The 71,513-nt window shown below is 38.1% G+C and overlaps 4 protein-coding genes across 15 annotated transcripts; 2 read left to right on the plus strand and 2 right to left on the minus strand.

Annotated features, from left to right (window-relative positions):
• The first annotated feature begins 12,193 nt into the window (after positions 1-12,193).
• On the plus strand, positions 12,194-24,675 carry LOC120414973 (G1/S-specific cyclin-D2-like). Its single transcript, XM_039576307.2, has 4 exons — positions 12,194-12,894; positions 12,972-13,187; positions 15,883-16,039; positions 24,063-24,675. The coding sequence occupies exons 1-4, from the start codon at positions 12,676-12,678 to the stop codon at positions 24,419-24,421; spliced, it is 951 nt and encodes a 316-aa protein (XP_039432241.1). The 5' UTR covers positions 12,194-12,675; the 3' UTR covers positions 24,422-24,675.
• Positions 24,676-42,573: 17,898 nt separating this feature from the next.
• Positions 42,574-44,087, minus strand: LOC120414957 (uncharacterized). Of its 3 annotated transcripts, none has more exons than XM_039576289.2 (3): positions 43,819-44,087; positions 43,457-43,741; positions 42,574-43,390 (listed from the first exon to the last, which is right to left on the minus strand). In XM_039576289.2, the coding sequence occupies exons 1-3, from the start codon at positions 43,996-43,998 to the stop codon at positions 43,355-43,357; spliced, it is 501 nt and encodes a 166-aa protein (XP_039432223.1). In that variant the 5' UTR covers positions 43,999-44,087; the 3' UTR covers positions 42,574-43,354. The 3 variants fall into 3 exon arrangements, 2 of the variants coding, with proteins under 2 accessions (XP_039432223.1, XP_039432224.1); XR_005605155.2 differs by having other exon boundaries at positions 42,576-43,390; positions 43,457-43,760; XM_039576290.2 differs by having other exon boundaries at positions 42,576-43,390; positions 43,457-44,087.
• Positions 44,088-53,073: 8,986 nt separating this feature from the next.
• LOC120414934 (uncharacterized) lies at positions 53,074-64,399 on the plus strand. Of its 10 annotated transcripts, XR_005605153.2 has the most exons (4): positions 57,507-57,871; positions 57,930-58,223; positions 60,602-60,621; positions 60,689-60,703. XR_005605153.2 is itself a non-coding variant. In XM_052707987.1 (3 exons), the coding sequence occupies exons 1-3, from the start codon at positions 53,201-53,203 to the stop codon at positions 63,670-63,672; spliced, it is 1,470 nt and encodes a 489-aa protein (XP_052563947.1). In that variant the 5' UTR covers positions 53,074-53,200; the 3' UTR covers positions 63,673-64,399. The 10 variants fall into 10 exon arrangements, 3 of the variants coding, with proteins under 3 accessions (XP_052563947.1, XP_039432199.1, XP_052563946.1); XM_052707987.1 differs by lacking the exons at positions 57,507-57,871; positions 57,930-58,223; positions 60,602-60,621; positions 60,689-60,703 and adding exons at positions 53,074-53,645; positions 53,699-54,718; positions 63,668-64,399; XM_039576265.2 differs by lacking the exons at positions 57,507-57,871; positions 57,930-58,223; positions 60,602-60,621 and adding exons at positions 53,074-53,645; positions 53,699-54,718 and having other exon boundaries at positions 60,689-61,037.
• On the minus strand, positions 62,211-70,558 carry LOC120414935 (uncharacterized). The gene is made up of 5 exons (XM_039576266.2): positions 70,000-70,558; positions 65,720-65,875; positions 64,456-64,566; positions 62,417-62,446; positions 62,211-62,356 (listed from the first exon to the last, which is right to left on the minus strand). Exons 1-5 carry the CDS (start codon positions 70,481-70,483, stop codon positions 62,277-62,279), a joined length of 861 nt encoding a protein of 286 aa, XP_039432200.1. The 5' UTR covers positions 70,484-70,558; the 3' UTR covers positions 62,211-62,276.
• Between the last annotated feature and the right edge of the window lie 955 nt (positions 70,559-71,513).

The raw sequence follows: 71,513 nt of genomic DNA on the forward strand, positions 1-71,513 counted from the left end.
CGTTGACTTTAAAAATGTTGAGCTGTGTATTTTACAAAAAGAAACATCAGGTTTAAGGATCTAATTCGGAAAAAAAATCTGTTTAGATTTTTGAACGTCCAGCATGCTCTAAATTTCAACAGTCAGTCTTTTCAACATCTCAAATTTCAATCCACAAGACCCCATGCAGCGTACAAAACTTGACGACAAATTCGATCCCACTTCACAATTAGACCACCTCAGCATACCTCAAGTAGGTTCAAATTGGAACAATCTCCAAGCATCCGAACAAGAACCCTTTTGTTCTTTGAACCTCTACACAAGTCTATAAACCAACATTTATTAATTTCCCCACAGTCAAATTAGATTTTGGCCTCAAGTAGCCCCGAATCCTGCCTGATGGACAATAAAACAACAGCAGCAGCGTGTTGTGCTGTGGAAGCCGTCATTCCTTCCAGCTATAATTTGTCATGAGTCAGTGACTTGTAGACGACCTGTATGTTCCAAAAGTGCGTCATGTGTTCACTTCCTCCTGCTGTACCCAAAAGGAGTTGCACTCGATTTTACGATCCAAAACACAATGTTTTTCGTGCTTCTGGTCGAACCTCAAGAAGAAGAACGAAGCTAAAAAAAACCGGAGGTCCCGCGGGTTCTCGATCTTACAAATGGTCTCGAGGAAAAGCGTTCATAATACTATAATAATGGAAAACGTCGTCGACGGCCAAGACTTGGTCTCTGCGGTAACCCTGCGCAAAGAAAAAAAAACGGAAGGGAACGTGCCATCCGGTGGATCCTCGTACGAACCACGTGGGGAGAAGACGGTGGTGGTGGTGGCGGAGGAGAACACGCGAGGTACTGCTAGGTGACCCACGGCGGCGGCTGCGACAGAACCAGCAGAGACGAGCGAGTTCAACGCAACCCTCTTGGACGACAACACATCAAGAAGGTGGATAAAGGTGAGCTGGAAGACGAAGGGTGTGCGGTGTAATGAGACGTCTTTGTGCTATTACTTATGATCGGCGCTGCCTGGAAAACACCTGGACTCTGAGCCGAACTCGTCGCACGACAAACGACGCAACGCGACGCTGAACACAAAGAGGTTTTTTTTTTCAACGGAGAGAAGAGAACGAGTGAGTCCTTTAGGAGACCCTGCAGCAGCGCGGACGCCGCCAGAGGTTCTGCAAGGAGTTCGATTCCTTGTGTTCTCTGTTTGGTTCGTTGGTGTAAGGACTTCAAGCGGTGAAGGAGAGAATTGTGGACGAAAAGGAATATCCAAAGTCTCGGGGATCTGAGCAAATTTGGGCGAAGACGGATTTAGGACGGAGTTGAAGAGTTTTAATAAAAAAAAAAACATAACATAACATAACGTTTAAACATTTTTATAAATAGTAAAAAGTGCATTGGTTTTATTTATTCAAGGAATTACAAAAAAAATCTTCTTTCGAGCAATTCTTAATGATCTCTATATATTCGGGTTGACAGCAATTCGATCTGATTACCGCCATTATTACCAAATTGAATATATATTAAAACATATAAATAACATATGTTTTAAATAAAAAAACTGAAAGATTTATCCCAAATAATTTTGAAAAACAGCATTCAAGAAGTTCTGTAGCTTTTCTAAAAGTAAAAGTCTTATTTTTCTAAATTCATGCATGTAATTACCTAAATTTGTGAACTTGTACACATCTAGATTTGGGAACAAAAGACATAGAAGTTCATTAAAAATAATTCAGAGCGAGTTTTTCACCAATGTGTAACCCGTCGTATCGAGGTGCATCTAAGAGAGTTGGAAATGATGAAGTTTTACTAAAATGCGAGCAATTTCAAGATTTTTTTATGTTTTTTGGACCTCAAACATCAATGCCCTTTTTACCCCACTTCCCTTTGCCGTAGAGGGCTCATATTTGGCATGAGTTCATCTCATGTATAGACAAACAAACGCTGAAAGTTTCATCCAAATCGAAGCACCTCGATACAACCTCTAGAACAAACCGGGCAATATTTACAAATACTGCCTCTTAAATCTGTATAGGGGAAAGTGGGGCAAGTGTAACAAGCTAAGGAAATACTCGTTATAACCCATCAAAAACGTTAAAAATCTGTCGGATTTTTCATAATCATCTTATTCCAGGTCTTGACTAAGACTTTGATTGAAAAAGTTAAAAAAATCCTGTTTTTTAATGTAAAAAATTGATTTAAAAATTTTTGATTTTCCGTACGTTCTTCTCAACTAGTGGGGCAAGACGAACAACTCGTTGGGGCAAGAGGAACAATTTATGTAACAACATGTAAATTTGCTAACAAGTGAACTGTTATCACTTAGATACATCAGATTAGAATGTATTTGAAACGTTTCTTTCATTTTTAGATTAAATAATAATACTTTACTAAAAAATTGATCGTTTTTACGAAAAAAAAAATACTCAGATGAAAAAAAGGAAATTTTAAAAATATCACTATATTTTGCATGGACAATTTTTTTAACAATTGTTTATCAGTTTTTAAGTATTTTTATGTATTTTTTTCCCAATAAAATATGTTGTTGCAGCAATTCGTAATTTTTTCCATACTAAAAATCCATAGGGTTCACTTGCACCACCTGAACAAGATTTTTTTTAAAACTCTCAACAAAAATAACTAAAAGTTAAATCATACTTTATAAAAGGTGCAAGTCATTGGTAGGGACACTACTGATCTAGGAAAAATAGCATTTTGATAAAATTAGCCTTAAAACGAACCCTAAGCCGCAGAGCCGTACCTAGGGTCCACGGCGCCCTTGGCGAAGCATCAATTTGGCGCCCCTCCAAATTTTTCATCATTTTGATATGTTTACTTAAATTTTCAGCGATTGCTTCAAAGAGTTTTAATAATATAATGGTAATTGATTGAATAAATATAACAGCTAAAAAATCCAACCACAATTTCATTCTTTGAAGAATATTCAAATTAATGTTTTATTATTTTTAAACCATTTCAATCGATTCATATCTTTCCAACACAGATAGGTTGTAACGAAAAGGTGCTTTAGGATTGATGTTGACTGAAAATAGCAGAGTGTTGTTTTATCGTTTTGAACAGAATTTGATCTGACCTAGCTTAAATTTCATTGTATTAGCATTTTCCTGCATTCCTGAAAAAATAGTTTAACTGATTAGAAAATGGACTCCTTTTCAAACTTGTTTTTGGATGGATTCCTTTTGAAACTATTTTTTTTCAATTTATTTTTGAAAACAATATTTCTCTTCTCTGTGACTGTGTTTTTTGATTGATATAAAATTCCTAAAATTTGTTTTTTTGAAAATTCATAGCTTCAAACAAAGGCAATTAGTTTTTACCTTTTTAACACATTGAAATTTTTTGTGTTTATTTTTCGACATCTAAAGTTTCTTAAAATTTTGTATAAAAACCATTACACTCAAATAGAGGGTGACGAGCGGGAATTCCCGGGAAATCGACCATTTTTGGACCTCTCGATTCCCGGGAAATTTGGTCGAAGCAAAATTATATAAACAAATAAAAAAAATGAAAATTCGAAATTGTTCAGAACATTGGGTGTTCAATGTAAGATGTTCAAGTTCGAATGAACCAATGCTTCTCTTATCTTCTAATTCAGAAAGTGTAAATTTTAACTTATTTAAAATTCCAATAACTATAATTGGGAAAACTTAAAATAATGGGGTCCACAATTAACCTTAAAGCATACTTAGCAGTTAGCCACAAGAAGAAAGTCAAATTTTTTTATATTTTTGTTTATTATTTCTAAGAGTATAATTTTCATATCCTCTTTCAAGCATAGCAATTCTTATAATCCATTTTTTTTATTCTTATTATTTTAATTTCGCTGTATCAAGGTAATTTCCTTTTTTGATGTCATGGAGTAATTTTGTGTTTCGCTTAAACCTCAATATTAAATTATATCTTAGAAACTCTGGAAATCTTTGTAAAGTCCGCCAAATGTGAACATTCGGGTTTTCCGGATCACTATTTCTTCAATGCATATTTAACGTTTTAAAAAAGAAAAAAAAATATTAAAATTTTTGTTTTGGGTCGCTATTTATTATATTGTAAAAATCCCGATACTAGGAAATTATATATTAGCTATTTTGTTATTTCACAAAAATCGAATAACAAGTTCATACAACAAGTTGTATTGCAGATTCAGAAAAAAAATCAAGAAGTAGATCATAGTTCCCAAAAATAATGAGGCTACTAATTAACGTTTCATTAAATAAGCATGAATAATTCGTAACTGAATTCATTGAAAAGAAACACATTTATAACTTTTCTTTATACATTACTGGCACTATTGGCATAGTTATAAACACTACCAGGTCCCGGGAATTCCCGGGAAATTTCCAAATTCAACTCTCGATTCCCGGGAAATTTAAAATCTCGAGAATAGTCACCCTCTACACACAAAGCTTTTTGTGTAAATGTGAAAATTTAGGCGAAATTACACTGGATAGCCCAACACATGGAATCCATGAAATAAAAAAAATGTATGTGAAAGATAAGCAACTTTATCCATTCTATTAAAACATAACAAAACAAAAATTTTCAAAAAAAAGGTTACTAACATTCTTCAAATTATTGACCCTAGAAGCAAAATTAAGTGGAACTTTGTGTTTTCCCAAAAATTATTGCTGTTTTTGGAGTTGGAATTTTGCTTTGGTTTAAAATCTAATGGGTCCGCGATAATGGTGTTTCTGCAAATCAAAATTATACAAGAAATTGTATAATATTTTACTTTTACGACCAAAAAGTTGGTAGGCATGCCAATCTATGCAACTTTGTCGAAGACACCCAAATTTTACTTTTTCACTCTTGCTACAAGCAATTGAATACAAGCAGCAGAATATTATATATCTAGAGCAATTTATGTGCTCTTAAAAAACCAACATTTTTATGTTGAAAAAAAAAATATTTTGCTAGAAATTTAACAAAAGTCAAAGCATTTTTTGTGTTAGAAATATTCAATTTAAACACTTCAGTATTTCGAAAACGTAGGCCAATCTCAACGCAACGTTTGCATTTAAAACGATAAAAAATCTCAAATGCCATTTTCTTTAAACTTGAAACATCTTATTCTTTTTATTTCAGATTTTCAATAGAAATGTGTAAATTTCAATTAAATAGCTGATTATATAAAAAAAATACTTCAAAACATAAAAAAAGCTTGATGGTTCCTGATGCTGGAAAAAATGGTGAAATTTAAATTGAATTTTATATACTGTAGTTGAAATATAAAATCTCTAGCTATTTCAAAGAATTGTTATAAAACCCTGGAATTTTTGCCACTTGAGCGCCCCCTTTGATAAATGAATTGAGAGAATTTAATTTTAAATTTAATTCTGGTACACTTATTGAAATAGTTGATTTTGGCGCACCAAGTGTTATAAGTAATATTTGTAATATTCCGACCAAGATTATCGAGTTATTTTGTAGTCCTACTTTAAAATTTGGCGCCCCTTTTGTTCTGAATACCTTTCTAGGATTTTATAATAACATGACAAATTTGTACAATCATCGTTTTCGGCGCCCCCCAAGGGCTGGCGCCCTTGGCGGTCGCCAACTGCGCCAACCCCTAGGTACGGCGCTGCCTAAGCCTTATTTTGTACTTTCCAAATATTATAAGAAAACAAAGGTTTAGAGAAAAACTTAATTAAATCTTACGCCCCGTGGCGTGTACGTCGTTTTGGCGGATATGTAGTAGTAGAATCAGTTAATTGCATTGCTAGCAACAATTCCTCAAACTGGAAATAATCAAAATTGTAAAAATTACGGCCTTTCGAGCGATTGTTCCTCTTGCCCCATATGGTCGTCTTGCCCCACCTTCCCCTACAGGTTTTCCTTTCAATTCGAAGTCTTCGGCAAATATACAGCTTTACCGAAAAAAAAAACAAAGTTTTTAGCTTCTGATTAAAGAATTTTGTAGATCAAGATATGGATACCAAAATTCACCATGTTTAGAATCAAGTAATAAGATATATTTTTTAGATCCCATTTTTTTAGATACCTTTTTTATCCACATAACGACAGCTTATTGGTCATGTATGTTAATTCTATTTTAACCTCGTTTAAACATTTTTTTTCCTAGAAAAGCTAAAGAAAGTTGAAAAAAAAGATTAAAAATTATATATTGCGATAAACTGAAGAAATATAATCTCTCATTTCGACGTCGTCGTGCTATCTTGTCGCACCCGCCATATCGAAGTCCCGAGAAAAACGCGTTTTAATGTTTGACCTTGAATAAACAAAAACGAAAAAACCGAATGTAAACAAAAACAAACACGTTTTGTTTGGCTGACCATTATGTGCGTTGTCCCGAAGTTTGGTTGAAGTTGGTTGCTGGAGTCCCGAGTTATAATTACAAATGTGTACGGTAGTCTAACTTGTACGTGCGTCAAACGCATCCTAACCTGAAATCCCTTTGGCCTTTTGTCGCACTTACATCAATTTTCAGGGTGTAACAAGATAGCACGACAATTGAAACTACTTTTATATGAAAAGTGACAAAAAATTTCGGAGCTTTTTCGGTTTTCTGAGGATTGAAATCGATTTTTTGGGGATCTGTAAAGGTCAAAAGATGAGGCATTGTGAGCTGCACAGAATGGCGGTTTTATTGCGCATATTCCCAAGAAAAGCACGCGGCAAACCAGCCTCGAAACGACGCGCCGCACTTTCAGCAAATGCGTGCTGTCAAATCCCATACTGCGCGTTTTGTTTTTGTTTTTGTCATATTGCACCAAAAGTGCAGAAAATCGCTGGCAACAATGTCTATGGCATATTCTGAAATGCCGCACGGCGTGTACCTTTGAAAGAAACACACAATAACTCAATTTGGCCCAAAATGCACGTACGACAAGTTAGCACGACGGTGACGATTATCATTTATTTTTGGCAGGTAATTGTTTACAAGTTCTGCATGTCCCTATTTCATACATTATACTGCTCTCATTAACACTTGGCAAATTCAAACATTTCTCCCACCTTCCCTTACCTGACTGCTTTCTTCGATCAATTTCTCCATTAGCTGACCCAAGGTGTGAGCTTCACAACTCGTGCTCTCCAGCATGTGCCTGCCTACATTATAGCCGACATTACCTTCGACTTTGGGCCCACTTGAGACGTGACTCAAATTAGCGACCAAAACTGTACCTTTGATGGAGGGCATTTTTTACCCTGCTCCTTCTCCCTCTCCTCCTCTCTCAACCCATAAACCCAACGCCAAAGTCGGAGAAAAACAAAGGAAAAATGTGCAAATCAAGAGTTTTGTGTTGGTTGTGTAGTGTGTGGAAAAACTGTAAAGTCATAAATGGGCACCCTCACCCTCCGCTCAAAGTGCTGGGCGCTCAGCGGGAGCTGTTGTTTTAAGAAGCCTATTTTTCTCTCATTTTTAGTTTTTCGTCAATTTTTACGTTCTTTGGCATGCACCTTCGGACCTCAAGTAGTGGGCACTTTTGACGCGTTTGTTCTTTTGTTTTTTTTTTCATCCCCCTTCATCGAAGGCAGTTTTTACTATCCCTGACAGGGACGTTAAAATTAGAAAATACAGCTTGAAGTTGATTTTTGGAAGAAAAAATACAGTTGGAAAATCGAATTTATACAATTCTAATTAGAGAATGCTTAAATTAATGAAAGTTAGCATGCATCCGTGAAAAAAATAAAAGTTCAGAAAATATTTTATTTTCTGCAAAAAAAAAACAACTTCTGCCAAAAAGTGCTTGTTTTTCGAGCGAATTCCATCAGGCCAAATTTTCTCAAAAACCCCCGAATCCTGGATGAAAACAAAAACGGAAAAGTAGGTACTTGAGAGTTAACAATAAGGAGTCGCTCACCAGGACTTTTGTTCTTGGTTCGTTTCTTGCGTCCTCGGATGGGTTCTCCAAAATCTGAAGAGCCTTAATTTTTACAATATGGCGTCAATTTCGGTCCCAAAGAGAGCTCATTTCGATACAAATTGCTGCAACTCTTTGTGGGTCCTTCTTGCAATATAAATTACTCTGCACAAAATCTGTTTGCAACATGTTTGGTCAAAACGAATTGCATAGTGAGGGGGCACACGTGTTTCTGGAACACGAGGAGGAATTTGGAACCATTTCTGATATCATGTGGCGAATGGAAAGTTCTGCCAAAATTCCAAAATGTGCATAAAATATAGGCTAAATACTTTCTAAAACATCTGGAGTTTTCAGGAAATGGGACAACATGAAAAAAATTGACTATTTTTTGGAATCCGAATACCAAAAACTAAAAATTGGTCTTGGACCTTTAAAAAAACTCAAAATCGTTATAGCACAATTTATGAAATATGTTTTGACACAATAGCCTTCAAACTTAACTGCATTTCAATAATATTTTTTCAAAAAATCTAATCGTAGAATTATCCTTTTTTGTTCAACAAAAAACACATTTCTGTAAAATCATCGATTTACAAACAGATTCAAGCCGTTTTGCTGAATCAACATTTGTATTATTTTTTAATCTTAAAGTGTTTTTGCATTCATAAAGCTAATGCAAATATTAGAAAAGTATCTGAAAATTATGTTGGAATCTGATGTTACTTATCAGAATCTTTTGCATTTTTTAATTTATTTAATCCTCATAAAGCCTTATCATGGCGCAAAAAAAAATATTTTTTCAAAAATCTTCAACAATTCAATAGAAATTTAAGTGCAATCGGCTGAAATCAATTTAAAACGTATCCTCTGCGTTTATAATCATTTTTCACACGTTTGGGTTTGTTCAAAAATCTTTTGATATTTTGAAAATTTTCGATGTTTAGTACTGCAAAAAGTTAATTTTTTTGCATTTTTTACTATTCAGTTTGTATTATTAAGCAGATTTTCTGCTTCTTTTGTTCCATGATATTTTGTTTTTTTCCAATTGATTAAAAATAAGAGACTAATAAAATTGTGTTAAAAATAATAAACATAACAAACACATTCGATGTCCCGAAATGTCAGTGAAAATGTTCATTCGAAAAAAAATAACTAAAACTAGGAAAACCTTTAAAAAATTAAAAAAAATGATTAATCCATATTTTATTTGAAAAAAAATCATGCAAATAAATTATCATAGATTTTTTTCAATGGTTCTATTTTTGGTCTACACAAGTTTTCAAAAAAAGATCTAATGATCTGATGTTCAACTTTTCAAAAAACCTCAAATTCATTCAATTTTTAAAACTACACATGCTCTAAACGCAGTCAGATCGAATCGAAAAAAAAATACTCTACCAACTTTCAAACACAATGTGCACAACATCAACAATAACTTCAGCATTGCATTTTTTGTTTGTCCCTCTTGCTTTTTTTACGCGTTTTCTTCTTTCCCGACCTCCCCCACACTTTATCATGTTTACTCTCCGTGAATATATCAACAAAGATTTTGCTCTTCTTTTTGCCGGCATTAGTTGCGTGTGCTTGCCCAACCTAAACTTGTGTGAGCCGCTGCTGCTGGTCCCAGGAGAGAGAGAAAGAGAGCAAAAGCACACGGCACGGCACTCTCAAACGAATCCTTTCTGTCTGGTCTCCTTTCTCACAAGAGACTTTGGTTTTGTTTAGACGGGAGCAAAAAAAAAATCGGGAAATTATGTTGGACTCGTCGTCGCACATACCGGCACACACGGATTGAGGTGTGTTGTGTTTGTTTCCACTACAAATTTGATTTTTTGTACATTCTATGAGAACTTATAACGAATTGCATCAGTATGTCTTATATTTATATATACATCTTGAAATTGATTGGTATTTCTAGAATATTGTAAACAGTTAATTTAAAAAATATATATTCAAAATAACTTTTCAAATATTTGCTGGAATTTATAACGAGTCTAAAATCTCATCTTACGATAACATTACTTATTTCGTAAAGGGATGATCATATTCGCTTTACTTTGCAACCACATGGTAAAGATACACTGATAAAAAAAAAACAGAAAAAAATTAAAATACTATATTTAACTTTTTTACAATATTCTACCATGGGTTTGGAATCTTTTTTAGGTTACCTCAAAATTGTTATTAAAAATTTTGATTTCGTCAAATTTTACATTTTTGAAAACTAATAATTGCAAAACAACTGAACTAGTGTAAAATTTGCTTGAACACAATCTAACCCAAACAATATATTTCAAATCAGACTCGATTATTCGAAGTTTCGATTACCCAAAGGTAAAATGGTTAGGATAATTGAGTCTTGATTTTCTGGGATTTTTTAAATTTCTTGTTCTAAACAATAAATTTGAATTCAAGGGCACCAAATTAGTGACACGCAAGTGTTTGACTGTCTATTGAATATTCTCATTACTTCTTCCTATTTGAAATAAATAACATATTCTTAGAACATTTCAATGGAATTCAAAATGGACAACAAATAACGTTCCGTGATTCGATTATCCGCAGTTATTTCTTTTTTGCGATGGCTTGATTTCAGTCAAAAAAGCGTTTTAAAAGTTTAATCGAAATGATATAATGAGACAAGGGACTCGTGCTAATGCTATTTTTTGAAAACTTTTGTTTTTCTCGTGTTCTTGAGGTCATTTTGAACATAAACTCGTAGAGGCATAGTCTGAGATAATACAAAAAAATACAGTTTTTTTTTATTTTTACTTAAAATATAGGAAATGTTTGTAAAAAACACAGCTAAAAATGACTCCTGAAAATATATTTTTTTTAAAACATTGACAATGTCACAAGTCAAACATCCAAAGCATTTTTTTTAGAGTTCATCTTTCCAATACTTTTTAAGATTAATAATTAATAGAAAAATTGATTGCTTGCGATTTTATTCGATTTTTCTAGGATAAAAAATTAGACAAATCCTGCCATTGCGCCTTTGTTAAATTTTAATATTTATCTAAATACTAATAGGGTTCTAAAGCCCTACGTAAATTTGTATGTACAACGGAAAAAACATGATTAAAAGGGAGCGTTCTTTTAATACGTAACGCAAAAATTGGGTTTTTGGACAAATTCCCCCCCCCCCCCCCCCCTCGTAACACAATTTCCAATTAAAATGTATAAATTTTGTATGGAGCTTAACGCGGACTCTCAAGAATCAATACTCTGCAAAATAAGTAAAAGATATTATCCTGATTGTATACATTGTTGATTTGGTCAGATACACTCAACCCCTGGTGGTTGGTAACCTTTTCGTTTGACACATTTTTAGTTTGTACCCCGTTGGTTGGTCAAAGTCAAACTAAAAAGTGACGAACTGTCACTTTCTACACCACGCTCACGCACACTTTCAAAACAAACTTTTGGTAATGTGTGTGTGAACTCCGTGTAAAAGGGGTGTCAAACTAAAACGTGACCCCGTTCGTTTCAGAACAGCTGGTGTCAAACCATCGGGGTTTGAGTGTAGCTATTAGAAAGGAATACAAACATGTTAGGCCGTTACAAATATTTTTTGAAGTTTATATTCCTCGACCCTGACCAAAGTAGAGGGGCGTGGAATAAAAAAAAAAGTTTGAAAATTAAAAAAAGGGCACGGTTTCAACATGTGGTAGAAAAAAGTGTTTTAAAATGCATTATGCACATGTCCGGTTGTTTTGCATTCATAAGTTTCCTTAATTTCAAAATCTTTTAACGAAAATTTTATTATTGCGAGAAAAAAAGTTTTGGCGGTGCTCATGACATTGTAATTTCATAAAAATTAAAATATTTTTAAACGAGCCCAAACATGCTCAATATAATTATATTTTTTTTAAATTGAAATATTTGCATAAGTCTTACTGAAATAAAATAAAATCTATAGCCCAAAAGATCCACCTCAATCAATTCTTAGATTTAAATCCTCTACGTGATTTGTGGATGGTCCCTATGCAGAGTATTTTATTTAAAATATGTCAAGATTATGTCTTCAATATTTTATCAGATTCTGAAAATGATCAAACCTTTTCAACCCATATTTACATTTTATTTATCACAGTGCCGCACTTCATTCATTACTTGCGCCACTACTCTCACTCTCCTTTTCTTTTTCTCTCACTTCCATGCGCTTTTTCTGTGTGCCAAACCTACTCGTCGTCGTATCACATGGGTTAATCGTTCGTATTGGAGTTCTACTGAGGGTATCGGGGTATCCTGTGCGACACACATCAACACAACAAGCAATACACACTCACCCAAAGCTCTGCCGCGGGTACCGGCATTTCAGCCAGCAATACGTGCATGTGTAAAGGTATACACGACGGAGAAGGTAAAGAAAACAAGGGCAAAAGCGAGATCAGCCGGTTGTGTATCAAAACGTTCCCTGCCAGGACTCGAAACGGTCAGAAGCCTCTCGGACAGCGAAGAGCTCGGTCGTGTCTAGCCTTAGCTTGCTTGAAACTTGAAGAAAGTTTTTTTTCTGAAGAAGTGTGGTTATTTGGGAGTTGGAGTTTTTGGGAAAGTTGATCTTTAGTGGCGAGGAAGAAGTGAGATGCACAAGTAGAGTGATGTTTGCTTAGAAGGAGAATCAGCAAAAAGGGACGATCTCGGGGTTTTAAAGAAGGACTTCTAAGAATTGAGGTCGCAGTGATACGGAGAACAACTGGAAGGATTTAAGTGGAGTTCGATCGTGAGATAATCTAACGGTATTTTGGACAATCTGTATTGTGTCGCTGGAAAAGAAGAACAGTAGTGTGATAACGATTGATATTGTTTTGTGAGTGTGGAATAACGGAACTTTGTTAGCAACACAATGGCTCAAGCAATGGATCTTGTGTGCAAGGAGATCATCTACGATGAAGTGGACCATCAGTTTGCCGAACCGGACCCGACCATGATCGCGGATAACCGGGTCATCCAGAACCTTATCAGCCTGGAGCGGTTGACCATTCCGCCGTGCAACTACTTCGGAACGGTTCAGCAGGATATCAAACCGAACATGCGCAAGATCGTCACCACATGGATGCTGGAGGTAAGTTCTGACACCGCCGCAAGTTGGGTTTGGAAGTTCCGTTTCTAAGCCCATGGTCTCTCTTGATATCCCGGCAGGTATGCGATGAGCAAAAGTGCGAAGAGCAGACCTTCCCACTGGCGATCAACTTCTTCGATCGATTCCTGTGCGCCTGCCCGATCGATCGCTACCACCTGCAACTGCTCGGATGCTGCGCGCTGCTGCTGGCTTCCAAGATCCGCCAGTGCCATCCGCTGACCGTGGATGTCCTCAGCGCCTACACCGATCACGCCGTGTCACCCGACCAGATCAGGGTAAGTCCACGAAAGCGAACTTCTCCTTGAACGATCTTGAACTTGATGCCGTCTTCCTGTCTTGTCTTTTCACCTGGTTCACGGGAGGGTTCTACCAAACAAAAGAAAACGCACGGAAGCGTGTAACCCTTGCCAGGTTCCCTTTCACTTGCGCGATCGCGATACGTCTAATTTACTCTGTGAGTTTGTATTTGTCATTATCCCGCGGGGAATTCCTCCCTCGCCCAAAGACATCAGTCTTTGAGTGCTTCCGGGCAACCTGTCAAGAGAGGACCCCCTCTCGAACGAGGAAACCACAAATTTGTGTGTTCCATTGTGTTACGACCGCAAACACACACACTCGGAAGGAAGTAATTATCGCTAAAAGGTGGCTTCCACTTGAAGTTTTCGTGATCATCCACATTTTTGACATTCAGAACATGATCTTTGAATTTTGCAACGTTTCATTGTTTCACGAACGTTCATTCACGACCTGCGTTACAATTTCCGACATCTGTCAAAAAAGCGTAACGCTTAGCTGCAATTTCGCACAGATCCCCACGTTTCGCAACCCTGTTGTCTGCGCCACCCGCATGGCACGTCAACAGACCAGCGCTAGCTGTCAAATTTGGCCAAAAATAAACCGCACAAACCGTTCGTTCCCACAATCACTGGGCGATGACTTAATTGATGCACGCATCCCACCGCCGGTGCCCTATGGGTGTCCCGTCCCTACTAATCCATCATGCGATTTGACCCCACCGACCGGGGAAATCCGATATCAATCAAGTCCAATTAACCGCGCGCGCGCGTATTTCGCTACGGTGTGGACACTAGGTCCGGGGACAATTAACCCTCATCCAGGCCAGCAAAAAAAAAGATCCTCTGCCTGTCTGTCAGTGCAATCGCTTAATTTAAATCGGTGGCGGCACCGACCTCCGTCTAATCCGTCCCCGTGATCGAACCACTTTAGCAGCGCCCCCAAAGCTGAAACTCGATCCTGGACCGCTCCGATGGTCATCGCTCACCGGGTCCTGTGGACCACCACCAGTTTTTGTGTGCCGAAAAGCGCTATTCATTGGGACGTTCTCGAAACCTGTCCCGAAATGAATCGAAACTTTCAAGAATGAAAACAAGAAAACACTTCACGGTGCCCGAGAAATTCCATTCTCGATTTCCAGGGAATTCTGATCCTGAAAAATGAGTTTACAACTTTTTCACACGTTTCGTTGCTCAATGTTTTTCCATCCACTTTTTCGAGTTTCTCTCCAGGCTCCGGGCTCCTATTATTGTCGGGGTTTTTGCGTATACGTTTATTCCTCTTGCATCGGCAATAAAAACCTGCAGGACCTTTAATGGACTCGAGCTTTCAAAACATTTCTACCGCAGGACCTTCTCAGCTTCGCCGGCGAGATAACCTTTTACGAGTTCCAGGAAGATTTCGCCTTTTTTTCATTATTAACTATGTGATCCTTGAGACAGAAAAAGAAGCAAAAGATGCCATTCTTTAGAAATTTGAATTGACCCTGACGAAGTCCGCCGCCGCCGACGGTGAGAAACGTCGCATCATCAATCAAAGGCGGTGGCGGCGTCAAACTTCGAGCGCAGCGAAACGGTTTAGCGCCGATAGATGGGTCGCGCACTGAACTGAAATTTTGAATTGTGCGAAATCATATTTTTGGTTGGGATCGAAATCGTTCAAAAGATCGGTTTCACTTCTTTGGTTTCTGTTTTGGGTTACTGGGATATCTTTTGACAGGTAGAAAAGTTTTTATCTGTTCTGTTTAAAGGATCAGATTTTAAAACGAAGCAAATAAAGATGAGAAATGGTTCCCACAGGTTCGACCTGAAAAATGGCGCTTGTATGAAAAAGTGTTTCAACTTTCTTGAAGATCCTCGACGGAGGAAAGGATAGAAGGAAGGACTCCGGAAGGGATAGAAGGATCGCACCGTTGATTGCAATTTTATACAAATTAACATCCGGATCCAGGGCCCGAAATTAAGGGATGAAATTGTTCCTCATCATCTCCCATGAATATATAAGTAAGGCAAACCCTTCGAAAGTGTCCCACAGCAAAAGAGGGTCAAGAACATCTTCCAACCGAAAATCTTACCTTGCCAACCAACCGACAGATGCGTCATGGGACAACGGAAAAGATATTAATCACTCCGGCACAGGACCCTGGCTATGCTAAGCTATGCGGAACCGGGCTAGAGGGATGCACTTCTGCACAATAATGACGTAATTTTGCGGTTGGTCACAAATTAATCGCATCCGCAGAACGGAGAAGCGACCCGACCTGCTTTTGAGGTTAGGTAACCGTTACATGGTTTTCCTCTGAAGAAGGTTTCGCAAACATCGTTGACATTGCGCAAGCACTCAGCACCGCTGGGCAGTTTGACGACTTCCTCTCACAGCTGTCAAACGTCACGTGGTGAGTGTTTTGAAATGGGATTTTCTTAGCCTTCAAGAAATATGATCACAAATTAACAATTTAATTATCAATTCGCTTTCAACGGCCCCAGAAAAAAGCCGTTGGTCGTGTGGCTTTCACATTAAGATCGGGATCGCTTTACACGATCGGCCAGGCGCGAAATTTATGCGCATTCCAAATATCGGAACGCGTGCTCCTTGTAATATCCCTTAGCGCCCCCTAAGACACGCGCCAGCTATGAATCTCATTACTAACCCCCGCCACCCCATTTGTTCTTACAGAGTTGGGAACTCCTGATGATCAGCAAACTGGAGTGGAACATTACCGCGGTGACCGCTTTCGACTACGTTGACCAGATCCTGGAACGCGTCAAATGGGGCTCCGACGACTCGCGGCTTCGGGAACACGCACACACGCTCATCCACGTCTGCAGTACCGGTAAGTTACATCAAATTTTTACTATCTGCAAATCTACAAAACTGTCCCAACGGTCACCACCATTCTACCCCCGGCATCTGTCGTCGTAATTGCGGACAATAATTACCCGGTCATGACCCGACATCTGGCCGTTCTTGGGACGCGCCAAAAGTTTTATTAATCATTTAACAACTTCCCGTGTAACTTTACGACCGCCAGAGTCTCTAAGACGATTAGCGATCCCTTCAAATTCGGTAACCGAGTCCCCCTGTACCTTTAATTGAATCATCAATTTTATCGAAATCTTGTCGTTGTCGGTTGCCCTAGGCAATCATCCCTAATTCCAGGGGTCACCCGTTTTGACAGCTCGCTTTGTCGCGTTTTCGCGCGCGGCTTGCTTCCTTATCTGCCAAATTGTGCCCAAGCCATGTTACTTACAATTTATCATTTTATCTTTCACCACTTCGATCGCGCTTTCCGCATACACTGTTTGGTGGCAGTTGTTTGGGTTTCTCGATCCTCGCCCAGACAACGTGTCATGACTGCGAAAGCAGGCAGATTGCCTTCCAGACGATCGCAGACGACGCAAGGACAACCTTTTTTTTTGCTGCTGCTGTTTACTTCTTGCGTCCGATAGTCGGGGTTTGGGTCAGTCTCGCTGGCTTTATCGCGTCAAAATTAAATATCAGACGGCTGTTAAAACCTTTTAAGAACCCGAAAAATGGGTGGACTTGGACACTTTTTTTTATCAGTGCTAATAAAAAACTCAAATTTTGACAGTTTCTTCGGATGGTGTAATTTCTAACGACTTCCTCGATCTACCCAATGTGGCTGTGCATAGGAATTTTCCACCAGTCGAGACATTTAAACGTGAACCCCTTGGATTCGAGCAGGAAAAAAATGCCACCGCACGTTAAACGGCAAACAATCGGCTTTCGAGCGCGACACGAGGGTTCTTCAACCAAAAAAAAATCAACCCCTTTCCACGAATAGCTTATATTTAAATGGACCATTCGCGAAAACGTGGCAGTTGGCTGTGACCCTGAATTAAATTTTCACAATCGATTAGGGGAACGCGATTCACTTGAAAAATTTCATCTTGAAAATCTTCAAGTTTATTCGTGAGCAAACGAGCTCGCTGGGCAGTTTGACACCGCTGTCAAAGTAGGCAAACCTAACTCGCTGGGCAGTTTGACACTTCCAGTAGAGTCATTCGCGACGCAGAGGTAAGAGAACAACAACATTATAGAGTAATCTACGTGCGCATGTATTGCGTGTACGTACACGAAAAAGATTGAGGTTAAATTTTGTCCGGCCAGCAAAATCAAATGGTGCGCTAGTGTGTGTACGCGAAACGTCATAAAGCTCTATTCTCGGCTTTCGATAAATATGATCATAAAAAACACAAAGCAGATGGACTGCTGCACCCAGAGCATAAATTTCGTGCACTTCCCGGGAAACCGATGTCCAGATCAGTGCGTGTGAGAAGAAAAATCTGAGTTGTTCCCACAACGCTGCGCAGTTTGCTTGTTTGGTTTCGCATTTCGGCCAAACGATCTTCTTATGGGAATCCTTGTGGCCAACACGGAGTTCAAGTGGCCAGCAGCACCGCAAACATTACAACAGGTCTTTGGCCCTCCAAAAAGGACCCCGGACGAAGAGGCAAAACATCTGCTATCGTTTTGTTTTCCTGTCAGGGTGTAGGAGCAGAAAGAATGGAAACGTTTTTTCAAGTTCTTACATGATCTGCTGCTGCGTACTTTTTTGATATCAAACATCTGCCCTTCGATTCGTTTTTTGGATCGCGTTTCTCTGAACGAGGTGAAGGTGCGTTTGAATCCTGTTGGAATGTCCTAGACGCGGCTACAGGTTGTTCTGTGCACGATAATTAACAGCAGTATCCTTTTCTACCTAGCATTTGGAACCCCCTAGAGATCGTTAAGTCTATTTAGCCATGTGCGCAGGTGAACAGCTCCTGCAAGTGAGCAACTGTTGCCCACTTCCGGACCCCGGAAAAAAAAGAACACCAGCCTTATAACGAACCCAGGCAATTTGTAAACACTGACTCAACTTCCAAACGCTTTAATTGACATTTGTAGAGCGAAGGTGCTATCGCAACACCTCGATCGGAGTCAGGGTCCCGGAAAAGTTTGCCCAGCAAGAAAATTTATGTTAATTTCCGGTTTCACCCTCACGTTGAAGTCACTTGTACACACTTGTTGAACTGACCAACGAGGGGGTTGAACGCGCAGACGCGAAACCAGCACGCGACATGTGCAGCAGCACCCTCACCTTTCGTCCACCAGCTTTCTGATTGGATGAGTAGCCGTCGCCGCGTTCATTGTTCTCTTGATGTCGATAGTCAAGCTGGATGCATTTCGAGGGGTAGTCGTAAATCTACCGGACGGACGGAGCATGTGCGGTCAGAGTCCAGGTGCTTTTTTACCAACACCTTTCGTTGCCCGGCGATGAAGGTGTCAAGCTTTGTTGACATTCCGATGGTTCGCCCGGTGCGTCTTAAAGTAAACAAGCATGTTCCTCGAAGCGGTACAGAACGCGATAAGCAGTTTCAGGTTCCCCTTCTGCGATAACCTCAAATGGATAGGGGTGCCAAAGTCATGCAAAATCTTGAGCAATTTAGCAAACATCTGCCGCTTCGCTTCGTTCCGCTTGCTCCTTCGTCTCCAGACGAATCCTGGCCGTTTCGTCTCGCGCTAAGGATTTTTGTGCCTCAAGGTAGTAATTTTACCAATACCACCACGGTCGTCTCGTCTCGCCGTTTTTCTTTGTGTGGCGAAGAAACTTCACGCTAAATCGTCCTCGAATCACTGCCGACGACGTCTCCGCAGCTGTTGGCCCCTTGCCGGAGACGACGTCGTGCGGTTCAATGCTCGCTTGGCGAAACTAGTCCTTGAACATTTTTGCATGCTCATTTTCTATTGTTTGGACGAATCCAGTTTTTATTTGGAAAAAAAGGGTTGCCAAACCTGAAACGATCAATTCCACTGGGCAGTTGAAAACGATCAAAACCACTGGGCAGCCAACACTAGTTGAGCAACTGTCAAACGCGCTGTTTGTTTTGTAAAATCACGTGGTAAGTGTTTTAAACCGATTTTCTAGGCTTTCAAGAAATATGATCACAAATCAACAAAACGGCAGTTATTCACCGCCAAGATTTATCGCAAACGTCGTAAAAAAGGGATACCGCACTATCAATAAATTAATTACTCCGATACACCTTGTTTTGGGCAATAAATGCCTGAACACACAGGGATCGTTCGGTTGACAACCCCTTGCGTGCACCCTATCCCACAGCGGGACAACGAAAGGGGTTTCAATTAATAAATCTTGCCGGATTTCGCAGCCGGAGACCGGTTGATCCTTCTAAACCAGTTCTCTCCCCTTTTGTCGCACTGCAGCTCACTTTGCCAAACAAAAATTAATTAGAGACATCCACTTCATCATTTGGTCGTCGTCGTCCTTTTGCAGCAGTTGTCTGCCATAATCCCTTCGTCTTGTTCTCGCGAAGAAGTGCACACAATCCCTCGCGCAACTTTTCGCAATGATGCAATTTCTTAAGCTGCCACTCTAGACCCGAACAAAAGCGCAGTGTTGTCAATTTTGGTTAAGTTTACGACGTTCCCAGCAGGAGAGGGTCCTTGTTTTTACGATTTTCAAATTTCAAAAAAAACGACTGTTTGATCATCACTTTTTACGAGCTTTCCCCTCTGGATTAGGGCGAGCGACGGCTTGATGATAAGCGAAATCGAAACTAATAGTGTCTGAATCTCGTTTTTACGAGCGCTCGCTCCTCAATCGTAAAAGATTACGACTCTCTCGGAAAAGAAGCTGTATCATTATCCTTGGGCTCGAGCAGAAAAAAAAAAAGTTACATCAAACTATCTCCTGCTTTTTTACGACAATTTGAAACAATCGTCCCGGCGCAAGGACTCTTTCTTTCTCCGTTTCCTGTCCCAGACATCGAAGGGGACAATCTCAGACGACGACGGTTGGCAGTCGTCGAAGTTTATATTAAAAATCACACCTGGTTGCCGTCCCCTTTCCGTGTGTGTCCCGTGTTTTTCGAAATCTTGAAATCGGATCGTGATTGAACAGCCCAGACGACGAGGGTTCGCTTCCCTACAGGGCCCAGACTCGTTTGACTTGGCTTTAGCAATCTGCCCGTCCATTGTGTTTGATTTGTTCCTTCAAGGGGCCTACCCGAAAATTATAACGTTCAGGTTTCGCGCAACTTCGACGCCTCGCGAGACTCCAAATGTGACGTAAAATTCGAAGTCGCGTGCTTGCAGCTTGCAATTGCACCTTTCCGTCGATCGCCGTCGTTAATGGTCATTTTTATGATTACGACTCCCCACGTCCCACCTTGTCCGCGAAGACGGGTGAGCGCGTGCCCGCTTTTGAGTCGGACTAAATTATGAACATGATCCTCGCGCCAGTTGCACCTGACGGTCCTGATCGAGGACGAACCAGACCTCAGAAGAAGCGTAAAACAAAGTGGTGGAGAAACTCGTTTCGTTTTGTGTATGCACATAATTAATTAGGACCTCGTGCAGCGGCATTCCGGGTCCTAAATGGACTCGAAAACGAGAACGAAACGTTCGTCTAATTAGGACCCCGTCCGACGAGATCAGCTTGAATCCTCGGCGCAGCGTTTTGTTTACAAATTTCAGTTCAATTTCCTACGAACGACGCGCAATGTTTGCATAATTTTCCGTACAAGAAAAGAAAACGTACAAAGAACCGATGCCGTCCTCCGACATATGGCGTCCTTATTTTCTGGGGTCTTTGTTTTTCCATCCCCAGGCATAAACAATTTCCGAAGAAAAGACGAACTCCTGACGGTTCGCTCTTTTTATGTTTATGCTAATTGAAACTGTTAGTTTTTCGACTTGGTCGATGGGCACATGCGCTCGCAGCTTTGAAATGTCCTTGGGCTATAGTTGGCCCCCATGCCCTCTCGTCAAGCACTCGACAAGCTCAAGCAGCGAGTAATTTTAGGGTTCAAATCCGAACCGGCATCTCGAATCCGTTCAATAGCAATATTTACAAATATTATAATTTCCTAGCACTTCCATCTCGACGGAATTCGGCACGGCTAATCGAACCGTTGACATATTCAAATAAAACCGTTTTTATTAGCATAGGTTATGACTTGCAATAAATAAATAACCCCTTCTGCCTGCGGATGCAAAAATCTTGGCACTTTTCATCAACCGAAATTTTGTTCCTTCCCTCCGACATCTTCTCGGAAAGCAAGTCCTTTTCGCTAAGGGTCTTTCCAACCGACATTTTTGCCTGCTTTTGCAGCAACCTTCACGCACTGCAAGATAAGCACAAGATTTTAAATCTTTCCGACCCCTGCTTTCTTTTACGCCATGAAATCTTGCCTAATCCACCGTAAGCGTGCAGATTTCGCTACTTCATCCGTGAAGTGACGCACTCACTGGGCAGCGCACTCTCAACTGACAGTTTGTTTACTAACATCGCGACGAGTAGCTACAGTGCAGTGAATTCTTCCTGGCTTTCAAGAAATATGATCACAATTTGAACGAGATTGGTCCTGTTGGATCACGGCGGCGCCCTGCACGCTACCAGCAGGATAACAAATTTTCGATTGGAAATTCAACGGACGGCGGCGGAGCAGATGCACGTTCTCCACCTTTCCAGCTAGAACCCTCCTTAGAGAGGTGTGTCTTCCTGCTGCATTGTTTCCTTTCTTCTTCCACGCCGGTTTCTTATTGCATTGTGTGATAAGAATTCCTGTCGTCGTCAATAGGACATATCGAAGGATCCTTCCGTCGAGGGCTGGCTGCCACCCCAGCAACTTTTTCCTCCTTCTCTTCCTATACCTGGAGGAGCCAGGTGGTGCAACCGTTGCGTTTCGTCGAGGTCTTTCAATAAAATTTATCGAGCTGGAAAAACCTTCTCGGGTTCTCCTAATAAGAACGAGTCGAGTTGATCGGAACCAAACGATAACCCAGGGTCTCGGCATTTGTTGCGAGAGCCGTAATTCGACGAGGTCCTTGTCAGGAAGGAAGAGGAGGTTCCAGACGCAAAACGGAGAAGTGCAAATGACACCACCCCGCACACCACATTTGGAGAATCGCGTGTGCACTCTTGTGGATCAAAGAAATTGTTATACTTTACTTTATTCAAACTGTAATTATGCAGCTCTGCTGCGTGTGTGTCATCCAAGTTTCCTTCCGATGACACCACCATATGTCGGGACATCTACCCCCTTTCTTGGGCTGCGATCGTGCTGCATATTTTATTCTTATGATAATCGCTTGAAGAGGGTAGCTGTAATTACAATTTCATCAACGGATCTGTTCTACTTTTTTATGCAGCAACTGTCATTTTTTGTACTTCCTTCGGAGATTGAATTTAAATGCACTCAACAAAGACGAATTTAAATGGTCTGACTAGGTTCTGCTAATGCTCCAGACCTTTAATTTTACCAAAATTTTGCACTCTCTCAGCTCCATTCGCCAAAAGAACAAAAACTAAAGGTGCAACTGCTATCCGCTGAAATGTACAGCTTCCTGGCCTCGTAAAACATCGCGCTGAAGAGCCGATAGCCGCATGTTGAGCGCATTTTAGGATAATAGCAGTCCCTAACCTCAAAAAAAAGGGAACGATCGACAGGTGCAATGCGCGCGCGGTCAAAGCGATCGTCCAAAGATCCTTGAGATATCGCATTCATCCCGCATCTCTCGCTCTCCGCGAGCCATGTGCTGCGAGAGGAAATGAAAACCGAAAACAAAATTACGTCGTTAAATATACACCTTCAACGAGTTGCTGCGTCGTCGACGACGATGAGATTGTGTGCGTGTGCAAGGTGCAACGCGAGATCGACGCTTCTCGGAATTGTTTATAAACAGAGAGAGCTCGCAAACCCGCAAAACGTGGAATATCGCCATGTGCGCGAGGATTTCCTTTGTTCGCGTTTTGTTTTACGACTTTGCGCAAGATGACGCAGCTTTAGGCTGGACCTTTAAATTTTGCGCGAAATGCACCTGGCGTCTGTCCGGGATGACGTTTGCGTGTCCATTCGTGGAGGGGCGAGCCCGCTGGGCTGTTTTGGCGATGACAGCTCGCGGCGCCGACTCATTTGTCAAATCAAAGGCGTGCAACGTGCTTCGAACGCACATTTTCCAGGCTTTCAAGAAATATGATCACAAAAATCTTCCAACTTTTGGCAAAAAAGATGCTGGAATCCACTGCGCTGACCGCGGAAGTCTCTAAACTTAAAACATGATCCTGTCGGTCGTGCTCGGGTTTCTTCGCGGCATCGCGTCAAATCTGTGCAAACGCCGGCCACTGCCGGCCATAAATCTAACCTTTCAACGGAATTCGATCCGATCTTGGCTGCGTCCCCTTTCGATCGGCATCTTCGTTCAATAAACAAACTTTTTATGGTGTTTTTTTTCGGTTGTGCCTTTTCTAGGGCAAAAAAGGAGATCGATCCTTCTCATTTGCGCATTTTATTGTTTGTTATTGTGCGTCATAAATTGAAAATTTGTTACATTATCTCATTTGGGTCCAAAAAGAACCGGAAGAAGCGTAAACAAACGAGTCACTATCTTTTCGGAGTTTATTCAAATAAAAAGGAGGTCCTTTTCCTCCGCATTTTTGTCTCGTTGTTTATTATCCTAGACTTCCCATGTGCATGTGCGCACAGGCTCTCGAACAAAACGGTCACGGATGTGTGTTTCTTTTCCCGAATCTTGGGAGAAAACGGAATTGCAATTTGTCTCACCTTTCCGCTCGGGGCGGTGGAAGTTGCAATTATGCCAAAGATTTTTCCATTAATCAATTTGTTTGTTAGGGGACCCAAGGGATCGAAGGCAGGGGCCCGGGACAATAATTACAATTTCTTCCGCACTTCCGTTCCGAAAATCGTTAATTGTCACTCCGGCGAAGAATGGGCGACCCTAGGGACTTAAAAAACTAGATTACATAAAAAAGCTTGCTGCAATTGTGCAAATTTCTAACGAATTTCCTCTTTTCTTTCCTTTTGCAGAAACCATCTTCATGCAGCTCGAACCCTCCCTGCTGGCCGCGTCTTGCATTGCGTCCGCCAGCCGGGGTCTGAACGTGTCCACCAAGATGGCCGTCGGGTACGACCTGGTCCGGCTAACCATGCACGATCTCGTCAAGGTTGACTTTATCGTCAAGATCATCGAGGAGATCGTGGCGAAGGAAATCGCCGACAAGCAGGTCCAGCAGCAGCAGCACCAGGCCGCCACGAGCGCCGGAAGCTGCAAGGAACAGTACCAGCAGGCCCCGCAAAAGGTCAACTCCGGTGGCGCCCCCAACTCTCAGCAGCAGCAAACCGAACAGCCGGAAACGCCCACCGATGTGCAGTTTATATACTTTTAAAGCAAGCACACACACGTGGGAAGTGGGAACTGCTGTTGAGTATTTTTATTGCCTCTTTGTCTGATTCTAAACACTGTTGAAATTGCATTTATTCTCTATTGGTCACACTGCTTAAGCTTAAGTCTAAAACAGAGGTCGGCGAAGCGAGAACCATTTTCTATTCTCTGGTTTGGAAAAAAGAAAACCTGCCGCCAAAAAAAAATTAGAGCATGTTATCCAAAAACCAAAAAAAAATCAATTCCTCTTAAGAAAACTCAAGCAAAAACATGGGAATGCTGCAGGCGCTATTCATCATCCGGCGACGAGCTGCGGGCCCAAGCTTTGATTCTGCACACTGCTTAAGCTCGACTGGTCGAGCGTCGTTAGGGAACCCGGTGCCATCCATCAACTCGAAAGGCTTTAGCGGCACGTGCCGGATGATCGTATTTTCAAACTTTTGACAGAACGAAATTTTAGTTTGTACATATTTGAGCATTAAAAGTTTGGCTGAATCAACAAAAACGTTAGTTAATTTCTCAACACGAAAGTTTGGATCTTTTCAAAAGCAAAAAAACATGGTGCGAAATAGTTTATCTATTGTTTATACTCTCTTTACTCTACTTTCACTATAGTTTAATATCTTGAGTTTCTAGATTCTATACTGTTTTCTCTATTGATTTTCACACCCTTTTTTCCTAAAACAGTAGACTCAAAAAAAAAGACTTAGCGTAACGTTACTCAGAATTAAGATTTATCTATACACAAAACACAAGGAAGAAAAAATAAGACGCAAAGTTTGTTAAATTATTTATTTATATTTACCACCTAGTATGCCTTCACTTACGCACAAACGCCCCTCCCCTGCGAGCCAGGGTGGGGAAAAAAAGGAGAAGCAAGACCCTTAATCTTAAGCGCACACGTGCCAAGACGGTGCCCTCTATTGGATGTAAAGTTGTAAAGAGAAAACTGCCAAAGATTCGTTAGCGCAAAGGAGGAAAACCCCACCGATTCATAATTCTCACCCCCACAAAACAAGCCATAAAACACCATCAAAAACTAGCATTTAAGTTGCGACAGAATTTAAAACAACAAAAATCTAACATTTGCCAGGGGCCAGAATTCGATCTCATTAAGAATTAATCTGTACAGAAGCGAGCGAACGTTTTAGTTTAAGGGCTAAGTGTACCAACCACCCGTGTAAATATAAGGTTAGTATCCAAGCGAAAACTAGGAGAACCAGTTGCCTGCATTAGTGCTACTTAAAAGGAGACATTTTTTTTTTTTACTTTGCTAAGAAATTGCTAAGAAATGTTGAGACTTTTTCACACGCGAACAGTTTTTTTGGACTTTGTATGCTATTTTTCTCTATTAATTGTTAATCTAGTCTTATATAAGAGAAATTTATAATAATTTATACAAGGAAATCGATGTAAGCGAAGAGAAAAAGAAGAAATACATTTTTTGGTTAAATTTATATCCGTTTTTGACACAGCGATGAGAAAAGTAAACTGTTAAGACTTGACGATTGTACCTACAAAATTGTATATAGCATTGTAATGGCGATTTGTGCGCGCCAAGCTGGTGCATATTATTTTTTGAAAATAAATCAGATAAAAAAACAACTCAAAATCAATGTTATTGGAAACGCTTGAAAGAAACCTCACCTTCGAAAGACTTAACAAAAAAAAATTCGTACCAGGCTTCTCCATTAGTATTGAAAAATATTTTTTTATGAAAAACGCAATTTTCACCGATAGAATATTTTGAATCGAACATATTCTTAATCAGGAAGGTGCTTCCTCCATACCGTGTGGTACACTACAAAAATTACTGCATACTTATTTTATTTAAAATATAGGAAAAGTTAGAAAAAAAAAACACAACTAAAGTTGACCACTAATGATGTGTCCGGAAACGAATGAAACACGTGTAGTACAAAACGTAAGAGCGAATATATTTCGTACTGGTTTGCGTGGTTGTTGAAACCGAACTTAATTTTCTCCACCACCCACAGGCGCAGCCTACTGCGATGGGCGCTCGATGGTGGGGATGAAACAACTAAAAATTTACATTTTTTATTATTGACAAACTCACATCAAACAAGTCACACTTCCAAACTTAGATTTTTTTAAATTTTAAGATTTCTTCTTTGCAATGCCTTTTAAAGCTAAGTATGCAGATCGAAAGGAACGCGTTCAAGAAATGTTGCGCATTCTTTTCGTGACATCCCAAGAAAAGTTGACAGTCCGGTATGAGCGCGTTTGACGGTGTTTGCGCTTAAGGTTCTTTTTAGAATAAAAGATATTAAAAATGTTAAAATTAAATAGATTTAAAACGTTTATTCAAAAAATGAAGAAATCAATAATATAAAATTTCTTAAAATAAAAACCCTGAAAATTCAAAAATTCTAAAACTAGAAATACTAAAATTTGAAAATTATAAAAATAAGAAATTATGAAATTACGGAATTATTAAAATATGACTTTATGAAATAATCAAATTATGAAATGATGAAATTATAAAATTATGAAGTTATGAAGTTATGAAATTATGTAATTATGAAATTAGAATATTGTACAATTTTAAAATTAGGCTGGTACAAATGCATTGAAAATTTTCTTGAATTCCTAAAATTCCTAAAATGCTTAAAATTCCTAAAAATCCTAAAATTCCTAAAAATCTTAAATTCTATAATTCTTAAATTTTTTAAATTTTAAGTTTTAAATTTGTTGAATTTTTTATTTGTAAGTTTTTCAAATTTTTAATATTACATTTGTGAATTTGTAAATCCTAAATTCTAACATTTTTAAAATTCCAAAATTCTTAATTTTTCATTCTAATTTTTTTTCCTGGAAAAATAAAGGTTTAATGTTAGAATTCCAAGGTTTTCGTTAATTTGTATTTTCGAATTTCTATATTTCAGATTTTTAAAACTTTTGAAATTTAGACTTAAGATTTCTGAAATTTTCCAGGCTTAGAATTTTAAAAATTTTGAGCTATTGAATTTATAAATACTTTGAAATTAAAATTATTATTCAATTCTGCATATTTTATATTTTGAATTTCAAAAAATTCATATATTGTGAAGGCAGACAAAAATCAAAATACGAGCGCAATCTGTCAAAGCCTGTTGCGCCTTGTGAGGTCCCGGCGTAACGGACGCAGCTCATTAGCTGCCAGTCATCCTCCCGACCGCCCCTGACCTGTAGTCCGTCGCCGATTCCTCATGAAGTCCTCCCGGAACATAATTCCGGTTCTGCTGGACCCACTCGCGCCGCATCACTACTCGTCGTTCCGTGCGCATTCACCAACCATTCCTCCATAACTGTCATTCTCTTGATTCCCCTCTCTCGAGCACTGTCGCTCCTCTCACGCTAGACTTCCACTGACACCTCTCGTGTGCCAAGGGGTGGCACACTCGAAGAGGTCAGACCCTACAATCCCCCCTTGGTTTTATTTTGAAATACGTGACTGTTCATCCTGATAAATTGATAAAAGTAAAACCTTATCCACAATTACCTCCTTGCCTTGATATACAGTGTAAACTAACAGGATATCGAAATTACAATTACAATTAACTTTACATAGGAACAATCATCATTACCATAAAATGTCAACCAAACATCGAGCTTGGTTTACTGCTATGTATCGCCAACATCGTGTAATTATTTGCTATGCTATGCTGATCTAGAAAGTTGCAATAATACCAATAAACAAATGTTGACATCTGTGTTTGATTCATTGCATCACCCCACATGAATCTAATAACTTCTAACTGCTCGTGTTATTTCTGTTATGATTGTACCTGATCTCAAAATGTTGCCTTGAATTGAGACGAACTCATAGAAATACTCATCGTTCGAAAATATGTTATAAAATACCTGTCGCCCTTCCCTCTCTCTTATAAATTTATTTATTTATTTATTTCCGACTTGAATCTCCAGCCTATCTGAAGTATTTCAGAAAATCATATATGTACTTATTTGTAAACAAGTTCTTACCTGTTGTCTAATCATAATCTCGTATCAATTTGAATTGACTTTGATTTTTTTTTTGTAAATCGTTCTATTCCTAAATCTCATAATTGATCCGCACAATAATAAAGTATTCTTGGCAAAGTAGATTCAATGTTAAATTTTGATTAATAAATTGTTCATCAAATCAAAACATAACAATAGTATTCTTTATTTTAAAGAAAATATAAATAAACCTTAACAAATTTACCAAGATTTAACAAAAAACAAGAACTCTTTGATTTCTCCGTTCTACAATTCGACACCTCCCGACGGTCCGTTCATTATCGACACAGAAAGAGTCCACTGCATTCTAAATAATCACAATACCTTGAATATCATCTATTGAAACTCTTTGCGAATATTTAAGCTCTTCCAGTGCTCTGGACCTTACATAAACAGGAATAACTGGAGTTATCCATCAAGTGAGACAAGACACAGATAAATAAAACCTATCGTGTAAAATGACCATTTATGCTATGAAAACTTTTCTTATACAGACATACCTCCAGATATCTTCAATATTTTGAACTACCTATTTTACACAATTCAAGACGACATCGTACAGTAAATTGTCCAATCAGCAATTCATTAATGCTATATGTGAATCTTGTTTATAAACAAGAAATCGTCATTTAACCCTAATCGTTTGTCAATCAAATGTATACTAAATCAAATGGTCATCTAATAAACGTCATTGACTATTACCGGTCCTACGAATAAATCTACTTTGAAATTAACAACGATATAATAATGTTCCGCATTATTTATGAAACGAAATTAAATAGATCGTGTTCTTACCTCACTATCACTATAAACCTTGATTCTAGCATGTGAGTAGAAATGATAAAATATCCTAGAATCAGAAAGAGTTATTTCAAGTGAGATCTAAAATGCCAAACCCTCCAATGGCTGTTTTATTGCCCCATGAAGAAAATGCAGGTCAACCAAACACTGGCGTAACTTCTCAAACCAATTTGTTAATTAGTTCCAACGGATGCTAATTCAATAAGATTAAAAATGAAACATCGCTGACGATCGCATTCCTTCCTCACTTTACGATTTTTTTATTTTTTTTTTAACCAACCATGCCTGAACAATATATTCTTTAAACCGTTTTTTAATTCACAGTTGTGATTACTGTTGTTATCATCAGCTACAACATAACTTTAATTTATTCTTACTCATATTAAAAATGGCACACATATTGATTTATACAACGCAAAATATACAAAAGCTATATCTGGACCGCTGTAAGCCTTGTTGAGTCCTACCCGGATTACTCAACACCTCTGTATAATTTAACGAGTCTTCTCTTTACAAAACCTCTCACTGAACATCCACAACCCAGTTCTAAGGTAGTCTGTTATATAGTATTTAAACTTTTTAATACAACTGGCCTTCCACAAGATATTCACAAGCCATTTCTCCGCCAGGCTTGAGTGAACATCCTAAATCCTTTAAATTCCATCAGGCCTTACAGTGAATATTCACTGAACATCTCTCCGCTTGGTATTTTAGTGGACATTCGCAGAACCCTTCTAAACTCCGGCACATGGCCTAAATACTGATAACAACCACCATAATAAAATACATTCTGGAATTATCAACCATACATTATTATTTATGACAACTGCTAACGGCTGATCTTCGTCTACATTTTCTGAATGGCATCAATTACCCCGGAAACACTCAAATATTAAAATGACTCCATTAGAATTAACAATAAGAAAACTGAGTCTTCATCGGCCTCTCCATTCATATATTGCTCGACAGCTAAATACTTAATCCGTGATCAACGTTTTGTTTACAACCTGTAGTAATTACGGAGACAAAACTATTTTCATTCGTTAACAGCTTGGCCACTGAACACTCAACCCGTGAACAACTTTCTGTTCACCACCTATATAAATTATAAGGACAACATAACATCCATTCGTGAACAGTTTAACAGCTGAACACTCAACCCGTGAACAACTTTTTGTTCACCACCTATAAAAAATATAGGGTCAACACCACATACATTCGTGAACAGCTTAACAAATGAACACTCAACCCGTGAACAACTTTTTGTTCACCACCTTTAAAAAATATAGGGTCAACACCACATACATTCGTGAACAGCTTAACAACTGAACACTCATCCCGTGAACAACATTTTGTTCACCACCTATAATAATTATAGGGACAACACCAAAACCAATCGTGAACAGCTTGACAACTGAACACTGAACCCGTGAACAACTTTTTGTTCACCACCTATAGTATTTATAGGGACAACACCAAATTCAATCGTGAACAGCTTGACAACTGAACACTGAACCCGTGAACAACATTTTGTTCACCACCTATAATAATTATAGGGACAACTCCAGTTCCATTCGTGAACAGCTAGACAACTGAACACTGAACCCGTGAACAACATTTTGTTCACCACCTATAATAATTATAGGGACAACTCCAGTTCCATTCGTGAACAGCTAGACAACTGAACACTGAACCCGTGAACAACATTTTGTTCACCACCTATAATAATTATAGGGACAACACCAAATTCAATCGTGAACAGCTAGACAACTGAACACTGAACCCGTGAACAACATTTTGTTCACCACCTATAATAATTATAGGGACAACTCCAGTTCCATTCGTGAACAGCTAGACAACTGAACACTGAACCCGTGAACAACATTTTGTTCACCACCTATAATAATTATAGGGACAACTCCAGTTCCATTCGTGAACAGCTAGACAACTGAACACTGAACCCGTGAACAACATTTTGTTCACCACCTATAATAATTATAGGGACAACACCAAATTCAATCGTGAACAGCTAGACAACTGAACACTGAACCCGTGAACAACATTTTGTTCACCACCTATAATAATTATAGGGACAACTCCAGTTCCATTCGTGAACAGCTAGACAACTGAACACTCAACCCGTGAACAACATTTTGTTCACCACCTATAATAATTATAGGGACAACTCCAGTTCCATTCGTGAACAGCTAGACAACTGAACACTGAACCCGTGAACAACATTTTGTTCACCACCTATAATAATTATAGGGACAACTCCAGTTCCATTCGTGAACAGCTAGACAACTGAACACTGAACCCGTGAACAACATTTTGTTCACCACCTATAATAATTATAGGGACAACTCCAGTTCCATTCGTGAACAGCTAGACAACTGAACACTCAACCCGTGAACAACATTTTGTTCACCACCTATAATAATTATAGGGACAACTCCAGTTCCATTCGTGAACAGCTAGACAACTGAACACTGAACCCGTGAACAACATTTTGTTCACCACCTATAATAATTATAGGGACAACTCCAGTTCCATTCGTGAACAGCTAGACAACTGAACACTCAACCCGTGAACAACATTTTGTTCACCACCTATAATAATTATAGGGACAACACCACTTACAATCGTGGACAACTTGACAACTGAACACTTAACCCGTGAACAACCTTTTGTTCACCACCCGTAAATTATACAGGGACATTACTACCGTGAACAACTATTTGTTCACCACCCGTGAATTATACAGGGACATTTCTCCCGTGAACAACTATTTGTTCACCACCCGTAAATTATACAGGGACATTTCTCCCGTGAACAACCTATTGTTCACAACCCGTAAATTATACAGGGACATTTCTCCCGTGAACAACTATTTGTTCACCACCCGTAAATTATACAGGGACATTTCTCCCGTGAACAACCTCTTGTTCACCACCCGTAAATTATACAGGGACATTTCTCCCGTGAACAACTATTTGTTCACCACCCGTAAATTATACAGGGACATTTCTCCCGTGAACAACCTCTTGTTCACCACCTGTGAATTGTACAGGGACACTCCAACAGTGAACAACCTCATGTTCTGCACAACGACTCCTGCAGGCAGACTTCCACCGTGAAAATGTAATTCACTTTTTTTTTTACAGCAACTTTTACAGGAATCTAAATACCTATTTTAATGTTTCTATTCAAAACAATCCATAGAGCAATCTTATTTAAATTTAATTTAATTAACTTTTATTCATATCTGACACTATCACATGAAGTTTTACGTTCTAACCCAGCTGCACAATTATTAGTTTCAATTACTTAACTCCATATACTTGTGATCTTATTCCTTTTCTGTAATTTTTCTTGGACTTTTATAACTAACATTTGAATTTTATGTGAATAATAATATGTATAATCAAACATGATTCAATCAAACAAGACCATAGACTAGTCTGAGTTTAGACCGTGAACTTGTCGCTTACAAGTGAACATTGCATCAGCTAACCAAATGAGATATTTTGAAACTTTTGTTTCTACCACATCGAAACCAGTCACGCAACAAGATCAACCATATAACCAATTTTAATTCCGTTTTGGTCACCGCATAGTACAAAACACTTGAATTCATAGGTTCGAATTTTCCCAGTGTAGCATTTGAGTAATCGCATGGCTTCGCGGTAGGCCAATATAAACAAAAACAAATCGTACAAGGAAACTTTATACAATAAATAAATCACTCCAACCTACTGTTGTGGCCTCTCCTCCTCTTCAAAACTTGTTTGAAATAAAACTTCAAAACAATAGCTCGAATTAGAACTTGCTTTCATCGCACAAAAAAAAACACAATTCGTTACCTGACCTTTATCCTCGTCGCCAGATTGTGAGGTCCCGGCGTAACGGACGCAGCTCATTAGCTGCCAGTCATCCTCCCGACCGCCCCTGACCTGTAGTCCGTCGCCGATTCCTCATGAAGTCCTCCCGGAACATAATTCCGGTTCTGCTGGACCCACTCGCGCCGCATCACTACTCGTCGTTCCGTGCGCATTCACCAACCGTTCCTCCATAACTGTCATTCTCTTGATTCCCCTCTCTCGAGCACTGTCGCTCCTCTCACGCTAGACTTCCACTGACACCTCTCGTGTGCCAAGGGGTGGCACACTCGAAGAGGTCAGACCCTACACGCCTCAAGCTGATGTACACGCTTACGACAAACCACTCAATTTTTGTACGGCGCAACAAAATTATTGCGCAACAGAAGAGATGCGCACTTCGGTTTGGTGGTGCACTGATAATATTAAAAATTGCTGAAATTTCCTTTATTTTTTTTTTGTTATTTGAAATTTTTGAATTGTTTGGTTTTCCATATTTTCAGATTTTTATTTTTGAATTATTGGTATTGTTGAATTTCAAAATTTCAGATTATTATTGAATTTTAAGTAAGAAAATTAATATTTGTATGATTGTTGTCTAGTTTGTTTTCACTCTGCTTTACTTCATTTCGACCCGCCAGTGTAGATCAATCGGACAGCGCAGGGGATTCATAATCCAGAGGTTGCTGGTTGGTACTAGCAATAAAAAGTTGGCGGCATGATGGCCGACAGCTATAAAGACAACTTCTATTTTGACTCCATTTCGACCAAAAAACTAGATCTGTCCTTTTAATTTCAAAATTCTGCATTTTGAGATTCGGCGGGAATTTTCAATATTTTTACATCGAATACAAAATTATTAAAACGTTTATAATTATCACTCGCATTCAAAAAGGAAAATTCCAATTCTTTTATTTTTTCATCAAAACATATTGCAAACAAGCTCCGCGCACAGAAACGTCAAACGCCGCTTTCCGTTTCTGCACGCAGAAAAATATTTTGTAGAACCAGCCTGTACGAGGTTTGAATCAACAACATTTTTGTTGAATATAATCAACGCCGATTTTGCGTTAAAACAAACCTTGATTTTCTCAATTCAACAAAAATCTTTTGTTGTTTTGAAAAAGTTGCTTTGACGTTTAGCGTTGATTTAACAAAAATCTTTATTTTCAAATCAATAAAACGTTTTGTTGATTCAAACATGCCTTATTTTTCTGCGTGTGTTACTTTTCAGCTGCGTACCGCTTAAGAAAAATCTTTTCCTTAACCGTTTCTTGGGCGTTTTTTTATACCTAGATATTTTTTTTTGAAAAGGTCCTATCTCGGTTTTCAAAAAGCCGTAAGAGCCACCTTGACCTCCGGTACTATTTTTAGTTTTTCTCCAAAATGAACCAATATTTCATTTGTTTTAAGTTTAGGGCACTTGTAGGACGTGTAGATGAACAATCTCAGCATTTTTGAAATTAGTTTTTCGTAAGTAGGTCGAGTACCGATGCAAAAAGGGCTTAGCTTGTCAATGGCTCTTGTGTCCTTTTGAAAACTAATCTAAGCTATAAGCTATTGTGTTTCATATGTTTATAGGACCTAATCAAAAAAAAGTCTGGATATGGAGTTTTGCGTTCCTTCCGATCTGCGTATTAGCCTTTCAGCCGCATGCTTATTAACTTTTTTTAACAAATTAAATTTTTGTTGCAATTTCATTTTCAAACATCTTTTTATTTAACTGATAAAGCTATACGTCATCACTGCACGAACCCTCATTCAATTTTGTTGGAAGTAAACTTGCATACAAGATTCAAAGATGCAACGCTGAACAACCCACATAGAAAAATGGGCGGAAAACGGCCAAAAAGCGGGGACGTTTTGCCTGAAAGCGGGCCCGATTTTCAGCACGCTTTTTCCCCTCGTTGTGGCCCATTGCGTGCCAGAATGCAACATTTAGGCGGGCGTTACGCATTTTGGCCGAGCTGTTACGCCCGTCTGTGGCACGCTTCTGGGCACATTCTGGCCACGATAACGGGCAAAAAAAACGGTGGAGGAACGGGGCGCATTTTGGGGGTGCTTCTTCTTCTTAAGTATTTCCGGATTCAGTTTAGAGCGGTTAGGGTGATCAATACAAATAGGGTGACAAAAAAACAAAACAGATTAAAATGTTTATTCAAAGAGTTCTTAAAATTACAATGAAAGCCACTAAACCTATTTAAAACTAACTTATATAAATAAAGGTTGAATTAATATGTTTCAATAAATTTAAACTGGTCCTATTGGTTTAAATAACTAAATTTGATTAAATTATTTTACTAAACTAACCAAAATAGTTTCAATAACTTTAAATTAGTAGTAATTAATAAAATTTAGTTAAAGTTAGGTAAATTTTGTTAAATTAAGGTAAATATAGATTAATTGAGTTAAATGTCAAGTTTAGTTTTATGTAGTTAAATACAGTTGAATTTAGTATATTTCAGTTAAATTTAGTTAAATTAAGTTGAATTGAGTTAAATTGATGCGAATTAAGTAAAATCGAGTTAAATTTGATAAAATTTAGTTAAACTTATTTGAATTTAGTTAAATTTAGTTACATTAATAATAATTTAGTTAAATTCAGATAAATTTAGTTAAATTCATATGAATTATGTTAACTAAAGTTAAATAAAGTTAAATTAAGTTAAATAGAGCTAAATAAAGTTAACTGAAGTTAAATTCAGTTAAATAAAGTTAAATAAATTCAGATGAATTTAGTTAATTTGAGAAAAATTGAGTTAAAATAAGTTAACTCAAGTAAAATTTAAAAAAATAAATTCATTAAAATTCAGTTAAGTTTCGTTTAAAATAAGTCAAATAAAGTTAAATTTAGTTTAATTCAGTTAAATTCAATTAAATTCTGTTAAATTTAGTTCAATTCAGTTAATTTTAGCTAAAATTTGTTAATTTTGGTTAAATTTAGTTAATTTTAGATATGTTCAGTCATGGTAGCTAATTTTAGTTGAATTTAGTTAAACTAAGACAAATATAGATAAATTTGTTTTATTTATCTAAATATAGTTAGATAAGGTTAAGTTTTATTGAAATTAGTTAAATATAATTAAATATAATCAAACATAGTTAAATTTAGTAAAATTTTGTTAATTTTAATTAAATTTGGTAAAATTTAGTAAAATTTAGTAAAATTTAGTAAAATTTAGTAAAATTTAGTAAAATTTAGTAAAATTTAGTAAAATTTAGTAAAATTTAGTAAAATTTAGTAAAATTTAGTAAAATTTAGTAAAATTTAGTAAAATTTAGTAAAATTTAGTAAAATTTAGTAAAATTTAGTAAAATTTAGTAAAATTTAGTAAAATTTAGTAAAATTAAGTAAAATTTAGTAAAATTTAGTAATGTTTAGTAAAATGTAGTAAAATTTAGTAAAATTTAGTAAAATTTAGTAAAATTTAGTAAAATTTAGTAAAATTTAGTAAAGTTTAGTAAAATTTAGTAAAATGTAGAAAAACTTAGTAAAATTTAGTAAAATTTAGTAAAATTTAGTAAAATTTAGTAATATTTAGTAAAATTTAGTAAAATTTAGTAAAATTTAGTAAAATTTAGTAAAATTTAGTAAAATTTAGTAAAATTTAGTAAAATTTAGTAAAATTTAGTAAAATTTAGTAAAATTTAGTAAAATTTAGTAAAATTTAGTAAAATTTAGTAAAATTTAGTAAAATTTAGTAAAATTTAGTAAAATTTAGTAAAATTTAGTAAAATTTAGTAAAATTTAGTAATATTTAGTAAAATTTAGTAATATTTAGTAAAATTTAGTAAAATTTAGTAAAATTTAGTAAAATTTAGTAAAATTTAGTAAAATTTAGTAAAATGTAGTAAAATTTAGTAAAATTTAGTAAAATTTAGTAAAATTTAGTAAAATTTAGTAAAATTTAGTAAAATTTAGTAAAATTTAGTAAAATTTAGTAAAATTTAGTAAAATTTAGTAAAATTAAGTAAAATTTAGTAAAATTTAGTAATGTTTAGTAAAATGTAGTAAAATTTAGTAAAATTTAGTAAAATTTAGTAAAATTTAGTAAAATTTAGTAAAATTTAGTAAAGTTTAGTAAAATTTAGCAAAATGTAGTAAAACTTAGTAAAATTTAGTAAAATTTAGTAAAATTTAGTAATATTTAGTAAAATTTAGTAAAATTTAGTAAAATTTAGTAAAATTTAGTAAAATTTAGTAAAATTTAGTAAAATTTAGTAAAATTTAGTAAAATTTAGTAAAATTAAGTAAAATTTAGTAAAATTTTGTAATGTTTAGTAAAATTTAGTTAAATTTAGTTAAATTCAACAAAATTAAATTAAATTGAGTTCAATAGTTCAGTTTAGTTAAATTTTGGTAAATTAAATTAATTTTAGTCAAGATCAGTTAAAATAAGTTAAATTAATTTAAACTTTGATAAATTTAGCTATATTTAGTAAAATTTGGCAAAATTAAGTTAAATGTTTTTAAATTTTGTTCAATTAAGTTGAATTCAGTAAAATTTAGTGAAATAAAATAAAAACAAGTTAAATTCTGTTACAATAAGTTAAATTCATCTAAATTTTGTTAAATTAAGTTAAACCAATGAAATTTAAGTTAAATTAAGTTAAATTTATTAAAATGTAGTCAAACTTAGTTAATATTAAGTTAAAATTAAGCTGAATTATTTTAAAGTTAAATTTAGTTAAAACCAGTTTTATTAGGTTAACTTCAGTTAAATTAAGTTAAAAAAAACTAAATTAAGTTAAATAAAGTTATGTTAAACTAAGTTAAATAAAGTTAAATTCAGATGAGTTCAGTTAATTAAAGTAAAATTAAGTTAAAATAAGTTTAATGTAGTAATATTTAATAGAAAAATTTATTAAATTTATTAAAATTTATTCAAGTGTTTAAAATTAGTCAAATATAGTAATATTTAATATTTTTAGTTTCATTCACTTTATTTTTGTTTACTTTAGTTAAATTTGATCATTTTTTTTAATTTGATTTATATAAATTTGATTAAATTTAGTTTGATTTATTCAAATTTTGCGAAATTTAATATAAATTAGTTAACAAAATCAAGTTAAATTGATTCTAATTAATTCACATTAATCTGTAAAATTTAGTTAAATTTAATGAAAGCTAAGTTTTGTAAGTTTTGGTTAAATTTTGTTGATTTAAGATAAGTTCAGTTATAGTGTACTAATTTTCGTTAAATTCAGTTAAACTAAGGATTTTTTTGATAAATTTGTCAAATTTGTCTAAATTTAGTTAGATAAAGTTAAATTTTGTAAAATTTAGTTAAATAAAGTTAAACATAGTTAAACAGAGTTATTTTAGATTTAGTTCAATAGTTCAGTTTAGTTAATTTTTGGTTAATTCAATTAAATAGATTTTAGTTAAGAAGATCAGTTAAAATAAGTTAAATTCAGTTTAACTAAGATGAATTTAGATAAATTTAGTAAAATTTAGCTAAACTAAGTTAAATCTACTAAAATTTAGTTGAAATTAGTAAATGTCTGTTACATTTCGCTTGATTTATTTAAATTTAGTTTAGCCAAATTTTATCGGTTGTATTTAGTTTAATTTTGTTAAATTTAATTAGAATCAGTTGACTTTAAATTTATTTAAATTCAGTTAAACTTAGTTAAATTTAGATAAATTAATGTAAATTTGACTAAATTAAGTTGAATAAAGTTAAATAGGGTTTGCTAAGTATAGTTTAATATAGTTGAATTTAGTTAAATGAAGTCAATATTTGTAAAAAAAATTGTCAAATTTAGATAAATTATGTTATATTTGGCTAAATTTTGTTAAATAAAGTTAAATTAAGACTGAATAACATGAATAAATAAATAAAAGACATGAATAAATAAACAAATAATAATAATAATAAAATTAAGACGAATTTCGTTAAGGTAAATTAAATTTAATTGAACTAAATTAAGTTAAGTTTAAAAAAAGTTAAATTCAGATGAGTTCAGTTAATTTAAGTAAAATTAAGTTGAAATAAGTTAAATGTAGTAAAATTTAGTAAAAAAAATAATTAAATTTATTAAAATTTAGTTGAGTTTTGTTCAAAATTAGTCAAGTACGGTAAATTTACTGTTTTTTTTTTGTTTCATTTAGTTTCATTTGATCAAATTTCGTTAAATTTGATTAAATTTAGTTTTATTTATTAAAATTGTGTGAAATTTAATTTAATTTAGTTAACAAAATAAAGTTCAATTCATTCTAATTAATTTACATTGATCTGAGTTTAGTTCAATTTAGTTGTATTAAGTTAAATTAAGTGGGTTTAGGTAAAGTGAAGTTAAAATAAGCCAAATTAAGTTAAAATATGTAAAATTGATTTAAATGTACTAATATTCAGTTACTAAATTTAGTGAAATTTGGTCAAGTCTCTTTTAAATTTACTCAAATATAGCTAAATTTAGTTAAATTTAGTTTAATTATTTTTAATTTAGACAATTTAAGTTAATTTGACAAAAAATGAATAAAATTCAGATAAATTTAGGTAAATGCCATTAAACAGAGGTAAAATTCATTAAATATGATTAAATTTCGTTAAAATTCATTAAATTTGAGTAAATCAGATTAAATTTGTTATTTTTTTTAAATTTAAATTTAAATTGTCAAATTTAGTTATATTTAATTAAGTTAAATAAAGCTAAATTGATTCAAATTGATTTCAATTTAGTTAAATTTACTTGAAATTAATCAAATCTAAAAAAAAATAGTTTCATTTAGCCAAATTTAGTTAAATATAGTTAAGTTTAGTTCAGTTGAATTTTGGTGAATTTCATTAATTCAATTTTAGTTAAGATCAATTAAATTAGTTAAATTCAGTTAAACTAAGCTAAATTTTGTTGAATATGTCTAAATTTTGTTAAATGTACTTAAATTTAGTAAAATAACGTTGTATTAAAAAAAATAGTCAAATAAAGTTATATATAGTTTAATTTAATTACAAGAAGAAAATTTAGTTATATTTAGGAAAATTTAGTTAAATTCATTTGAATTGAATTTATTTAAGTTAAATTTAATTAAATTACGTAAAATTTAGTTAAATTCAGAGAATTTTAGCTTAATTTTGTAAATTTTCGTTGAGTTTAGTTAATTTTAGATAAGTTCAGTTTTAGTAAAATAATTTGAGTCAAATTCAGTTAAAATAAGAATTTTTTTGAAAAATTGTAAAATTTGTCTAAATTTAGTTAGCTTAAGTTAAATTTTGTAAAATTTATTTAAATATAGTTAAACATAGTTAATTTAAGTTCAATAGTTCAGTTTAGTTAAACATTGGTTAATTCAATTAAATTGATTTTAGTTAAGATCAGTTAAAATAAGTTAAATTCAGTTTAACTTAGATAAATTTAGTAAAATTTGCCTAAATTAAGTTTAATCTAGTAAAATTTAGTAAAACTTAGTTAATATCAAATACATTTAGCTTAATTTATTAAAATTTAGTTTATCTCAGTTGTTTTTAGTTTAATTCTGTTAAATTCAGTTAGAATTAGTTGACTTGAAATTTATTTAAATTTAATTAAATTCATTTAAACTAAGTTGAATTTAGATAAATTAATGTAAATTTGACTAAATTAAGTTAAAAAGGGTTTGCTAAGTATAGTTTGGTATAGTTAAATTTAGTTAAATGAAGTTAATATTAGTAAAAAATTGTTAAATTAAGATAAATTTTGTTAAATTTGGCTACACTTAATAAAATGTAGTTAATTTAAGACAAATGTTGGTAAAAAACTTAGTTGATATCAGTTAAATTTAGTTCAGTTTAGTTCAATTCAGTTTAATTAAGTTTAATTTAATAGAATTTTTTAATTAAAATTGAAGTTAAATTTAACCGTTTAGCTTAAATTTTCTAAATTTAACTTAATTGAATTGATTAAAATTCCGTTTAATTTAGGTAAATTTGATTTCATTAAAATTGATCAACTTTTGTTAAATTTGATCAAATTTCGTTAAATTTGATTAAATTTAGTTTTATTTATTTATATTTTGTCAAATTTAGTTCAATTTTATTAACTTATATAAGTTAAATTAAGCTAAATTGATTCAAAATAATTTCAATTTAGTTAAATTTATTTTAAATTAATGAAATCTAGTAAAAATAGTTTAGTTTAGTCACATTTAGATGAATATAGTTGAACCAAGTTTAGATCAGCTGAATTTTGGTAAATGAAATTAATTTAATTTTAGCTAAGATCAATTAAATTTAAGTTAAATTCTGTTAAATGTAATTTAATTTTGTTAAATGTAGTAAAATTTAGTAAAATTACGTTGTATTTAAATAAATTTAGTTAAATAAAGTAGAACTTGGTTGAATTTAATTACAATAAGTAAATTTAGTTAAATTTAGGAAAATTTAGTTTAATTCAGTTAAAATAAGTTGAACTCAGTTAACTTAAGCTAAGTTTTGTTAATCAAGGTTGAATTTAGTTAATTTTAGTTAAGTTCAGTTATATTAAACTTATCTTATTTAAATTCAGTTCAACTGAGAAAAATTTAGATAAAATTGATAAATTTGTCTAAATTTAGTATAATGTAGTTGAATTTAGTTAAATAAAGTTAAATTTTGTAAAATTTAGTCAAATATATTCAAACATAATTAAATTTAGTTCTATTAAGTTCAGTTTAGTTAATTTTTGGTAAATTAAATTTAATTGATTTTAGTTAAGATCAGTTAAAATAAGTTAAGTTCAGTTGAACTAAACTAAATATTGATAAATTTAGTAAAATTTGGCTAAATTTAGTTAAATGTATTCAATAAAATTTAGTTAAATAAAAGAAAATTAAGTTAAATTTAGATACAAAGAGTTAAATTCAGCAAAATTTTGTTAAATTAGGTAAACCTTGTAAAATTTAGTTAAATTAAGTTAAAACTAGTAAAATTTAGTTAAACTTAGTTAAAATCAGTTATATTTAGTTAAATTTTTGAATTCAGTTAAACTAAGGTTAATTTTGATAAATTAAGTTAAATTTGGCTAAATTAGGTTAATGAAGTTTAATAAAGTTAATTAGGTTTTGTTCAGTATAGTTTTATATAGTTAAATTTAGATAAATTAAGTTAATATTAGTTAAAATTTGTTAAATTTAGATATATTTTGTAAAATTTAGCTTAGTTTAGTAAAATGTAGTTAAATTTAGTTAAATAAAGACATACATCGCAAAAAAACTTAGTTGGTATCAGTTAAATTTGATTCTATTCAGTTAATTTTTTTCAGTTTAAATTCAACTACATTTAGTTAAATTTAGTTAGAACCACTTAAATTTGACTAAATTTAGTTAGATTGGTAGGAATAGTTAGAATTACTAGAATTCAACTTAATTAAGTTAAATTCAGTAAAATTTAATTTAATTCAATTAAATTTAGTTAGAGTCACTTTAATTTAACGAAATTCAGTTAGATTAGAAAAAATAGTTTTTACTTGAATAAACTTAAATTTACTTTAATTACTTAAATTTGACTCAATTAAGTTAAATTCAGTAAAACTAAGTTAAATTTAGTTAAATTTGGATAATTTTAGTTAAATTAAGTCAAATAAAGTTAAATATGGTTATATTTAGTAAAATTAGTTAAATTAAATCAGTTTAATTTTGGTAAATTACATTAAATTAATTGAAATTTGGTTAAGATCAGTAAAGACCAGCTAAATTTAGTAAAGTTCAGTTAAACTAAGCAAAATTGAGATTAATTTAGTTCAATGCAGTTTAATCGAGTTAAATAAAGACACAGTCAGTAAAATGTGGTTGAATTTAGTTAAATTAAGTAAAAAGGAGTTGAACTTAAATAATAATGCGGTGGCGGCGTTGAGAATTGTTTCGCTCCGGCGACCGTTTGGCTCAGCACCGACAGACTGCGCTGGATGTTGGGGCAAACGGACTGGACAAACTGACCACGTTAGCTGCGGCCGGTTCTACGACCTGCTCGAACAGCATCATGCGCTGGTCTTGCAGCTTTATGCAGAGCAGCCGGTTTTGCATGATGCTCTGGTGTGGAACTCTTGCTAGGTGGAAATGCGCGGCTGTTGACTTGCCGGCTGCTGTTGGTTTGTGTCGGCCACGACGTCTTCCTAAGCATAAGTTGCTGGCACAAATTTGGGTCACCATGAAGACCAGGCGCTTGAACTCCGTAATGGACGCTGGTTCTGCTGCTGGGGGAAGGACTGTTGCTGTTCCACAGGAACGCCTGGTGAAAGTTCGCCCCAGTCTACTGTTGGTTTTCAATCGCACCTCGGCGGAAACACTTGCTGAAGCGCTATCCGGATTGGGCGCAACTGTTGGCGGTGCAGTCCTGAAAATGGAGGCAATCTTTATAAAGTCTTACGTTATTTTTGTTGACCCCGTCCCGCTGACCTACCCTCTGCTTGTCATCCCCTTCCGGCGACCACCCACTCCGGATCCTCCTCGATGAACGTGTCCTGGAGGCGGTGGTGCGCGTGCCCGTCTTGAAGACGGCTGCGGAAGATGCTGCGTTGCCGCCTATGGTCTTGTTCCGACGTTGAAGTGCAGCACCTCGGACCAGATTCCATCTTTGTCTGGCCACGGTGGCCGTTTTCGTCGTCGGGGATGGAAGCGGTGTGCCGCTTGGAAGAGGTGGCGGAGGAGGAAGCTGCAAAGTCGTCCCCGATGGTTGTTCCACAGGCTGGGGAAATCAACAAAATCTGTTACCGGGAAATGAAGCTTTTATGGCTTGAATGAATAATTAATATGATCACTTACCTTAAATTTTGCAAATCGTTTGAATAAATGAAAAAAAAAAAAACACCAAACAACCAACTGTTCAAACACGTTTGACAACAGCAAACAACTGTGTTTGACAGCTTGCGCGTTATGAAAATTGGGGCAGTGTGCGTGCTGGCGAGCACGAATGATGTTGGTGTGCGTGTGCAAAACAAACATCAAAATTTTTAAGGTGTGTGTCTTGGCTTAAGAATCTTAACTGGCACTGGCGATGCCCGCTAATCGCCCGCTCCCCCCACAAAAGTTAGAGTGGGAAGTTCAGCCGCAGGGGTGAGCGCGAGCTTCAAAAATTGTTGCCAGACACATTTACTAGCATGGCAGTTTTGTAAAATCAAGCAAAACATTGTAAAACGGCCATTGTCATTTTTCAAAACATTGAGAAAAACGAGAATGAAATTTGCAACTAGTAATTCAATTCCTATTTTAAGAAAAATGAGCAATTTACTATGATTATTCACTCAAATAGCGTAAAACTAGTGTGCTTAAGCTTCGCTAAATTCAAATTCGCGGGAACAGTTGTTTTCCCCAAGTAAATCAAAAAAAAAAAATAATTAGGCCTCGTGTGAAAGTTTTACCAGTGCGGGATCGAGCTGGGCCCTTTGCGTGATAGCACCTTTGTAAACAGTGACAGTTTCGTTTTCCAGTTGGACCCTAGGCCAAACACGATGACGGTTTGTTTATGTTGTTCTTTTGTTTTGGCCTGGCAGGCCAAACCAAAACAGAGTCTGCTTTCGTGTTGGGGCCTTTTCAAGCAAACTTTTGTTTTAATTTTGAAAGGGTTTTTTTTATTTATTTTCGCGGCCAGTTCGATAGAATTTTGTGTAATCGAGGGCAAATCGCGATATTGTGATGTGAAAAATAGAATTTTACAGTGCAAGAAGTTGTTTATTCTGTGATAAGGTTGGGAAGTTGCCGTGGCTGCCGTGTTATGTTCCTTCTGCATTTGTCAAGGTCAGTAACTTTTTAAGGTTTTTAAAATGGTAATACTTAGATAAGTTTCTATTTTACAGACAAATTCACTTAGTGTTCATAATCCAGATGATCGCTTCGGCTGGTGCTTCTAGCATTCTCTGGATTTTCAACAGAGTATATCGTGGACGAACTTGTGTGAATCAAGCTGCTGAAATTGTCGCTGGAACCGCGCCACAATATCGCTAGGCCGTTCGTAAAAAGCTACTGGGTCGGTGGACGGTCATGAGCAACTCCCGAGAAAAAACGGTGATGCGGAGCACTAGCAACGGAGAGTTTCATCGGAACGAGATGGCGACAGTAAGACACGGGAATGCAAACTAATGTGAGAAATGGCTTCAGGAAAGATCGAAAATTCGATGGCCAATGTTCCACGATGGAGTTTCAATCATTATCCAATCGAAGATTGGATCCGAAGACTGTCGATCGAAGGAAAAATGAAGTAATGCTTGTTACCGAATAAATAAAATCTATTTGATTGTTATCCGAGAATTCGTTGGAGAAGGTTGTCTGATTCAACATGACTCGTCGCGTCCCGGCGCAAAACGCCGGCAATATCGCCCTACCTGCGGCTCAAGCAGGCAAAAAAGTGGGAATTTCCAAAAGGAAGGTTGAGGCCTCAACTGATGGCCAAAAACCGGGGATTTCCAAGAGGAAGGTGCTTTTGGAAGTGACATCGAACAGCAAAAAGACGAAAAAGAGCGACGGTACTGTACCGATGGACGAGGAGGAGGAGAACTCTTCGTCGCACGAGGAGCAGCTTTTGAAGAACAACAAGTTCGCTGGACTGCCTGACGAGGACCAGGTAGCGGAAGCAAAGGAGAATGAAGTGAAACAGCGAAAGGAGAAGCTGCCTCCTTTTTATGTACGGCAATCAGCAGCAACGATCGACTTTCGAGCGGGGCTGGTTGAACTCATCAAGTCTGGGAAAGTCCAAGGCAACATTCGTCTGTGTCAGGACGGATTTAAGGTGCTGGTGCAATCCAGGCAGCACTATCAACTGGTCAAGGATTACTTGACCGAAAACGAGGCGGAGTACTTTACCCATGATGTCGCCATGGATAAGCCGTACAAAATCGTCGTCAGAGGTCTGTACGACATGCCAGTGGAGGAATTAGCTGCCGAGCTAAAAGTTTTGAAACTGGATGTGTTGGCCGTGCACAAAATGAGCCGACGCAATAAAGACATCAAGTACCGTGACCAGCTCTACCTGCTGCATTTGGCTAAGGGATCGACGACGCTTCCTGAGCTGAAGGCAATCCGAGCGGTTTTCAACATTATCGTGTCGTGGGAGCGATACCGACCAGTGCACCGTGACGTCACACAATGCTTTAACTGCCTGGGTTTCGGGCACGGAGGTAAAAACTGCCACCTAAAGCGTCGTTGCGCCAAATGTGGTACCGATGCGCACATCACATCCCAGTGCATCCAAGATTCGCTGGTTAAGTGCCTCAACTGCAACGGTGAGCACTCGTCAACCGACCGAAAGTGCCCCAAGAGAGCTGAGTTCGTGAAAATTCGGCAGCAAGCATCGACGAAGAATCAGCCTCAGCGTCGTAGAACTCCTCCAGCCCTGGTGGAGCAAAACTTTCCACCTCTTCAACCGCGACGCCAGGTCCCGAACTTGGCACCGTTGCCGTTGGATCCCAGGAAGAGAGCTGAGATGAATCAACCGCGGCCGGGTTCCAGTCAGGAGCTGAGACCGTCCCCACCGGGCTTCAGCCAGGAGCCAAGACCAACCCAAGAACCAGCAGTTGAGGAAAATGGTAATGATCTTTACACCTCAACCGAACTCCTCAATATTTTCAAACAGATGTCCGCTGCACTGCGTGGATGCAAAACCAAGACCCAGCAGATTGAAGTGCTGACCTCGTTCGTCATCCAGTATGGATCGTAGGTCCCTCAAGATGCTGAATTGGAACGCTTGCTCCATTAGGAGGAAGAACTTAGAGCTGTTGGATTTTCTTCGCGAGAAGGAGATCGACGTAGCTGCCATCACGGAAACTCATCTGAAGCCCGGTGAAAAAGTTTATCTGCAAAACTACAAGATCGCGACGCAGCTCGACAGGACCACCTCTGGAGGAGGAGGTGTGCTTGTCGCTGTTCATCGTGATCTCAAGCCACGCCGGCTGCCACACTTCAAGCTGGACATCATCGAGGCCGTTGGGGTGGAAATTCCCACTTCGGTTGGCCCAGTACTCTTCATTGCTGCATACTGCCCACGTCAGGTGAATGCCAGAGATGGTTCAGCAGCAAAACTGAAGAGCGATATCCAGAAGCTGACACGGCGGAGCGCAAAGTACATCATCGCTGGTGACCTCAACGCGAAGCATGAAGTTTGGGGCAACAGCAGGAGGAATCGGAACGGAGTGATTCTGCACAACGATCTGCAAAACGGATACTACAACGTTGTGAGTCCGGATCGTCCAACGAGGGTGGCTCGGTCTGGGAATCACTCAATCATCGACTTCTTCATTACCAATATGGCTGAGAACGTGGCTCATCCTGAGGTGTTTGAAGAGTTGAGTTCTGATCACTATCCGGTGGTTGTGGAGGTTGGAGCTTCCGTTACTCCGCAGCGGCAACCAACCCGGAAAGATTACCACAACGTTGACTGGCAGCAGTTTCAGCAAGTGGTAGACAGCAACATCGACTATGATCAACACCCGGAAACTTCTGCTGATATTGATCGTTCGCTGGAGGTGATCCAGCAGGCTATCAACCAAGCAGAGGCTGCCAACGTTCGGGAGGTTCCTGTTAATTTTAAGGTAACTGATATTGACGTAGATACTAAACACTTGATTAGACTTAGGAATGTTTATAGGAGACAATATCAACGGACTGGGGACTATGACAAAAAGATTTCAGTTAACAATTTGAACAAAATCATACAAGACCGACTTGACAATATCAGAAATCAAGAATTTTCAAAACATGTAAGCCAGCTTGGGAATTATTCAAAACCATTTTGGAAACTTTCTAAAGTTCTTAAAAACAAACCAAAGCCTATTCCTCCTCTTATTGTTGAGGATTCTCCCTTGATTACATCCGAGGAAAAGGCAAATGCACTTGGGCTTCATTTTGTTAGTTCTCATAATCTTGGCGCTTCCATGACCAGCCGTAAAGAAACATCAGTTGCCAATAGTATTTCAACAATTAATAACTCTACCTTTGAATTTCCTGCAGATTCCCATGTTTCTGGTGAGGAAGTCAAAGTTGCAGTAAAACAAATGAAAAATATGAAAGCTCCTGGCTTTGATAACATTTTTAATCTAGTGTTGAAAAAACAGAGTGATCAGTTCTTTCAACATCTAGCCAATATTTTCAATAAATGTTTGCAACTTGGTTACTTCCCCACCAATTGGAAACTGGGCAAAGTCATACCAATTTTGAAGCCTCAAAAAGATCCAACATCGCCAACAAGTTATCGTCCCATTAGTCTTTTGAGTAGTTTGTCCAAACTCTTTGAGAAGGTCATCTATTCAAGGCTTTTGGATTTTACCAACGATAATAATATAATTTTGAATGAGCAGTTTGGCTTCCGTAAGGGACATAATACTGCTCATCAGCTTACGAGAGTAACTAAAATCATCAAGCAGAACAAGCTTGAGTCTAAATCAACTGCTATGGCTTTGTTGGATGTTGAGAAGGCTTTTGACAATGTTTGGCATGATGGTTTGATACATAAACTGTATTTGTACGGTTTTCCAATGTATCTTATCAAAATTATCCAGCACTATCTTTCGGAGAGATCGTTCAGGGTTTTTCTGAATGGGATTGCTTCTGGATTATTCAACATTGATGCTGGGGTTCCCCAAGGAAGTATTCTTGGCCCACTTCTGTACAATATTTTTACATCTGATTTGCCTACTCTTCCTGGTAATGGTGTGTTGTCACTTTTTGCTGATGACACTGCCGTTATTTATAAGGGTAAAATAACCAGATATTTAGTTGGCCGTCTTCAGAAGGGTCTTGACGTTCTTTCCGAATACTTTGGCGACTGGAAAATTCGCATAAATGCAGCCAAAACTCAAACCATCATTTTTCCTCTTTCCAAATCGGCCAGATTTGTCCCAAAGGATGATGTTTTGATAAAAATGAATGATGTTTCGATACCCTGGTCAAAGGAAGTTGTCTACTTAGGTCTCATACTTGACTCGAAACTTTTGTTTCGGCAGCATGTAGACAAAATATTGAACAAGTGCAGCATTCTCATCAGGTGCTTGTACCCTTTAATTAACAGAAAATCAAAGCTTTCTTTGACAAATAAGCTAGCAGTTTACAAACAAATAATTTACCCCGTTATTGAGTATGCAGTACCTGTTTGGGAGTGTTGCGCTAGAACTCATAAATTGAAGCTCCAGCGTGTCCAAAACAAGGTACTCAAAATGGTTTTGAATGTTCCTGGCTGGACAAGATCAAGTGAGGTTCATGAATTAGCAGAAGTAAAAATGTTGGATCAGAAGATTCAAGAAAAATGTTTGAAATTCAGGGAAAAATGTGCTATTTCTGAATACCCCTTGATTCAAGGATTGGTTTAGTTTATTGTAAGTTTAAGTTAGTTTTAGGTTAGGTTATGTTTTCTTAACATTTTTTTTCCTCATTGTACCTAGTGTTACAAAAATGATAAATCATATACTTTTAAAGTTATGAAAATGAACAGTGTTTAAATCACGAAAAGCAAATTAAAGCTGAAGAGCCACAGCTGACCACTTATTATGTAAACCAAATGTAATTATTATAAGAAAGATTCAATAAAGTATATTTAATTCAAAAAAAAAAAATCTATTTGCAAACATTGTTGGGTTAAGTTGATTTTAATTGTGACGAATATTACTATTATCACGTCTTATGTTGTATGAAGTGTCTCTTCCGCGAACGGCCATTACTCCAAGCCACTGCCTTTCCTGGAGCGGACACTCCCGACACAGGTACCAATAGAGATATCCACGCGCGAGAGTGTGTTAGTTTGGAGTTTAGTTACACACAGACATAGGCAAATCGAGTAGAATGATTCGTCTGTCAAAATCAGCTGTGTCCTTTGTTATACCACGAGCACGTGGTAAACAGCTGGTTTTTACAGGCGATCGATCTACTCGATTTGCCTATGTATGTGTAAAAATAGTATAAACAAAATCAGCTGCTTGGAATTCAACCAATCACAATCGATCAAAACCAAAACAATACTTTGAATACGAATACTAACACAGAGTCATGGTGTGCGTGAGAGAAACCGTGGAGATCTCTATGAGCTCGTTCCTGCAGCAGACTTCTCACCGCCGCCGGACGCTCTCCGCCACTTCATCGCTGCAAGTCGCACCACGTCGGAGCTGATTCGTACCGTGTAAATTAACGAGATTTGTAAAAATGACCGGGATTTTCTTTTATTTGAAGCAGAAATCGATAAAAAAACATAATTTGAAGCAAAGGGCCAAATTGATTTCAATTTTGTTTATAAACAACATCTTGTTTGTCCCTTGAGCTAACACGATTTCAAAACAAAACATTTCCAGTTTTCACATTGGTCCTTTATTGTAAAGGGGCTATGTGGATGTTGAAAACAAACCCAATCTAAATTACTTTGGCCTTTAGTAAAATTGGCATTTATTACTAAAAAAATCAACTTTTTGAACTTTTCTCGATATACAGCGATAGTTGAAGACTTAGTGCATCATTTGCATGAAAAATCTCGTTTGTTTTGATTTTCGACTTAGGTCCTTTTACATTGTTTTGCTTGAAATATTTCCAACAATTTGGTGTATAACTTTCCAATATTTGTTTGATTTTTTTATGAGAAAACTGTAAATTTAGAAAAAGATAGTAATCTGGACTATTTGGCAAGAAAGTCTGTCAAAAATCAATAAAAATTGTTGAATATACGTTAACACATCTGTTATCAACTATATAACTGGTTATTTCCTTGATATATACAGGGAAACTCATTTTTTCGTGTTCAAAAACATGTTTTTTAAAGAAAAAGGTCACAAATTTTTGCGCGCCCAAAAGTTGATGTTCATTATTTTAAAGCAAAAAAATTTTCTCGTCTTTTGCAACCAGTTTCATTAAGATTGATGCAGGGAATCATGAGAAATAAGCGATTTTGTTCTTCAATCTAGCTGAAAGGAATACGATTTTTGGCAAGTAACCTCATTTTGGCGCCACCTACATTTGAAACACAGTCGCGCTGCAAAACCTCAATAATAACATAATTGTTACAAATTCAATAATTTTTAAGTTTTGAGACTGTTCAGCTGACATCACAATGCAATCATCATCATCATCTTAAGATGTTTCTTGATTCAAATTGATTTTTTTTTATTTACTTTGTTTGTGGTTTAACCGTCCAACTGGCAGCACTTCGTTGCGGCGCGCAAATCAAAACAAACAACAGTTTTCATTTCTCGATTAAATTTTCAAAATGCCCTATCTGCATAGAGATCTCCACGGTTTCTCTCACGCACACAATGATCTTGTGTTAGTATTTGTATTTAAAGTATTAGGTTTTACAGCGTGACGTCACGAGCGCACACGCACACACATTTTTACTTAGACACACGTGCAAAAAATGTAAACAGTGCAGCCGAACTGTCAAATTCCTAACCTAAAAATCGAGTCGGCGTAAAACCTAATTGTTTTGGTTTTGATCGATTGTGATTGGCTGAATTTCAAGCAGCTGATTTTGTTTACACTATTTTTACGCAGACATAGCAGGCCAAGTGCGAATGATTCTGATGATATCTCTTCAGTTGACGCTCAGGCGAGGAACATCCTGGAAGGAGCGTCACTGACTACGTCCGTAGTCCTGTTAGATCTTTCTTGATCAGGACAGTATAGCTCTGGTTCCTTGCAAGTGTCCTATTTTCTTACCTCCACGTTGGCTTGGTTTTCATGATGACCTAGCTGGTGGCCTGTGGAAACGGATCGTAAACCTTTGACCAGCGAGGGTCAGAGTCGAGACGGCTAGAAGAAAGGGGCGCGTCAATGTGGGAAAGGGAAGTAATTTGTGATTTTAGACGGTATTGTTTTGATTCGCAGTATGTTGAGTCAACTGCTGTGGATGTACCTGAACGTCGCAGAACGGGGTTTCTCTTCTTTCCATTTCAGCTAACAGCTATCTTCTGTTTATTTTGTTTCACTGATTTTCTAAAACGGCTTCTGTTTACTATCCCCCATTTGATTTCGATTTTACTTATTTGATTCTCTTATTTCTCAACGCTTTTCCACTCTATTTTACTAATTGATGCTGCTGCAACAAACTGTCTGTTTTCCCTTAATTTGGCAGCGATGTCAATTTTGTTTATCTTTATTTATCTATTTGAATAATTGTTCATCTACCCTATAAATTTCCCTTATACAATCTAAGCATGTTTGTTACCTCTATTTATTAACTATTGTTAATTTCTTTATCTTCTTCATAAATTACTATCTTTCTTTTACTATTGATTCTTTACATAGTATATTTCTTTCACTGTCCATTGTTTTGAAACTTCACCTTTTTCTTAAGCAAGTGAGGTTCGAGCCCTGACTCAATTTATGAAATGATTAAAGGATTAACGCAAATATTACTATTGTACTTTTGAAAAACTTTTCTAAAATGCTTAGGACCAAAATATTGTAACAAAACACCGCGACAAAAGAAATAGCAACAGATAAACACGACTCAACAATAGGGAAGATTTCAGGAGAAAACAATACACTGTAAATAACAATTAGTTTTTGAATTCAAACTAAAAATATAACAGTTTTTGCTTTATGAAAGTTGATATGCACACTATAAATGGTTAGGCGCTTATACTTACATCAAACCCTACGTAATGTACCACCCCCGGCCGAGTTAAAATGCGTAACCGGAAAAGAAGGTGTGCATGCCTGGCACGAACACTCAAAGCGTGTTCTAGCGTGTTGCTCGTACTGACTCAGAGCAAGGGTAAGATGTAGGTGTAAGGGCAGTGCGTGTTCGTCGGGAACCTGGTGCATAAGATCGGTCAAGGCCCGTTCTTACACTGAAAATTGCGAAATTGCGAAACTATTTTTACGCAGACATAGGCAAATCGAGTAGACAAGTCGCTTGTAAAAACCAGCTGTTTACCACGTGCTCGTGGTATAACAAAGGACACTGCTGATTTTGACAGACGAATCATTCTACTCGATTTGCCTATGTCTGCGTGTAAATATTGTTACAAACTAACACACTCTCGCGCGTGGATATCTCTATAGGAAACCCATGAGGGATAGGTTGTTTTGAAAATTTAATCTAGATTTGAAGAGTACCGTTATCCAGATTGTTGTCCTTTTTTCACGTGCCTCTCTCGAACACAAAAGAAAAGTTTTTCCGCGTCTGTTTCGGATTTTCTTGTGCAATGTGATCTATTTTCATCATACAACGTAGCAAATGGTTCCAACGCGCTTCGCTCCGCGCACGGGTCTGCCCGCCCCGACCGGCTTCGGCAACCAACGCCGCTCACATCCTCCTCCGACGAACGGCGCACCGTCGTGGTCCTCCTCCAATGGATTCCCGTTCAAAATGCCCGGCGTCCCACAGCGGGCCCGTCCACCCGGTCTTCCACGGGGAACCGGGCCATCCACGGGCTGGCGACAGGCTGCTCCGCGGGGACCGCCCCCACCACGGCCGCAGATTGCTCCGGTTGTCGGTACTGCGACGGCTGCGGCTAGAAACGTTGGGAACACAACGCGGGATAATCTGATGAGTATGGACGATACGCTGCTGAACGCGGTGGATTTGGCCGGAATTGAGCGGATGGCAACGCAGCAGGACAAGCAGCAGCCCGTTGTGTTCAAGAAGCCGGAACAGACCCGGGCTGGTTTTATGTTGCAAGGTCAGTTGGTTGGAAGGGTTGGATATTTTGAATAATGATGGTTGGTTTTTTAGCTGCCCGCTTGCGTCCACTGTCCCCGGCCGCCAAGTCTCCGTCACCGAAGAAGGCTCGCTCCTCCGGTCCAAGCCGGTACATCGTGCTGGACATTTCGCAGAAGGACTCCCCTGACGGAGCGAAGTCCGTGCAGGATGGTTGGCTCAATCGGAAGGAATCGCCGCCCGGGAAACTCTCCGCGACCATCCCGAACTCGCGAAAGTCCCTGTTTGAGTCGCGGATCTCCACGCCAAAGCGCAAGAGCTCGAACGAGGTTGTGGCGTCGTCGAGCAAGCCGAAGATCCCGAAGGAACCGACCGTGGATATGTTCCAGCTGGACTCGCAAGCCTTCGACGACTGGGAAAGCGAGCAGATGGAATCGGTTTTGCCGAAGGCGAAGCCTTCGGAGGCGGTCGTTCAGCAGGTCGATGACGACGATGATTACTTCCCGAGCTACCAGGAGGCCGTCGATCCAAACTGCAGCCAGTTGTTCCTGGAGGAAGTCGATCGCAACGGGAAGAAGCCTCTGACGCAGGTCGGAACGCCGTTGCGTTCCCCCGAGGTGCACTCGATCGTGAAGAACAGCGCAACCTGCTCGCAGTACATCCGGCTCGAGCGATCCATGATGGAGGAGAACAACGCGAACCTGCTGGACGACGTTGTGGACAGTCAGCTGGCGCGGGAGTTCGATTCGTCCCAGCAGCGCCAGCAGATCATGGGCGTGTTCAACGAGTTTGAACGCACCCTGCTGGACACGAGCAACGTCGAGTTCAACGACCCGCTGCCGCCGGAGGTTGATGCGGACCTGGCCGAAATCAACTGGGAGGAGGATGTGACGATCGCGGCCGAGAAACCGTCGAACCGGTCCCGGTTGGCGCACATTTTCGGCAAGCAGGCGAGCGTGGGTTCGCCGAAGCTGGTGGCTCGCAAGTCGGCGCCGCTGGTGTCGTCCCACTTTAAGGACATGGGTCCGTACTTCGGGCTGCCGACGCAGGTCAAGCGCCTGATTGCGAAGTATCGCGGGATTGAGGAGTTGTACGGTGAGTTGGGGAGATTAACTAGTTTGTTTGAGTTCCAGGGTTGTTACGGACGGCGTGGACCGCGCGGATGGCAATTTTGATAAATAACTTAATTGAGAGGGATAGAATTATTCTCAAGTTATACAGAAAAATATTATCAGGAATTAAGATAATTTGCTTTTGTTTTTTGAGTGAAAAACTTTGATTTTTTTTTTAATTGAGTTCATTCCGAAAATGTTTGTATTTTCTTAACAAGAAACGTCGAAAAATGAAGATAATGAAGAGATATTTTCAAAAAAAAATCTTTATTTTTTGATATTTCTTAAATAAATTTATTACTACACTCAACTCATTTTTCAACATCTGCTTATCGACTCTGAGCATTTAATTTCTTTTGAGTCATGTTTTTTAACCTTATTCAGTATTTATTTCATATGGGTTCTTCAATTTTCAATCTTGAAAATCATATTTGAAACTTTTCCCAAAGATATAGAATGTGATTTAACCCGTAGTTATTTTTTTTTTCTAAATTTTAACATTCTTGGAGAAAAAAAAAATGAAAAAATAAAGCTCTTTAAATTTTCTGAAATTAAAAAAAAAACAAAACATTTTTGATTTTAAATGGATTAAAGAAATGTAAATTTTGAGTTTCAAAAATTTTACAGCAGGGGTGACTAAAGTATGGCCCGCGGGCCAAACGTGGCCCGCGAGGTGATATTTTGTGGCCCGCGGACCCATTTTGAATGATCATGTAAAATGGCCCGTTGACCACTTGTAGAGTGATTTTATACTTTTTAAAAATTAAGGTTTATTATAAACTTTTAAATGGTAATCTTTTTTATTTTTGTTAATAAAAAAACTTATGACTTATAAATATTTTGATACCCACTTTAGAATACAAAATATTTGTTCACAATTTTTTATAATTAAAACAATTTTACACGTTTCAATGTGAGTGAAACTAGTAAATATCGTAAAAACTTTCATCAAAAAAACGTTCTAGTTTGACTTAGGTAGAATTCTGTAATAGTTGCAAAAATATAAGTTTTCTTTGCAAGTCATAATGACCCTTTTATGAACTGACCCTCAAACTTACATTGCACTTCCTTCGGGATTCGAACTCATTACAGTTAGATAACGAATCTGATTGACTACCAACTGATTCAGGCAGACAAAATGTGGAAATCGGAGGATCAAGTTTGTTGCAAATATTTTACAAAGCCTTCGTCGATCAACCCACCCCTCCCCTAATATTAAAAAAATGGCTCGAAAACCCAGAAGCAAAAATATATTTTCAAAAAAAAAAATTAAGTGCAATCAGCTGAAATTAATAAATTAATTAAATATGCATTTCTTTGAATGTAAAATCATTTCAGAATCTTGGGTTTATTGAAAATAATTTGAATTTCAGTGAATTCTCGATGAAATAAATTAATGTTTATTCGCTAAAATGTTTTTTTTTGTCGAACCTTTTTTTTAAATTAATGATTGCAGTTTAACTATACGGAAGCTTAAAACATTTTCTAACATTTTTTTTATTGAAATGTAGAAATTCTGGCTCTCAACGATTTTTCATTAGCTATACTTAACTTATAGATAAAATTACACTTTTAGATAAATTGTACAACATGCAATGTCAACATTTTCGAAATATAAAAAAAAAATAAAACCGTTATTTTGTGGTTTCTATTATTTTGAATTGGGTCCTAAAATGAAGCTTATAAGCTATCTATAGATTGCTGATATTATTGTTTACAGCAATAAAGCTTTGTTTTCTGAGTACAATGACTCTTTGTACGACCACAAAGAGTTTAAAATGGATTTTTAAATCAAATTTAAAAAATTTACCTCGCGGTCCTTCTTGACAGAAAAGTTCCTACTTGACAGCTCGTTCTAAGGGGACCATAGTTGATCCATCGAAAAAAAATTGTCTTGTCATTATTTTTTTTTTTGCGTTAAAATTAAAAAAGTGATCAGAAAATGTTTTTGATCGTGTTTTTTACCGTTGTACATAAAAATTTACATAGGGTTTTAGTACCCAATTGACTTTTTTTAAATAATCTAAATTACTGATTAAATTTATAGTTTAGTTTATTATCTTCTTCGAACCTGCGACGCTTTTGTTAAGGGTTTAAAAAAGTAAATGGGTTCATCTAGTGGAATAGAGAAAACGTTTCGTATTATGCAGGCAGGTTTGAGTGAAAATGATTATATGCACTAGAAGTTTCGGTGCACCGATCAAACAACCAGTGTGCATGTCGGGTTTGGGTCGTTTAGCTTGGGGACCATCCATAAACCACGTGGACACTTTAGGGGGGGGGGGTATGGCGTCTGTCCACGCTCCATACAAAAAAGATTTTTTTTGTATGGACAATTGTCCACGAAGGGGGGGGGGGGGGGTTTGAGATTCCCAAAAAAGTGTCCACGTGGTTTATGGATGGTCCCTTGCTTCGCTTAGAAAAAATCGTTGGTATGAGATTTCCAAATTGAATGTCCACGTGGTTTATGGATGGTCCCTATGGTTTTATGCTTATTAGATCTTTGGGAGCGTTCTTTTTTCACGTAACGCAGTAGGGAGGTCGGAGGCCGCGTAACGTTACATACAAAAATTTTATCCCTCTAACGCCCATGGTTACTCCAAAGCACCACTAATTTTTGGGTTCAAAATTAAATTTCTCGGCAACTATTCATTTTTTCAACCTGCTTCAACCTGCATTAGTTAATATAGAATGTGTAGCAATTATGTTTAGTCTGTATATTTTGATGCGAAAAGTCTGTGCGAAAATTGTAAATCACCCCCCGCTACCACGCAAACGTCAAACTTTGTTTGCTTGAAAACAAAGCTTGCCTTGACTAAGCGCGCTCACTTCCGCTGAAAAAAGGGAGAGTCATTCGGTGGACGCCAACGTGAAGAACGGTCGTGCGGTGGACGAGGTTCCACTCGGTGATTCACGCTGACCGCGTGCGCGTGTGTTCTGTCCCGTGAAAAGTGGTCGCCCCGCCGTCAAGTCGTGCTGCTGTCGTGCGCCTTCGGGTGGAAAAAAGGATTGTGCCCAGACGCACACGTTCGGCGCAAAAACTAAGCCACCGCATCCGACTCCAGTCCGAATCGACTGCGTTCCGATAACGCACACACACACATCATCGTCGGGACGGTAGAAGGCCCCGAACAGGGTGAGTTGGAGGCGAAAAGATCTCGTTTTGGATGTGCCATTAACGCTGCTTTGATTAGGGCCTTTTTGTGCGTACTCGAACCGCCCAGGAACTTCGAAGCCGGAATCTCATCGTCTGCGTACGGTCTGCGGGAACAACAAGATGGCGGTCAAAATGCGGGCGAGAATCGCACGAGACAGCCAGGACTTCAACGCGGCCGGGATCAGTGCAAACGGCCGGGGCAGTCGTCGTGGGCAGCGGCAGCAGGGCGGTCGGTGATGGCGGAGAAAAAACATCGCCGCGAGGCGGCGGACGCCGGCGCAGCGGCTGGCGATCGAAGGGGATCATGGCAAGGTCTTGCGGAGGAGGAGAAGTGAGTAGAGCGGGGAAAAGAAAAAGAAGGAAGAAGAAGAAGGAAAAAGAAAAGGGCTAGTAGCCGAAAAGGCGCGCGGAGCGCGGGAAAAGAAGAAGAGCACAGGGGAAGTTTGAAGAAGAGGGAAGGAAGAGTTGTACGAACAAACACACACACAAACACCAACACGTTCGATATGTTTGAATCAGTGCTGTTAAACGTTTAGATTAACGACGTTTAACTTAACGGATTCGTTAAAAGTTAACATAAACGTGAACGCGAACGGAGCCTACGTTGATCTTAACTTTAACGCGAACGGAGCACGTTAATTAACGTCGTTAATTAACGCGTTGATTAACGCGTTAATCTTTGTGAGGCTCCGACTTTGAGGACCTGTATCTCCCAAACGGTAACATCTAGCGGGTTACTTCCAGTTGCATTTTACGGGCATTAACTGTGACTATGAGTTCCCGGTGAGGTAATTTGTTCAAAGTGGCCACCGGTTCCGGCAACCCGGAACATCCGTCAAGCATGTTTTTTAAAGTTTTTGTCGTTCAATCGTCATTTGAGCCAATGTTATGAGACGTTGTTTGTAGTACATAGGTATACTGACTATATTGGGTCAGTTCAGGGTATCTGTGGCCACTCCGGAACCGATTCCATGGTACCACGCAAATGGTTCCGACGATTGTGATATTCAAAAGTCGACCTGTTGCTTATCAAACTTCGTATAATTAAAATCATTAATCATCCATTATCATGCTGTGCCCTTTGACCCGATCGGACCACTCCGGAACCGGTTACCGGTGGCCTCGGAGGAAGTGTACTGAGTATAGAAAAAGTCCTTTCATGTGACATATCAAACTTCATGAAACTGAAAATTATAACCAACGAAGACCAAACTGACGTCTTCAGGGTTGATCCTTCCGGAATCGGTCACTGGAGGCTACAGTGCTTAACCGTCCCCCCTCTCGCTTCTCCTGCATCATAGAGAAAGTGCCGACGTCTTATGAAGAATTTTATGTTAATAAAAATATATATTAGCTATACACTGGTTTGGTTGGCTTGTTTTAAAATCATCGACAGAACATTCAGAAGTGGTTCCATAACACAATCTGGGAGGCCTTGAACTAAAAATTAGGCAAATTTGACAATTGACGTAATAAACAGCAACTACTGGCTCTCTGATCGGGTTTCCATGGTAACCGGCGAGAGTGTCAAACCTGTACAATTCAGCTGGTTAATTGGCCTACTTGGATACAGTGCAATGGGACTTCAACTGCGTACCATCTTGTAGCCTACTAATTGCAAGCGCACTGGAGTTTAAAGACGGGTCAACCGGAACCAATACAAAAGCGCATCGGAAATATTTCCCGAATAATTTAAAAAATCTTCATACTGAATCATAAGGCACCGACATGCATCTAAGTGGTCATAACTTTCAATTTCATGAAGTTTGATATGTCACATGAAAGGACTTTTTCTATACTCAGTACACTTCCTCCGAGGCCACCGGTAACCGGTTCCGGAGTGGTCCGATCGGGTCAAAGGGCACAGCATGATAATGGATGATTAATGATTTTAATTATACGAAGTTTGATAAGCAACAGGTCGACTTTTGAATATCACAATCGTCGGAACCATTTGCGTGGTACCATGGAATCGGTTCCGGAGTGGCCACAGATACCCTGAACTGACCCAATATAGTCAGTATACCTATGTACTACAAACAACGTCTCATAACATTGGCTCAAATGACGATTGAACGACAAAAAAATTAAAAACATGCTTGACGGATGTTCCGGGTTGCCGGAACCGGTGGCCACTTTGAACAAATTACCTCACCGGGAACTCATAGACACAGTTAATGCCCTTAAAATGCAACTGGCAGTAACCCGCTAGATGTTACCGTTTGGGATATACAGGCCCTCAAAGTCGGAGCCTCACAAAGATTAACGCGTTAATCAACGCGTTAATTAACGACGTTAATTAACGTGCTCCGTTCGCGTTAAAGTTAAGATCAACGTAGGCTCCGTTCGCGTTCACGTTAATTTTAACGATTAACGGACGCGTTAACGTTAATTAACGTTTAACAGCACTGGTTTGAATACACATGAAAACTAGATCACGGGTTTGCCTTTCTTTTTGAGCTCTAGAGAGCAGCTGGGATGTCATTCCGATTCCCTTTTTATTGTAACAAATGTTAACTAATAACCATTAAAATTTCGTCCAATTTGGTCGATCCTGTTACGAGTAATGTGGGAAAACGTAAAAATCTCGATTTTGCTCTGAGCGGGAAGGGGTTAACATTTATATGAAAATTTTGTTACGAGTGCGGAAGTGGGGGTCCAAAAATCCGATTTTTTGCGTTAAGTAATAAAAGAGCGCTCCCTTTCTAGGTGTCCTGTAATTCCCTTAGGTAATATTATGAAGTTAAGAAATGTACTTAAATAAATTAAAAAATAAATGACAAACTCACCCCGCAGGATGCAGCTAGCTTCGTGCCTGGCCAGATTGCCACAGTAACGGTACACGAAGCCGCAGTATCGGCACTTGTTAACTGTCGGATGGTCCTGCGTTACATGGTCGCGCAACTTTTTCTTGTCCGGAAATGTTGCAGCGCATATGCTGCATACTTCCAGAGACGGCGGCTGTTGGTGTTGGGTTTTTACATGCTTTCTGAAGCTGGACATTGTGGCTAAAGTTTTACCGCAATAGCTACAGCGCAAGGCAGATGCTGAAAAAAAAAATAAATATTACTATTATTCGTATACAGTACTGATATTGTAACTTGTTTGAATAATGAAACATCAAATCAATAAATAATTAAGAATCCTTTTTTAAAAATCCATCCTAAAAAACATTCCAAAAAATAATCTTCTCTTACCCGGAGGGTCCGCAAGGGGCGGGTCCGGTACAAGCGAACTTCCGCGCGGCGTGGTCGTGCCCGGCCGGCCGCGTCCTTTTCTGGAAGCTGCCGGAGGCATGTTGCTGCTCGTTGATGCAGTTGTAGTCGCTGTGGAGAGTAACGAGAAGAAATAATTGAGAAAAAATAAAAAAAAACGTTACTTAATCCACCCTTAGGTGGTTGGTGCCTTCCTCTCATTCAAAGGGTAATGCTATCCAAAATAGACACGCTCGTGAGAAGGTCTTTTAATTACCTATCCAAAGATAGGTCGCATGATATATTTGGAATACGTTTTCATCTAAATATCTGAGATCCGGCCTCTACAAAGTGTATAAATAACACTTAAGTGCTTATAACTTTTGATAGGGTTGTCAGATTTTCAATGTTTTGAACGCGTTAGAAAGGTCTTTTGATTACCTGTTCAACGACGGGTTGCATGATAGATCCGGAAAACGTTTTCATCGTACCTTTCTAAAAATGTATAACATGCCGGGGTTTCTTACAAAAACCACCCTTTTTACAATCTTCCGGACTTTTGTTAAAATCGTTTTTTTAGCATAACTTTTGAAGTACTTAACTAAACTTTATGATTTTCAATAGCGACTAATGGGACCCCAAGACGGATCGAATGAGACCAAAACGGTCAAAATCGGTTCAGCCAGTGCCGAGATAAACCCAGTGCAAATTTTGTTGATCAACATCCCACCACACACACAGACATTTGCTCAGAATTTGATTCTGAGTCGATATGTATACATGAAGGTGGGTCTAGGAAGTCGAATTGAGAATTTCGTTTTTCGAGTGATTTTATAGCCTTTCCTCAGTAAGGTGAGGAAGGTAAAACGAATTAGCTCGTTGCAAACATTTTCCGAATGCCGGACAAGTGGACTGTCCGTTAGCCGTTAGCACTTTTGATATTACTATTATTCGTATACAGTACTGATATTGTAACTTGTTTGAATAATGAAACATCAAATCAATAAATAATTAAGAATCCTTTTTTAAAAATCTTTAAGAGCATGTAGGGAGTGTACTTATGAGGGTACAGTGGAATCATTCCGAACGTTAACGGTTTTGTGTTTTTTTCTGTCTAGCAAACAATTTTACAACAGAATCGGAGAAAAAGCACCTTCACCTTTAATTTTGTATCTTGAATTGTCTGCTAGTTACCCAAACTTACCATCGCCATCGTTCTCCGGTAGAAGGCTAAAACTGCTCATCAACTCAAGCTGCTTGTATAGATCACCTGTGCAGAGAAATCAAATATTAATACCACCTTAACTAACGTACACTACGAACAACTTACACAGCATTCTGGATATTTCTTCCACGGTCACTGTGAAAAGGAAAAAATCAACATTAGTGTTTTATTGTAACAATGAATGAATGAACTGTGATCTGGTTTGTCATTGATAATCAGAATCACAAAAACAAATAGCTGTCATTACATTTAAAGGATGAACATTCTTCGCCTTTTTATGATAACCGCTGGGAAAAAAAATAAATGAATGAAAAGGTTGGTTGTCGTCGATCATGGCCGTTCATCGTCACCCGCGACAGACACGGACGACGAAACAAAGAGAAACGCAAAAAGTAACTTTTTCAAAACTTTTTTTCGTAAAATCGCGATAACTCGTGATGTTTATAAGCAAACCCCTTATGTCTATATATCAAATTTTTTGTAATTGTCTGTTCTACAACTTTGTAAAACATTGTCACACTCTAAAAATAACCCTGCAAAGTTAGAAAAAACACGAAATTTTAAAATGAAAAATTTTGTTCTACATGAAAAAATTACCCTTCTGGGTCAATGTAGATTCGAAAAGTACATTAAATTTCCCATTAAATGACATGCTCCAAAACTTTTTACAGCCGAGTAACGGAAAATGGCTGCGTTTTTAAAACTTTTTTAGTGTTTTTTTTTTCGATGAAAAATACGGGTTTTTATTTCCGCGAGAACAAAAATTACGAACTTCCATACATTTTTAGCATGTTGCTCAAACGAAACCATAACAACGGTTTTGCCCAGGTATTTAAAAACGTGGGTTTTATAGAAAGCCTAGATGTATGGGTATCAAACGATCGGAAATTTTATGCCCTTTCCGATGCCACATAGGTTGACTTGTGAATTGTGGACCGGTTCGGCTGCCGGCGGATTTTCCGACGACGTAATTCCGGGTTGGTACGAAATTCCAACGAAAAATCTATTCTATCTATAAAACGATGTTATACCCACTCCAGAACGTTTATTTAGCAATTATGTGGAATTAAAAGTTTAGTTAATTTTTATATAGTTATATAAACAATGTTCGGCATGAGTTGCTGAACAAAACGTAGTACTAGGTTCCTGTCAAACTTTAAATTGTTTACATGTTTCATCACAAAATGTGCATAGTGCCCAAGGGGTGTAAATACTTTTTTTACATGCTGTATTGTGGTTAATATACTGTTGCACTCATAATTTCTACGAAACAAAAATGGAATCATTTTCCTCCAGTCATCCGCAATCTACAATTTAAATTAATTCAAAAAATAAATTTCTTCAATGTCATTCCAGAGTAACTTTCCCCAGGGAAGCCGGACCAGTCCAGGTTGCGGCCAATCCTTTTTTTCAATAATTAGGGGAAATATACCCATTGTAATCACTTTAAGCCGATCGACCAATTCTCATCACTTTTGCCGTTTTCCGCTATTAAATCAACATTTTCAGATGTATCATCAAGGGAGAGTTGCTTGTTCACTTTTATTTGAACTATTTATTACTTAAGAACAGTCAAAAACACTTTATGAAAGCTGTAATTCATGATCTAGGTGCTGATAGGCCGATAATATAAATAGGCTGAGAAAGGTATAGTTCCCCTACCCAGTATACACACAAAAAATATATCCGAATGTTACATCATTTATGATGTAACACTTTTGCACGTCATCAAACATTTAAATTTAAATGCAATTTAATGTAAATTTGCAACAAATTATACGTAAAAACATGAGTTTACGTGTGATTCAAACGTATACGTCGAATCTCAAGTTTACATCAACTGAGTTTACATGTGATTCATTTTTTCCGTGTCGAGTAAGTTCACATATTTTTTTCTGTGTGTGCATGGTGGAGATCCTCTATGGTTTTTTTTAAGAAGGAAAAAATCAATTATTAGTAGCAGCAGTATCAGACAGTTTTGTCTTCCTCACTTTACTGAGGAAAGGCTATTAAGTCACTCGTAAAATGATGTTATTATGTCGATCTCCTAGACCTAGGCCCACCTTAACGCATACTATTTTTTTTTTTGTGCCTGACATTGTACAAGAACTGAAATGGAGGTTTGGGGCATTCGCATCAATTACCTTCGTCGCCGCTGTCCTCGTCGTCAGTTTCTGCGATGCCGCTGCCACTGTCGGATAAACTCCGGATCCGTACGCGGCAACCCCGTTGACCGCTCGGCGTATGCGAGATTTCTGAAATGTTCCGCCCAATAAGAATCCGCTTTAAGGGGTTACATACATGTAAATCGACCAAAAAAAAAAGTCAGAGGTTGGTGTGAGCACACACTCAATTTTATATATAAAAAAAAAAGTTTTCAGGGCGTTACAGTATACATTTTCATCTATTATTAGAACACATTTGAAAACATTTGAATGTATCATTGCCGAGATACAACTATTTGATCTTAGAAGTGTCAAATAAACAGGTGTCACGATATCCTAACACTGCCTTGACCAAATCGGTTCAAAATTTTGAACCGTTAGAAGAATCGTTAAACCGGTCCTGTGTGCATGACGAAAGCCGATTTTCAATAACTAATACCAAAAAAACGATAAAAATATTCCGAGAAAAACGCTCGCAAAGTTTGACAATCCGTTTTGCGCATGGCAAAATTCTGAACTTAAATCGTCTCTAACACAGCTTAATCATGTAATATCTTCATGAAACTTTCTGGAGTGATTGAAAATCATCTTTTTTTGTGGATTGTATTCATTTTCTGTAAGGCTGGTACAAATATTTTTAAAAGTTTTTGTCACCACCCCCCCCCCCCCTTCAAAATTGGCCCGAAAAATCAGGGGTAAAAAATTTTTTACAATAAACATCAAAATTTCAATGAAAATTCAAGTGCTACCAGCTGGAATCAAATTAAAATACATTCTCCTGCGTTTAAAATCATTTTTAGCTTTATTGGGTTTATTAAAAAATCTTAAGATTTTTTGAAAATTTTCGATGCAAAATCTTTTTTTGGAAACAATTTTTGTTTTTGTCAGATCTTAGATTTTTTGAAAACTAATGATTGCAATGCAATTGAACTAGTGTAAAATGCATTTTAAAATCCTTTTTTCATTTAAATGTGAAGACTACGGCTTGTTATTTAAATTTTTATATTTTTTCATTTTTTTGCCCCACCCCCCCCCCCCCCTTGACCTCGGCCAGGGCCGAGGGACAAAAACTTTTTTAAATATTTGCATCGGCCTAATATGAAATTTTGTGATTTTCTACATGTATGTAACCCCTTAAGCATCTAAAAATTGGAGCCTGACATTCATGGTCAGGCGCATCAATTTTTGGTTCTGTTTTAGGTTTAGACTTGTTGAAAGGGTAGGGGAAATGCATGTATGTTACCTGCATCAGCGCCGTTCTGGTTCGTGGGCGGAGCTATGCCGTTTGATAATGCCGGAAACCTTGCACGGAAGTGCTCCTGTATTTTTGTATAAATACGTCCGGGGATTGCTTCGACGTCTTCACCTCGGTTCCTGATTTCCAGCATGTCGTATAGATCTGAAAATAAGTAAAAGAAATGTTTGAAGTTGTAGAGTAAGGCAAAGTTGAAATGATATTTTATTTCAAGGGTCCTGATTGTTGGTTCAAAGATCCAAAATCACTCACTATCGCCGAGCGAATCTTTGCCGACTGGAGCTCGCAACCATTCGCGAGCGAACACGACACTCAGGCTACCAGCGATTTGCTCAATCGCTTCTACCAGCGACACAAATAATTCGTGAATTTCTTAGCGTGCTCCGTCCGTCGACACAGCTTAATCATGTAATATCTTCATGAAACTTTCTGGAGTGAAATGGAGGTTTGGGGCATTCGCATCAATTACCTTCGTCGCCGCTGTCCTCGTCGTCAGTTTCTGCGATATGCAGGTCCGGGCTGGCCGTGTCGTTCCGGCCGCCGATGCCGCTGCCACTGTCGGATAAACTCCGGATCCGTACGCGGCAACCCCGTTGACCGCTCGGCGTATGCGAGATTTCTGAAATGTTCCGCCCAATAAGAATCCGCTTTAAGGGGTTACATACATGTAAATCGACCAAAAAAAAAAGTCAGAGGTTGGTGTGAGCACACACTCAATTTTCAGCATCGGTCCGGCCGTCTTCGGCCACCTTCCTCTCTGGGCTCGCGGAGATGGATTGAAGTCACGAGCAAACGGGTGACGTCACGGATCACGGGGACACCTGGTCCCACAATTCGGCCACAACATGGTGGCATCCCAAGGCTTCAACGGAGGCAACCTACGGCCACACAGCTGGCACACTCAAGCCCTCGCTGGAGGCACCAATGTCCACACCTGGTGGAACCCAAGTCGGCCACAACGGTGGCATCACACGCACAAGCAGGAAACAGCAGCAGTACGGACGCGCGGACGGCGCAGCAGTTCACGGCGGGCGGCACCAAGGCCGCTGGCACTCTTCAGGGGCGGCACCCAAGCCGCAAACCACCACCCCACGGTAACGAAGCTGCACAACCGGTGCTGCACACGTCGGGCGGCGCGCGAGCCGCACTACAGGCTAACTACAGTCCACACACACAAGGGCAGCACGGACGCTGCAGTCACGAGTGGCAGCACGGCCACATCGAGCGGCGACAAGCCGCACTTCTACACCCACGGCGGGCGGCGCAAGTGCCGCTGACACCAGCTCACCCGAGCAACGAGGGCGATGGTGACTCGATCATCGCACGACCGCAACACGGCGGTCCCCGAGCGGCGCGCGAGCCGCACAACCTACCACGGTTTCCCCTACGTTAGGGCGGTGCAGCAAGGCACCGAGTCAGCACATCAGCTCACCAAATGCTGATAGCAGAGTTCCAGCAGCGAGGCATTTGGGGGTGGCGCGTTCGTGGTCGGACGGGCCAGAACAGCCACCCCGCCACTTCCCCAAGATAAGTACCTGTTGATTAGTTTTTCACACAGTAGCTCAATCACCGTAAATCACAGGTCCTGCTGAAACATCCCTGGAATGCAACAAGTTCAACGATCAACGTCTGCTCAACGAGGAGCGGAACCGGTGGCAACGCGCTCACCAACAACATCATCGTCTTCGATCGCGCCTATTTGGCGGCGGTGTTTTCAACGGTCGCACCACCACAGCGTGAGGGCGACACCCCAACGGCCGCGCCAGCGCATGGCGGACGGCATCGTGAGCGAAGCGATCGCTCTTGCCAAAGTCACGGCATTCGAGGACACAGCAACAAGGCACAAGGAGTGGCGCGTTCGTGGTCGGACGGACCAGAACTGCCGCTCCAACCCCCGCACCAAGTTAAGTACAGCAACAATTTTAATGTTCAACCAGAAGCTCAGCGCTTTCCACCCTCAGGTTGCTGTTCCTCCTCGATTCGGCCCATCGTCAACAACAAGCAGCAGAACATCGTCAGCGTGAACCCAGCCAGCAGCCCAACAGTCAGAAAAATACTTGACGAAGAAATTTAAAAGAAAGGGCTGTGATAGTAGTTTTAAGAAAAGTAGGGCTGTTAGGATTTAATTTTGTTGAAAGCCTTCGGCCTTTCAAGGCGGGCGGTATGTTCACGCCCAGGTTCACTCTTTTTTGACGATCATGTAGAAACACTTCCAGACAACACTGCACAGTGGTCCAGATCGCAAAATTAAGTGGAAAATGGATTTTCCGAAAAATGGTTAAGTTTTGGAGCTTTGGTGTCTTCAGAAGAGTTGTTGCATATGGAAAGGGGCAACTTTTAGTTTGGTTGAAAATTAGGGTGGTTCAAGATTAGGGTGATTTTGGAAATCTAACTTTACAGGAATATTTTTGGGAAATTTTTCGTCTTCTAGAAAGTTGACGGGCTTGCCAATCCAAGCAACTTTGTCGAAGACACCAAAATTTTATCTCGTAATCTACGCCTTCTACGACAAAATATATAGAAAGCATCTGAGCAAACCTTCAAAAATCAGTTTTTTTAACGTGGCAATTCAGGGTTAAGTTTTAGAGAAAAGTGGTATTCGGAGCACTTTTAGAGCTCTAAAAAACAAACATTTTTATTATCTGACAAGTCAATTTGGACTTAAGGGTCAAAAGTTACAGCGATTTTAAGGTAAAAAAGATGCAAATTTAAAACTTAAATATCTCGAAAAGGCGCAAGCCAAATTTTAAGCACTAGGCTGCATTTGAAAGAAGAGATCCAGCACTACAAACGCCGAAAAAATTTCAGGGGTGTTTTTCTTTAAACTCGAGATATCTTCATTTGAAAAAGTCTAATTTTCAAGGGAAAACCTTATGGGACCACCCTAACGAATTTCGAAAATTGTCCAAATATATGTTTTTCCATGTAATTTTGCCCGCTGAATCTGAATCTGCCCTCAGAATTGACCCAAAGTGTCGAAAAATCGATTTTTGGTCATATTTTGGGTTTCCATGTAAAATTATCATTTAAACCCAAAATATGACCAAAAATCGATTTTTCGACACTTTGGGTCAATTCTGAGGGCAGATTCAGATTCGGCGGGCAAAATTACATGGATAAACATATATTTGGACAATTTTCAAAATTTGTTAGGGTGGTCCCATAAGGTTTTCCCTTGAAAATTAGACTTTTTCAAATGAAGATATCTCGAGTTTAAAGAAAAACACCCCTGAGATTTTTTCAGCGTTTGTAGTGCTGGATCTCTTCTTTCAAATGCAGCCTAGTGCTTAAAATTTGGCTTGCGCCTTTTCGAGATATTTAAGTTTTAAATTTGCATCTTTTTTACCTTAAAATCGCTGTAACTTTTGACCCTTAAGTCCAAATTGACTTGTCAGATAATAAAAATGTTTGTTTTTTAGAGCTCTAAAAGTGCTCTGAATACCACTTTTCTCTAAAACTTAACCCTGAATTGCCACGTTAAAAAAACTGATTTTTGAAGGTTTGCTCAGATGCTTTCTATATATTTTGTCGTAGAAGGCGTAGATTACGAGATAAAATTTTGGTGTCTTCGACAAAGTTGCTTGGATTGGCAAGCCCGTCAACTTTTTAGAAGACGAAAAAATTCCCAAAAATATTCCTGTAAAGTTAGATTTCCAAAATCACCCTAATCGTGAACCACCCTAATTTTCAACCAAACTAAAAGTTGCCCCTTTCCATATGCAACAACTCTTCTGAAGACACCAAAGCTCCAAAACTTAACCATTTTTCGGAAAATCCATTTTCCACTTAATTTTGCAATCTGGACCACTGTGCACTGTAGATTATGTAACCCCACACACACAATCTCAGTAGCCCTTCGTGTACCTTTATGTTCAATGTTAGTAGTCGTTTCAGCACACGAAGTGGTTTGTCTTTTGTAATGTTTTGTAGACTTCCCGATCGCAAGAACTTGACTAGCTTAGGAATCAGACCAGATCTCAACCACAAGACACTTCTGACCAGATGGTCGACCGGGACAGTCACCCCTCCTCAGGGGCAAGATAAGTAGAGCCAATAAACACCCAAGAAATGTACAACTTTTGTGCAATAAAGTCTTCCCCTAGCTATCGCGACTTTTCAATTAGCTTACCGGATCACTAAGTTCTCCCCCCGACACACAGGACCACATCCGCTACGATGTGCGTTAACAGTCACCTTTGATTTGTGTTCGCGAGTGATTGAGTCTTTTTAGAGCAATCAGGACCCTTGATTGTATTGTTTACACTAACCTTCACTTGGGTATGACTCCAGATATTTTAGCACCGACGCCACACCACGATCCACTTCAATAAATGCTACGTATTGTGGCGTGTCACGCAAGTCGTGGTGTGACGTCTTAATGTGCCGGTGTAAGTTGGTTCGTTCTGTCATTTTCGAGTTGCACAGGAAACAAACTCGGTTCAGCCTGCTGAAGCCGACTTTATCGCAGAAATCCCCATGAGTCCCCGTCCGCTCCTTTAGGCACCCTGCGCAAACTGTCAGCGGGGAGCAGTCCAGGATGTTATATTTGCGTATGTGGGTTGTATAAGCTGTGGCATTCTCAAACACGCATCGGCACCGCTCGCATTCCTGGTAGCCCGGGTAGCGGGTCGAGATCCCGTGCATCAGGAGAGACTTGGTCGCATGGTATAATACCACGTTAGATGGCGGTACATCGACCAAGTCTCCCCCGATGCGGACCTTTACGACGGTGGCTGTTACGGCGTTGACCATCTTCCGCCACGCCCGGCGACTGTTTTGTCACCTCCACGAGGTCGTTGATGCTTCTGTTAGAAAAAAAGAAAACAAAGGAATTAGTGTGTTCGCGAGTGATTGAGTCTTTTTAGAGCAATCAGGACCCTTGATTGTATTGTTTACACTAACCTTCACTTGGGTAGGACTCCAGATATTTTAGCACCGACGCCACACCACGATCCACTTCAATAAATGCTACGTATTGTGGCGTGTCACGCAAGTCGTGGTGTGACGTCTTAATGTGCCGGTGTAAGTTGGTTCGTTCTGTCATTTTCGAGTTGCACAGGAAACAAACTCGGTTCAGCCTGCTGAAGCCGACTTTATCGCAGAAATCCCCATGAGTCCCCGTCCGCTCCTTTAGGCACCCTGCGCAAACTGTCAGCGGGGAGCAGTCCAGGATGTTATATTTGCGTATGTGGGTTGTATAAGCTGTGGCATTCTCAAACACGCATCGGCACCGCTCGCATTCCTGGTAGCCCGGGTAGCGGGTCGAGATCCCGTGCATCAGGAGAGACTTGGTCGCATGGTATAATACCACGTTAGATGGCGGTACATCGACCAAGTCTCCCCCGATGCGGACCTTTACGACGGTGGCTGTTACGGCGTTGACCATCCCCACAGCCCCTTCCGCCACGCCCGGCGACTGTTTTGTCACCTCCACGAGGTCGTTGATGCTTCTGTTAGAAAAAAAGAAAACAAAGGAATAGTGTGTTATACCGTTGAAATACGCAACTTTTAGGAGCACATGGGAAACAATTTGATTTTAGCCGGATAAATGTCCGCGTACCATAGGTACATCATGTACCGTAGGTATAAAATAGACCCACCAAGTGGTCCTTTAGCCTCTTGTCCTGTAACTCCGATACCCTGGCCTCCCCGCGTGGCTGGCCGGGATACCATTGCAGAGATCGGTAACCAACTCCCGGTGGAAACTTTGGTAGTACAGAAACAGAAGAAGAAATTCATGACGGATTAATCGGCATCAGACAAGGCGATGTAAAAAGGACAA

The sequence above is a fragment of the Culex pipiens genome, chromosome 2 (genome assembly GCF_016801865.2).
Source record: "Culex pipiens pallens isolate TS chromosome 2, TS_CPP_V2, whole genome shotgun sequence".
Lineage (NCBI taxonomy): Eukaryota > Metazoa > Arthropoda > Insecta > Diptera > Culicidae > Culex > Culex pipiens.

Coding starts and splice junctions, on each gene's coding strand:
- LOC120414934 (XM_052707986.1), top strand. CDS start 53,201: ATGGTTCCAACGCGCTTCGCTCCGCGCACGGGTCTGCCCGCCCCGACC. Junction 53,646..53,698: donor GGCTGGTTTTATGTTGCAAG/GTCAGTTGGTTG, acceptor TTGGTTTTTTAG/CTGCCCGCTTGCGTCCACTG.
- LOC120414957 (XM_039576289.2), bottom strand. CDS start 43,998: ATGTTTGTTTTGCACACGCACACCAACATCATTCGTGCTCGCCAGCAC. Junction 43,742..43,818: donor AACGATTTGCAAAATTTAAG/GTAAGTGATCAT, acceptor TGATTTCCCCAG/CCTGTGGAACAACCATCGGG. Junction 43,391..43,456: donor AAGGGGATGACAAGCAGAGG/GTAGGTCAGCGG, acceptor CTCCATTTTCAG/GACTGCACCGCCAACAGTTG.
- LOC120414935 (XM_039576266.2), bottom strand. CDS start 70,483: ATGGTCAACGCCGTAACAGCCACCGTCGTAAAGGTCCGCATCGGGGGA. Junction 64,567..65,719: donor CCAGAACGGCGCTGATGCAG/GTAACATACATG, acceptor GGAACATTTCAG/AAATCTCGCATACGCCGAGC. Junction 62,447..64,455: donor CGAGGACAGCGGCGACGAAG/GTAATTGATGCG, acceptor TCCTTTTCACAG/TGACCGTGGAAGAAATATCC.
- LOC120414973 (XM_039576307.2), top strand. CDS start 12,676: ATGGCTCAAGCAATGGATCTTGTGTGCAAGGAGATCATCTACGATGAA. Junction 13,188..15,882: donor TGTCACCCGACCAGATCAGG/GTAAGTCCACGA, acceptor TTGTTCTTACAG/AGTTGGGAACTCCTGATGAT. Junction 16,040..24,062: donor CATCCACGTCTGCAGTACCG/GTAAGTTACATC, acceptor TTCCTTTTGCAG/AAACCATCTTCATGCAGCTC.